At 45.5% G+C, this 72,089-nt stretch overlaps 2 long non-coding RNA genes across 2 annotated transcripts; one reads left to right on the forward strand and one right to left on the reverse strand.

Annotated features, from left to right (window-relative positions):
- Positions 1 to 3,741: 3,741 nt before the first annotated feature.
- Positions 3,742 to 18,004, forward strand: LOC139045544 (uncharacterized). The gene is made up of 3 exons (XR_011504093.1): positions 3,742 to 5,231; positions 5,691 to 5,796; positions 17,868 to 18,004. It is a non-coding gene; the product is annotated as an uncharacterized lncRNA (long non-coding RNA).
- LOC139045543 (uncharacterized) lies at positions 5,809 to 42,452 on the reverse strand. Its single transcript, XR_011504092.1, has 5 exons — positions 42,089 to 42,452; positions 31,277 to 36,720; positions 23,082 to 23,258; positions 13,589 to 22,819; positions 5,809 to 12,445 (listed from the first exon to the last, which is right to left on the reverse strand). It is a non-coding gene; the product is annotated as an uncharacterized lncRNA (long non-coding RNA).
- Positions 42,453 to 72,089: the final 29,637 nt, after the last annotated feature.

Below are 72,089 nucleotides of genomic sequence, written 5' to 3' on the forward strand. Positions count from 1 at the left end.
ATTGTGATAAACAGATAACATGAAATTTACTATTTTAAACCTTTATAAGTATATAGTTCAGCAGTGTTAAGTATATTCATATTACTGAGCAACCAATCTCCAGAATTTTTAATTTTGCAAAACCGCGACTCTGTACCCATTAAACGACTCCCCATTCCTCTCTTCCCTCCCTAGTAACCACCACTGTACTTTCTGTTTCTATGAATTTTACTTCTCTAGATATCTAATATAAGTGATCTGGATTTGACTTTTTGTGACTTGCTTATTCTGCTTAGCATAATGTCCTCAAAGTTCATTCCTGTTGTCGTGTGTCTCAGAATTTTTTTCTTTTTTTAAAGCTGAATAATATTCCATTGTATGTATACACACGTTTTATTTATCCATTATCTATTTATTTATCCAATTATTTATCCAATAGACACTTGGGTTGCTTCCACCTCTTGACTATTGTGACTAGTGCTATTATGAGCTTGGGTATGCAAATATCTCTTTGAGATCCTGCTTTCAATTCTTTTGGATATATACCCAGAAGTGGAGTTACTGGATTGACTTAGTCTGTTTGGGCTGCTGTAACAGAATGCCATAGAGTGAGTAGTTTATAAACAACGGAAATTTATTTCTCACAGTTCTGGAGCCTGGGCAGTCCAAGATCAAGACTTCAGCAGATTTGGTGTGTGGTGAAGCGCAGCTTCCTAGTTCATAGACAGCTGTCTTTCTGCTGTGTCCTCACATGGCCAAAGAGGTAAGGGAGCTCTCTGCGGTTTTTTTATAAGGACACTAATCCTATTCATAAGCGCTCTGCCCTCACGACATAATCACTCCCCAGAGGCCCCAGCGCCAAATGCTATCACATTGGGGCATAGGATTTCAACATGTGAATATTGGGGGGATACCAACATTCCATCTCTTGCATGGTTCATATAGTAGTTCTGTTTTTCATTTTTTGAGGAAGCTCCGTGCTGTTTTCTGCAGTGGCTACACTCTTTCATATCCCCACTGACAGTGCACAAGGGTTCCTATTTCTCCACATCCTGGCCAACTTGTTATTTTCTGTTTTTTCCATGGTAGCCATCCCAGGGAGTGTGAGGTGATATCCCACTGTGGGTTTGGTTTGCATTTCCCTAATGATTAGAGACATTGAGCATCTTTTCACATATTTGTTGCCCGTTTGTATATCGTCTTTGGAGAAACATCTATTCAAGTCCTTTGCCAATTTTCAAATTGGGTTGTTTGGCTTTTTTTTTTCTTGTGGCTGAATTGTAGAAGTGCTTTATATATTCTGGATATTAACCCTTTATCAGGTGTATGATTTGCAAATATTTTCTCCCGTTCTGTCGGTTTCTTTTTCACTCTGTTGATTGTGTCCTTTGATGAAGCTTCTCTCTTTTACCAGTCTGAAGTTTTTGGGGGACAGGATTGTATTTCAGGGGGGGTCTTCAGGAATTGACTTTGGAGTGAAGCATTGAACATACATTGAGGGTGATTAGCAAGCATATTTTTAAAGAGGTGGCATTTACGTTTTGATGGGCAAGGCGGGCCCCAAGTACAAATGCAGACTGGCGGTTTGCCTGTGGCCCCTTTTCTCTCCTGCCCTATTCTTCCGTCTCTTCCTCTCTGCTCAGGCACTAGGCCCTCTAGCCACTGGGTGTTTAATAAGTGGTTATCAGACGCCTACTGGATGCCAGGCACTGTGCTTCAGATCACAAAGCGGAGCAAGGCAAAGAGCTACCCTCAACATGTGCTGTCCTGCAGGGAGACGAACAAGAGGGGAACTTCAGTGTAATGTGAGGAGTGTGCCCTCAGGTAGGAAAAAGGCAAAGAAGGGCAGCTTCTCCACTCCTCAGACCCCAGTGGTCACCCTTGGGAGACTGCCGGAAGAGGGCGCAGAGTTGCGACGTGGGGGTTAAGGGGAGAATACCGTATCTATTGTGTTACATTTCCCCACTAACACTTGCACCATTTAAAGGTGCAAAAATAGTTCTAGACAGTTTATTGAAGACTCTCAATAAACTTTATTTCCCTTGGAAAATTAAAAGGAGCAATATACATGGCTGGTAAATTTATTCCCCAAATTAAATGCTTAATAAAAAGATTTGCTGTGTTTAATAACATATTGTGCTTCATATGTGCCAGTGACTGTTCTAAGCACTTTACATGTCTTTAACTTAATTACTCCTCAGAACGACCCTATCAGGTAGGTATTATTATCACTCCCCTTTTGTAGATAGGGAAACTGAGGCACAGGGAGGCTCAATAACTGGCCCAAGATCCCAGAGTAGGAAAGTGGCAGAGCTGGAATTCCAACCCACAGCTTGGCTTTAGAGCGTGTCGTCTCAGCTTCCAAAGGTTTGATTTTTACATGCCAGAAAGTTTTTCCACTTCAGTCAGCTTGATTAAACAGAATATGTTATAAGGTCCTTCCCTTTAAGGCTCCAATTCCAGGGCTGGCTCGGTGGGGTAGTGGTTAAGTTCATGTGCTCTGCTTCAGTGGCCCAGGGTTCGTGGGTTTGATTCTTGGGTGCGGACCTACACACCGTTCATCAAGCCATGCTGAGGTGGCATCTAACATACAAAATAGAGGAAGATTGGCACAGTTGTTAGCTCAGGGCCAACCTTCCTCACCAAAAGAAAAAAAAGAGAGAAAAACCCTCCAATTCCTCACTTGCACCTTCTGATAAATCCACCATTGACTTAGGTGTTCGCTGTAGCACTTTGTGTCACAGAGCCCTAGGAATGTCTCCCTAGGGCTCTGGAAGTCACCAATTAGCTCTGTTGTCCAGATACCCAGGAACCACATTTAAAAAAATAGCTAAAAAAAGAAATCCGTGGACATAAGGGGAAAAAAATCTCTAAGAAAGGATTAAAAAACCCCACATAACCCCAATACCATTCTCACTCAATAAAATTAATAATTCCTTAATATCATCTAATACTAGAGTTCAATTTTCTCGATTATTTCAAAACTCTCTTTTCACAATTGCATGTGGTTGTAGGTCTCTTTAGTCTTTTCTAATCTGTAAAAGAATGTCTTCCTTTTAATTTTTATACATTTTATTTGTTGGCGAAACTGGGTCATTTGTCCTGTGGAATAATTAGGAAGACTGAGAAACACAGTTTAAGATGTCTTGTGGCTCTCTTTGTGTGTAGGCTCCAACCCACTGGGGATGTTCCATCAAAGAATTGTGTTTTAAAGTCACTTGAAATAATTCTTCTCTATGTGATGATGAAATCAACTTGATACACTGTTGGTTTCGTTTTTCTCCGTTTGCTTTTGATTGATTGGGATTGCCTTTTCTAAATGTGAGTCTGTTTTTTAATACTGCAAAATATCTACATGCTGAAAGTTAAAATTATACAAAAGGTCTGAGCAGAGAAGTATAGCTTCCGTGTGCGTTATCCTCCCATTGTTGTTTGTATCTATGTATACTTGTATTCTTCCTCCCTTTCTAACAAAAAAAGGTAGCATACTATGCTTACTCTCTGACCTTGTATTTCTGGAGGCCATCCTTCTTTTTACAGCTGCATAACACTTCACTGTGTGCACATTCCAGAACGTATTCAACCAGTCCCCTATTGATGGACATCTGAGTTGTTTCCAGTCTTTGCTGTTACAGATAGGGCTGCAGTGAATAACCTTGAGCGTATGTCATTTCATAATTTTGGTAGTTATATTTAGGGTGGACTCCTAGAACTGTCATTGGTGGGTCAGAGGGAAAAGGCACGTGAAATTTTGCTTGACATTACAAAACCCTCCTCCACAGAGATGGTACCATTTTGAATTCCCATCAGCAATGTAGGAGAGTGACTGTTTCCCCAGAGCCTCACCAACAGGGTCTGTTGTCACGCCTGTGGATTTTTGCTTATCTGAAAGATGAGAAATGGTATCTCAGGATAGTTTAAATTTGCAATTCGCTTGTTATGAGCAACGGTGAACATATTTTCATTTGCTTTTCTTTTTCTGTGAAATGCCTGTTCATCTCTCTTGTCCATTTTTCTATCAGGTTATTGGGCTTTTTCTTTGAAGTTCTTTAATTGTTAAGGATATTAGCTCTTTGTCTGTGATATAATTTCCAATTATCTCTCCCAGCTTTTCATTTGCTTTTTGATTTTACTTACGATTTTTTTTTATTGCCATGGAGCCAAATTTATTAATCTTTTTTCTTATTACTTCTGGGTTTTGCCTCTCCTAGGTTATAAAATATTTTACCCATTTTTTTCCTATTATTTGTATGGTTTCATTTTTACATTTAGATCTTTGGCCCATTTGGAATTATTCTGGTTTTTAGTGTGCGAAATGAATTCAATTTTGTCTTTTTCCATATAACTATCCAATTGTATGGTATGGAATTATATCTGGGATATTTATTTCTGAGAAGATATAATGCAGGCCCAATAAAAATGTTTTTGGAACAAGTTTGTCCATAATTCATACTTAGGCAGTGAGACTATAAGTATTTGAGTGTCTACTATGTGCTGGAGGAAATTTAAAAAAAGCATAATCATCTCGATAGACATATCTAAAAGTCAAGTCGACTAACCTTGAGGGGAGTAGGGCCATGGAAAGAGTCAAATGAGTGCTGTAGACAGGGAGGGCGAAGAATTCAGGGAGGGAGAGATCTCCATTGGGGGGAGTGACCCTGGAGGCTTCAGGGAGGAAGCGTCTTCCGGTTAGTCCTTGGAGGATGAGTAGGAAGAAGACTGACAGGAAGAAAACAGAGGCACATCCAGGCAAGAACAGTATTGTGAGTAGAGGTCAATGGGAGCCCCTAAGGGCGTTTGGGGGACCAGGTAGGCAAAGCCGGTCAAATAAGGAATGCCTTGAACATCTGACACCGTTCACCGTGACTGCGAAGCAAAGCTCTCCGCTCCCTGTCTTTAGTCGCCTGGGACGGGAGCCTTTCAGAGGATCCAGTTACACGCAGAACCCCTCCCCAAGGAGCTCATTTCTGGAGGCAGAGCGCTTGCAGATGCTGAGACTTGCTGCGGCTGAGGCCCATGGGGAAAGAGACTGCCAGCGTTTGGATTTGATGCTGCTCTCAATCCTTCCATCTTGGCTGGCGCTCATGGTGTGAGGACCCCTGGGTCTGCACCAGGACACAGCCAGCCCTCCACGGATGGAAACACAACAGCTGCCTGGCAGGGCCGGCGGAGGCAGCCACCCAGGCTTGGATGGGCTTCTGCTTACAAGGCCTCTGGGCACGAATCTTCCTCCTCCTCCTCCAAGTATCAGAGTGAGCGATGGCATTTATGGGGGGGAGGGTCACGGGGAGAGGCAGGCAAGTCTAACGGCCTAAAACAGGCACCTCACCACCTGTCGCACACGAGCGCCTCAGTCCTTTGAGAGTTAGCGTAAAAACGGCCCTTAAATTCCCGGTTAATCGTTTTGATTTGGTGTGTGTGTTGGGAGGCTTTGTGGTGCTCCCTTCTCTATGACTCCCCGGAACCACATCTAGGCCCCACAGCCACACCTTTTCCTCTGGGCTGCCCCTGGATTGCAAAGGGTCCCCCTTTGCTATGTATTCTCCCATTCAGGACAGGGTGATACTGCTGGCTCACCTCCCAAAGGGATTTCTTTAGCTTCTTTAGGCAATCCATTTCCATTTTAAGCAACTCCTACTTAAGTCTAACCTAATGCTCTCATGCTGCAGAAATGGAAAATGCCTGAGTATACCTTTTTCCCTTAATTACAGGCTGGACTATTGTTCCCCTCAGAGAGCTACATGATGGGATGGACAGAGCATGGGTCTCAGGTCAGATGGAGCCCTGGCTCAGTCACTACCAGCTGGGAGACCTCAGGCAAGTGACTGAGCTCTGAGCCTCTTTCTGCTCCCTCGCCTGGCTGTAGTGCCTGGTTCATGCTCAGAAGGCTATGAAAATCAGTTACTTTGATATATTTGAAAGCCTTTGTTGGTGCAGCCCCTTGCCTTCTGTTTTGAGCCCCTTAACCTTAACCATCCTGTTTTCCAGCACTCTAATCTGTCCCCCTCTTTGAGTACATTGCTGTCCACTAAGGCACTGAGCTCCCCCAGAAGCCTCTTTTGATCCTGCACAAGAGAAATATTCCTTTCCAGGCAAGGTTTCTATACCACGAACTGGCTCTAGGCCCAAGGAGGCTGCCCCAGGAAGAGAGCGTTCCCTGGACGCTGCTCACAAAACAGGAGCAGACAGAGGCGCCTGTGTTTACAATCTTGTCCTCGGTTACCTGACACCAGTCTCCACGGGAATTAGCAAAAGACATCTCAAATTTCAGAGTACATATTTCTCTCTGAGGTCGAGCTGTCTATCTTCTCTCTCCATGGACCTGTACCACATCCTCCCAGAAATAAGTGACCCAGCCTCCTTGTGGAATGACCTGTACAGAGAGCATGCCTTCCTGAGTACAGGACGAGAACTGGGACAATACACGAGGGAGAGATGAGGCTCTTGTGAATTAAACAGGGCATACATAGCTGGTCAGGAGCCAAGTCATTAATCACTTCCCTTTGGGGCAGTCAGGAACTGTTTTTCTCTCACCTTTACCCCTCTCTTTTGCATCTTGCAATCCCCTTTGATAATCAAGATGGCGGTACAGGACAGCATGTACCCCAGGACCTCTCCATAACTTTAGTTCAATGTCTCCTTTCCTCCTTTGTCCTTGGGTAGCCACACTCACACCCAGCACACCCAAGTCTTCAAGTGCCCTGCCCACCCACCCCCCTCCTCCAGTCTCGTTTTCCCCTGGGGCTGGTTTTAGCCATTGTCCTACCCAGAGAACTTCATTGCATCTCACTATCTCAGCACCAAAGTGTTAACAAACTAATTTAATTAATGTTTCCAAGCTAAATGAGAGAAGACCAGGAGGTACTCCAGGTTTCCTGCTGCGTTCTCTGTATAGGTCCAGACACACCATCCCCGACTGTGATTCTGACATTGGGAATTTCTTATAAAGCAGAAGATGCTTTTGCGAGGGTGAGTCATTCAAGCACCCTCATATTATACTGGATACCAAAGTTTTCCAAAAATTAAAAACAAAATTATGAGATGACCATCATGCTCATAAGCAATAAACTGACTCCTGATTGGGACCGGTACTGTACTCAAGTATGACATAATAAAGATAATCTGATGCCTATTTAGTGATAGTATTTTAGAATTCCTTCCAGCCCGCATTATCATTAGCCATTGAGGAAGATTATCTTTTAATTTGACTTTTCTATGATAATGTATAGTTTCTGATAAGCTGTAGATTTTTTTCTCCAAAATGTAGAGTAGTGGTCTTCAAGGCGTGGTCCAGGAGCCAGCAGCATCAGCTTCACCTGGGAACTTGTTAGAAAGGCAAATTCTCAGGCCCCAGCCCACGCCTGCGGAATTAGAAATTCTGAGGTGGGGTGCTGCAGTCTGTGTTAGAACAAGCCCCTCAGGGGACTGTGCTGGGCACTCAAATTTGAGAACCGCTGGTGGAGAGTGACCCGTTAACCACTTAATAGTCTATCACCTGCTCTAGCTTGGAGCGGGGGCTTGTCCCTTTGCAGGGGGTCTCCCAGAGAAAATAAAATTCTTGTCAACTTTGTTTCTTTTCTAATCAACTTACCTTGTTATGCCTGGTAAGTGGAGATGTGAGCTGAGGTTGGGAAGAGGGAACCAGCCTTAGGAACAGCAAGAGATGCAGAGAGAACCCTTGAAAGGAACCTGCTTAGCCCAGCCGAGGGCTACGAGCAGAAGGTGCACCTGGGATTAGGTCCTGCCGAGTTTAAGCTGATCCACAAAGGAGGCTCCGTGTGCCTTGGCCTGCCCCTCTGTGCCCGTGAGGGCTGCTGGCCCCGCTGTCCCAGGACTAGGGACCTGTCTGATCTGCCTCTCCTTATTCATCAGTGGGATAAGAAGGGCCATATTAACACCATTTATTGGTGTGTGGTCTGGTTTTAAAGTAAGTCAGGAACAGGCCTTGTCATCCATAGGCATGGTCTACAAGGGTACAGACTTTCTCTTTTTTCTTTTTTGAGGAAGATTAGCCCTGAGCTAACTATTGCCAATCCTCCTCTTTTTGCTGAGGAAGATTGGCCCTGAGCTTCCGTGCCCATCTTCCTCTACTTTATACATGGGACACCTACCACAGCATGGCTTTTGCTATGCGGTGTCAGTGCCATGTCTGCACCTGGGATCCGAACAGGTGAACCCCAGGCCACTGAGAAGTGGAATATGCGAACTTAACTGCTGCACCACCGGGCGGGCCCCAGACTTTCTCTTGACTGAGAGGTGGTAAATAGAGAGAAAAAGTTGGAGTGATTTCTGCCAAAAGGAGGTGTTTAGAATCATAATGGTTCCCAATGACTGAGTCCTTCCTGCTATCGATGCGCCCACACCAGCTGATAGAGCCTAGTAAAATACCAGCAACATCACTGCATTTGCTATTCATGACCCTTCAAGAGAGGGACTATTATTAGCCTATTTTTAGATGAGAAAACTGAGGTTCAAAAAGGTTGAGTCACCTGTCTGTTAGAAGGGGACAGAATTGGTGCTTAAACTAAGCAGCCTCAAAAGGCCATGTGTTTAACCACCAAGCTGGACTCCCTCTCGTGGTCTGATGGACCAGAATCACCCTTTATTAGTTTTCCATGGACTCTCTGCTTCTCTGCCCCACCCGCGGGCCTTATCTTCTTGTCCCTCTCTCCTTCTTCCTTAGTTTGTCAGCATTCTTTTCTCCATCCTTACTGAGTGCTTTGTTTTCAGGGGTCTCTGTGGGCTACTCTTTGCCTGATCTATCTGTGAGTAACCCCAAAAAATGATCAAAGACAGAAATTTGTATTAAAATTTTTTTGGTATTCTCTTGGGCTTAAAAAACAATAGTTTTTGAATAATATTTATTTGCTGAATGAAGGACCAGCAAGTGAGTCCTTCATAGATGTTGATGGTGTCGGGCTAAGGTGGATATTATAAGTAAGCCAGTGGTCACTGAAGCCCCAGAGCAGTAATTTTCAAGTGAGTTTGGATAAGTGGGCCACACCCCCCAAGGGGTTGCATCTGAATCTGAGCCTGGCTGTTTCAACCCCTCTCTCCCACTCTGGTTCTGAATCCCCTGGGGCAGGGGCCAGGACACCGGTCTTTTTAAGAGGTCCCCAGTAATATTTAAGATTAGACCGGTTTGGGAAATGCTGGACTGAAGGAATAAACCTTGGTTCTCTCATTTTCTTGCACCACCAAATCGCCTATTTCAGAAGGTCCCTTTGGAAATCCTGAGGCCAGGGGTCCCAGGACCAAAATTTGAGAACATTGCTCTAGAGCCTATGTCCTCAAACTCGAGCATGCTTTAGAATCCCCCCAAAGCCTTGTTCAAACACAGACTGTGGGTCTGTCTCCCAGTGTCTGATCCAGTCAGTCTGGGGTGAGAGTGGAGAATTTGCATTTCCACTAAGTCCCCAGGTAACGCTGATGCTGCTGGTCCTGGGACCCCACTTTGAGAACTACTGTGCTAGATCATTCCATTGCATTAAAGAGTAGATTGGCCCTCGGCCCAGACCAGAGACCTTTCTTCCCTTCAAGCTAAGACGTATAACAATAGTAACACTCGACAGGCCAGGGCTTCCTCATAAATCACCAGGCTCCTTGAGCACCTCTGCTCTCACAAGGCACCGTGAGTGTTCTATTTTTTTTTTTTTTATTAATGTTATGATGGATTACAAGCTTGTGAAATTTCAGTTGTACATTTTTGTTAGTCATGTTGTGGGTACACCACTTCCCCCTCCGTACCCTCCCCCCACCCCCCCTTTTCCCTGGTAACCACCGATCAGATCTCCTTCTCAATATACTAATTTCCACCTATGAGTGGAGTCATATAGAGTTCGTCTTTCTCTGACTGACTTATTTCGCTTAACATAATGCCCTCGAGGTCCATCCACATTGTTGTGAATGGGCCAATTTCGTCTTTTTTTATGGCTGAGTAGTATTCCATTGTGTATATATACCACATCTTCTTTATCCAATCATCAGTTTCTGGGCATGTAGGCTGGTTCCACGTCTTGGCTATTGTAAATAATGCTGCGATGAACATAGGGGTGCAACGGACTCTTGAGATATCTGATATCAGGTTCTTAGGATAGATACCCAGTAATGGGATGGCTGGGTCATAGGGTATTTCTATTTTTAACTTTTTGAGAAATCTCCATACTGTTTTCCATAGTGGCTGTACCAGTTTGCATTCCCACCAACAGTGTATGAGGGTTCCTCTTTCTCCACAACCTCTCCAACATTTGTCGTTCTTGGTTTTGGATGTTTTTGCCAATCTAACGGGGGTAAGGTGATATCTTAGTGTAGTTTTGATTTGCATTTCCCTGATGATTAGCGATGATGAACATCTTTTCATGTGTCTATTGGCCATATTCATATCTTCTTTTGAGAAATGTCTGTTCATGTCCTCTGCCCATTTTTTGATCGGGTTGTTTGTTTTTTTGTTGTTAAGCAGTGTGAGTTCTTTGTATATTATGGAGATTAACCCTTTGTCGGATAAGTGGCTTGTAAATATTTTTTCCCAATTAGTGAGCTGTTTTTTTGTTTCAATTCTGTTTTCCCTTTCCTTGAAGAAGCTCTTTAGTCTGATGAAGTCCCATTTGTTTATTCTTTCTATTGTTTCCCTCAACTGAGGAGTTACAGTGTCCGAAAAGATTCTTTTGAAACTGATGTCAAAGAGTGTACTGCCTATATTCTCTTCCAAAAGACTTATTGTCTCAGGCCTAATCTTTAGGTCTTTGATCCATTTTGAGTTTATTTTGGTGTGTGGTGAAAAAGAATGGTCGATTTTCAATCTTTTGCATGTGGCTGTCCAGTTTTCCCAGCACCATTTGTTGAAGAGACTTTCTTTTCTCCATTGTAGGCCCTCTGCTCCTTTGTCGAAGATTAGCTGTCCATAGATGTGTGGTTTTATCTCTGGGCTTTCAATTCTGTTCCATTGATCTGTGGACCTGTTTTTGTACCAGTACCATGCTGTTTTGATCACTGTAGCTTTGTAGTATGTTTTGAAATCGGGGATTGTGATTCCGCCGGCTTTGTTTTTCTTGCTCAGGATTGCTTTAGCAATTCGTGGTCTTTTGTTCCCCCATATGAATTTTAGGATTGTTTGTTCAATTTCTGTGAAGAATGTTCTTGGGATTCTGATTGGGATAGCATTGAATCTGTATATTGCTTTAGGTAGTATGGACATTTTAACTATGTTTATTCTTCCAATCCATGTGCAAGGAATGTTTTTCCATCTCTTTATGTCATCGCCTATTTCTTTCAAGAAAGTCTTGTAGTTTTCATTGTATAGATCCTTCACTTCCTTGGTTAAGTTTATCCCAAGGTATTTTATTCTTTTCGTTGCGATTGTGAATGGGATAGAGTTCTTGAGTTCTTTTTCTGTTAGTTTATTGTTAGTGTATAGAAATGCTACTGATTTATGCACGTTAATTTTATACCCTGCTACTTTGCTGTAGTTGTTGATTATTTCTAATAGTTTTTCTGTGGATTCTTTGGGGTTTTCTATGTATAAGATCATGTCGTCTGCAAACAATGCGAGTTTTACTTCTTCGTTACCTATTTGGATTCCTTTTATTTTTTTTTCCTGCCGAATTGCTCTGGCCAGCACCTCCAGTACTATGTTGAATAGGAGTGGTGAAAGTGGGCACCCTTGTCTTGTTCCTGTCCTCAGAGGGATGGCTTTCAACTTTTGTCCATTGAGTATGATGTTGGCTGTGGGTCTATCATATATGGCCTTTATTATGTTGAGGTACTTTCCTTCTATACCCATTTTACTGAGGGTTTTTATCATAAATGGGTGTTGGATCTTGTCGAATGCTTTCTCTGCGTCTATTGAGATGATCATGTGGTTTTTGTTTTTCATTTTGTTGATGTAGTGTATCACGTTGATTGACTTGCGGATGTTGAACCATCCCTGTGTCCCTGGTATAAATCCCACTTCGCGAGTGTTCTATTTACTGTTGAAAGTAGGTGCTGGGAAACTTGGGTCCTGGGATTCCAGTTACAACCCAGGCACGGACTTGGTGAATGACACAGGGAAGCCATTTATCTTTCTCTGGCCTGATTTCCCCCTCATTTGCGGAAAGCGACATCTTGAGAAGATGAAATGAGAGAATAAATTCAAACACATTCAGAAAAAGTTTAAAGCTTTGGGTACAAATATTGGCCATTATCCTTGGTCTCCACCTGGGGAGATGAAGACTGTGGTTCCTGGGTCTTGGTCTTCAAGAACTTGTGGGGTGACCTGGGGCCGGTGGTCAGGCTTCCATTTCTTCATCTGTCAAATGCAGGGACGGGTTTGCGTGGTCACTTGCAGCTGGAAGATCATGGGATTTCAATTCGGACCCCAGCCCCTGAGATCGGCTTCATTCTTCTGTCAGTTTATACAGAGTTTTGTTTCTACTCTTCTTCAGATTGTAATCTAGGTTTGGGATAGCAAACACTCGATTTAAAATATCTGGAATTGGAGCAAGTGGGAGGAAAAAGTGTTAGGGTCATTTAACACAAAACAAGGCCAAACAAAAACAAAAAGCAAGGAAAATGTGGCCGTGGCCCTCTGCAAACTGGCCCGACTTCTCCCGACCACAGTGGAGGCTCCAGGACGCAGGTGAGCGCAGAGCAAAGGGAACCAGGCATCCCAGCCGAAGGTGGGTGAGCGAGTAGAACCCCTCCCTCTCTTTATACAGGGCTGTACACCTCACAGGGCTCTGAGCCTCACAGCCAGCCTGGGGAGGAAGGCAGAGCAGGTAGCAGAATCCCTATTTCCCCCGGAAGGAAACTCTGGCTCTGAGAGGTCAAAGGAATTTCCCATAGTCCTCTGGACAGGACTGTTAGGTGCTTGGCTTGGGTTCAGCTCTTTCATGCAGCCTGGGGGTCCAGAGAACCAGGGTCTCTTTTATGAGTAAGCCCAGAGAAAGACCTGGATCACTAGCAGCTCCTCAGTGAAGGGACAAACCCGACCGGCACTGGGGATGGAGGCAGGTGAAACAAAGTTCTCTGGAGACAGGCACAGAGGATCCCAGACTGGAGAAGGACTGGCTCCTGTGGGTGCCCTGGGGCACAAAGACCCCCTGAGTCCTAGTCAGGCTTTCGTAGGAGTTTATTAAATTTAATTCTGAAGTAAACTTGATAATCTGAGCTAAACAGAGCTAGACCCGGAATGGAATCTCTACAAATTGAGTTGCTTCCCCATGCTTTCTTGTGGTTGGCAAGTTGCATTTAAAATTGTCTACTGATTGCTTTAACATTCATTCTCATTCATTGATATATTTGCTCGTAAGTTCTTCCATTTATAAAGGCAGAGCTCTGTCCCAGTGGCCACTGCCTGGGTGGGAAGAGCAGGCTGTTGGACAGCAAAGGCTGGGAGTAGGGGACAAGGGGCTGCTGCTGCATCAGCCTTAATCTGGAGAGCAATTTTTGGTTGTTGGGGAGTGATATGATAATTAGTGAGAAGTCATTAGAGTATATAAAATATGAACATCTATGAAAACTAATTTTTACAGTAGTTAGCGACTGACTGATAGTAAGATAGAATATTTAGCCAAGATCACCAGAATCATAGGACAATTGACGTGCAATTGTATTATAACTGTCTACTTACTTATCCACAGCTGCGCCCAGACTTTAGGTGCATTTGGGTGGGGCCATCTTTGTCTTTTCATAGATATTGTCTCACTGCTACTAGAGTTGGTATTTAACAATTATTTCTTGAATTAAACTATTGAATGCAGTTGATGATAGAAGTGAATTCACTTAAAAATTTCATCTTCTGGATGAACTGATTTCATCTTAAATCCATTTTGTAGCAAAGTAGAGATAAATATGTTAATTAGTGAGTGACTAAGTAAACCAATGATCAAAGTAGTAAATGAAACAAATTCATCAGTAGCCTCTTGACTTGTCCTGATGGAATGAGGCTCTGGGCATCCTCTGCTCTAAAGACCATTTTGGGCCCTGCAGAGATCCATAGTAGTCCAGCCCAATTTTGATGGAGACCAAAAGGAAGGAGACCAGGGTCATCAGCTTGAATCACACATGAGCCACTTAGTTTTGCTTTGCCTTGTGGCCCAGGCTGCGACATGGAACCAGACCCAAGTCAAACTGGTCCTGACAGATGATGGCATGAGCAATGTTTGTCTTCTTAGAGATCCTCTTTATGGAGTGATTTCTCCTCCTTCTCACAAGGGCCAGAGCCATGCTCCATGTCCCAGGAGTGTTTCCATCACAGGATGACTATGTCCCACATGTCAGCCTTTCCCTCAATTTGAATCTCCAAAGGCCTCCTCCCATGTATTCTGCTGTGCTTTGTGGACAATGAGTAGGACCCAGGTAACCTAAAGGGAACGATCTTCAAGAGAGAGACTCTCATGGTATGAATGTCAGACATAACTGAAAGCCAGAAGAGAAGGCATTTCTGGGAAGATGGGCCACCACTTGCTTCCTTCTATAGGTCAGTTGTTTATGTGCTAGACACTAGGCCACATGCTGTAAAAGATTAAAAACAGACAGACAGACAGACACACACACACAAAAACACTTTCCCCTCCAGAACCTTATAAATGAACAGAGGGAGCCATACAAATGCATAGGTTATTATAATAAAGTCAATCTATAACAAGAACAGTCCTTTTTTGTTTGAATAAGGATTTGCTGATTCCTATCAATAGCCTCTCTTGCCCCTCTTTTCTTCCCATTAACCTTTCTTTCCTGTCTACTTTTATCTGATTGTACTTTCCAGCTCATGAACATTATACAGAACGGCAGTTCCTATGAAAAACAAGAACAAGAAAAACAATAGCTTTTCAGTCAATTCGTGGTAGCAGGAAAACACTAGAGACTGGAAAGGTCATGTGAGTCAGTGAACTGTTGCTCCTGGCAATTGAAATACTTAATTTGTCATCTGAAAAAGAGAGGTCAGGACTGCCCTGGAGCTCGGTTAAAAACCGTGGGGTTACCTGAGGCCTGGGACTAGGTTGTCAGGACAGGAGAAGGCAAATGACCTGGTGGGGCCCAAGCAGCAAAGGCTCCCAGGAAGGATACAGCTTCTTATCTCTGCCCTTCTGCATCCTGCATCTGACTTTGGGAAGTTGCTTCTCTGAACCCTGGTTTCTTCATTTGCAGCATGGCTGTAATATCTTCTCTATCCACCTCACAGAGTTGTTGTAAGGATAAGATGAGTTAACGTGTGTACATAAATTCCATCCTGAGCACACAGCCCCGTACTTAGCGGCTGCTCATTTCAGTGGAACTCACATTTCTTGGTTCACTGGAAAAAAGGTGAGATTGGCAAGTACCTGACACCCCATTAAACTAGAAAAGTGATTCAATGATTTCCCCACAAACCTTCCAAAGACTCAAACAGCTTTATCAGGCATCCACTTTGGTGCAATGTATGTGATTTAATTTAATCATCGCAACAACCCCACTAGGGAGGTGTTTTCTTCTCCCTTAGAGGGAGGGAGAAACCAAAGCTCAGAAGAGTTGACTATACCGTGCCTGAGATCACATGGGGATTTGAACTACTATCTATATGACTCGAATCATATTCATTTATCACTGTGCCCCACTGGCTCACAGCTTTGTTGGCTATGAAAATAAAACCTAGGTCTTCTCATTACGTCATCAGGACCCTATATACCTAATTAGGCTGTGGAGAAATGAGAGAGGAGATAATGGGATCTCTGGAAAAGTCACCTCTCCTCAGGACTGTTTTGTGGAGAGAGCTGAGGGCCGATGAGAGGCCTGTGTATTTATCCTCTCTCTCTTTCTCCAGTATCTACTTAGGATGACCTCAAAGCCGACAGTCCACAGAACACATCTTCTTGTCCTCACACAGATCTCTCAAACTCACCCAACTGCCCCTCTAGCAGTCAGGCCAGATGGACACTTCAGGTGGAACTTAGTTGGGGAACAGCTTGAGAGCTGGGCAGGGTGGGGGTGAGTTGGGGGGCAGGCTTCCCTCTAACTCCCTTTCTCGATGCAGTGCTCCCTCCTCCTTCTGGCCTGCTTTCTGATGTCTATCCCCAAGGCCTTTTCAAGTAGGGAGAGTGGAAGGATAGAGTGGATGCGGCCAATTGAAAAGCGACATCCTCTAATCAGGTCATCCAGGCAGCCCCTTGTCTAACCCAGCTGGCTCTGAGCCTTTTGCCTGGGGACCATTCTGTTTTGTAACAGTAAAGCTGACCTCAAGCTAGGCCATTCTGTCCAGATCCTTGTTTGATCTAAACAAGCACAACAGCTATCTCCTGGGAGAGTGCTGTCTTGCTGGCAGGTCTCCAGAAGAGGGCATCGCTGTTTAGCCAGGAGAGTCAGCAAATGGCCTCTTCCTCTGCTTGCATAACAAAGGGTAAGCCCCTGCTGATGGATTTTCCTAAGAAACAGAAGCATCCAGATTTTCTAGAGATGTGTAGAAAAGAGGCTCATACAATTTATAAGAGAATGCCTCAAGGTTGCTAAATAGAAGATCATTGTACAAAAATTGATTTGCATTTATTTGGGGTGTGTGTGTGAGGAAGATTGGCTCAGAGCTAACATCTGTTGCCAATCTTCCTCTTTTTGTTTGAGGAAGATTGTCGCTGAGCTAACATCTGTACCAATCTTCCTCTATTTTATGTGGGATGCCGCCACAGTATGACTTGACGAGCAGTGCTAGGTCCATGTTCAGGATTGGAACCTGCGAACCCCGGGCCACAGAAGTGGCGTTTGCGAACCTAAGTGCTAGGCCACCCGCCCAACCCCTGATTTGCGTTTTTATGGTCAATCACTGTTAGAAAAAAAAGCTTTTTAAAGTTAACATCTGTAAGAGAAACAAAAGCTTATAAGGGACCAGAAATAAAGCTAATGAAATGTATGAATGATCTTTATGATGAAAATTACAAAACTTCATTTATTTAGGTATTCTTCAATAGATAGATAAGTTGTGTTCATGATATAAAGATTTACTGTCATTTCAGTTTTTCCTAATTTAATCTATAAATTCCATGTGACTCCAACCAAATCCAGGCAGGGCTTTTTGTGTAGCTAGACAAGATGATTTTAACCTTGCTGTGAAAAAAGCAAAGGGCCAGAATAGTTATTAAATTTTGAAAAAAACAAGGTGAGTGACTTGCTCTACAAAGTTCTAAGACATTAAACTAAGGCAGCGTGGTGTTAGCCCAGAAAGAGACAAATAGACCAACAGAATGGAACAGATGGCCCCCAAGATCCTTGGACATGTAATGACTTGATATATTACAGATAGAACATGTAGATCCATAGAGAAAGGATGGACTATTCAGTTAGCGGCACTGGGAATTTGGCAACCCATATAGAAAAACAAAAACAACCCATTAAATTCCAGGTGGAAAATTTGGAAAGCAGAACTTTAGGACTTCTGGCAGAAAATATAGAAAACTTTCAAGATCACAGTGTAGGCAATAAACTCTGAAAACACAAAAAGTGCTAACCATGAAGAAAAATAGTGGTAAATCTGTTTGTATTAAAATGCAAAGCTTCTTTTCATCAAAAGACACCATAAGGGAAAAATAAAAAAAGGGCAAGCACAAACTGGGAGAAGACGTTGGCAATGTGGCAGATCAGTGTCCCTTCAAGAGAGGAACACCTGGCAGGTGTGTGATTGGCTGACATCCTGGAACTGCCACACCTTGGAGATCCAGCACAGTGTTCAAGCTGAGGCCATGCTCTCCCTGGCCTGATCTCCACTAACGACTCAGCATGGTAGGAGAACCAGAGCTGAACTGTTCCTGCCCCATGTCAGACTCCTTTGAAAGGCAAACTTTCTTCTGGGCCTCCCCATTAGCCTGGCGGAGACTGTCTCAGCACTGCCCTGCAGATGAAGGATCTTCCTCCCCAATCTTCTTATCTTCTCTCTCCCTTCACAGGTCTCGAGATCTGCGTTGGGGTCTGAAGGCTCTTCCCGGCCACTCCTGCTCCCTTCCCCCTTTAGAAGCATTATCCCCAATAACTGTCTTGCACTTCTAATTCCCCCTTGGTGTCTGCTTCTTGGAGGACCTGAAGGGACAAAGCCTATAAATAACAAAGGACTAGTATCCAGAATGTATATGTAAAAACAAACAAACTATAGACTGATGAGATAAAAGCAAACAACTAAAAGAAAATTAGGTGAAAGACACGAACAGGCAATTCACAGAAGAAGAACTCTAAAAGGCAGATAAATACACAAAAAGATGCTCGATCTCACTAGTAGTCATGGAAATGTAAATTACAGCAAACCAGACACCATTTTCTACCTGTAAGACTGATAAAAACCAAAAACTTTTGCTGAAGTATTGGGGAAGATATGGAGCAACAGGAACACAGGTGACGTTGGTGAGAGTGTAAATTGATGCGACCGTTTGGGATGGTAGTTTAGTAATAACTCCCTTAGTAAAGATGAGGAAGTACTTACCCATCAGTTCCACTTAAGAGACTTTCCCATGTGTGCATAAGGAGTCATGCAGGAGATTATATTGCGGAATTATTTGAAAGAGGAAAAGGACCAAGAGCAACCTAAATGTCCACCAAGAGAAAAATGGATGAATACGTTGTGGAATAGATGTGCCATGCGCTGTCATATAGCTGTGAAAATACACAAACCAAAGCAAAAAGTTCCACATGGAATGGAAGTGAAAGACTGACTTTTGGCTGTGAAAGTCCTAGTAATATTTATTTTATTTATTAAAAATATATATATTTTTTAAAAAAACAGAGAAAGAGAGGGAGAAAAAGAGACACTTGTTTATCCTCTAGCCTACAGGAACTAAGTTGACAAGTACTTTTGACCTGATCTGTCTTGGCCACACCAACTCCCGAAGGAGACTAATTATGGTTTTGTAAATCTTTTATCTATTAAAGACAGATGGAAAAGAGTCGTTTGTTAAATTTTTCTCAGCAGTCCCAACGACGCTTGGAGTTGCTACAAGTTTGGTGGTACTGTCTTAAATGTCTGCTTGAGTGGGCCTGGCATTTGGGATATAAATGGGAGGGGAGAGGGATGGGGAAGGGGCTTTGGTGGGGGAAGAGGAGAGGCAGGAGTGGGAGGGCTGGGGGGCCCCCCAAGTGTGCCCCCTGCTGGGGAGCTGCCACACTGGCTCTACCTTCATCTAGCATAAGGCTGACAGCCCAGCTGCTGCCTCATATATGCAATCCTGGAATTCTTATGATGTTGCAGGAATCCAGCTCTGGCCGTGATGAAATTACAGACAGCAGGGTCCCGCCTCGCCTATGTGACCTGAGAGGGGAAACCTCTCTTCTGGATCCCAGCTTTGGAAAGGCTCCCAGGCCTCTCTGCCAGGGCCTTGTCCCCAGTTGCCTTCCTAATCTGGAACCAAATGGCAATCACTGAACTGTTTACTGGCCCCTCTCTTACCATAGGAAAGCATCCCTCTGTGGCCTTTGTCACTACAATCAAGTCAGCAATAGGTAATAGACACTAAGAAAGAGCAACACCTGGGCTAGGGGTATAAATTTTCAATCAAAAACAGTGTTATTTTATTTCATTTTAAAAAGTCTTGTTAAGAAAATATTTGCTGGGCCTCACAACGAACATGCTTGGGGGACAGCATGGATCCAGGTTCTGACCTTGTCCTCAAGACAGCTCAGAGGAGAAGATAGACAAGTGAACAGGCAGTTACACAAGGGTGAGATAAAGGCCAGGACAGATAAGAGCAGGGGACATGGGCCCCTGGAGCTGGATCTAACCTAAATCTGGAAGTCTGAGAAGGCTTCCTGGGAGAGGATAACTCCCCTGGGACCTGAAGGACCAGGACCCAGCCAGGTGCTCTGTGTAGGGGGTTGGAGGGGAGTGAGTGTGACTGTTAGGATGGTACAGAGAGAACCTTCCAGACAGAGCAAATAGCCAGGAAAGGCTTGCTGTCAAAGAGCAAGGGTGAAAGGAGATAGCAGGGCCAAGAATGGTTTGGTGGGAAATACTGGGGCCAGGGAGACCAGGTGAGAGCGTGGGAAGGAAGGCATCCTCTCCCTCAACGAGTCTATGCGAAGACGCTCCCTTCCCTCCCCTCCCCTCCCCTCCTCTCTTTCTTCCTTCTCTCCCTCCTGTTTTCTTCTCCCGCTTTGTTAAATGCTTCATGATTCTTCTATGCTCTGGCAATGTATTGGTGACTCCAGATGAGAGATGCTGGTGGCAGTGGTGTTGGGATGGGGAGAGTTGTGTGGTAGGCAGAATAATCACCTAAATGGCAGAAAAAAGAGTTCATTTCCAAATCCCCAGAACTTGAGAATCTTACCTTATGAGGCAAAAGGACTCGGCTGATGTGATTAAATTAAGGATTTTGAGATGGGGAGATTAACCTGGATTATCTGGGTGGACTGAAGGTAATCACAAGAATCCTTAAAAGATGGAAGAAGAAGGCAGAAGGTCAAAGTCAGAGAGAGATTTGAAGATGCTGTGCTGCTGGCTTTCAAGATGGAGGATGGGGCAAGAGCCAAGGAATGCAGGCAGCCTCTAGAAGCTGGAAAACATCAAGGGTATTGATTCCCGCCAAAGCCTCTGGAAGGAGCACAGCCCTGCCTTGATTTTAGCCCAGTGAAACCCATTTTAGACTTCTGACCTCCAGAACTGTAAGAAAATAAATTTGCATTGTTTTAAACCACTAAATTTGTAGAAATTTTTTACAGCAGCAATAGGAAACCAATACAACGTAAGTAGATTCTAGAGTGATTTAGTAAATAGTTCAATTAGAGAGAGAGTGAGAGAGAGGCCTCACGGGATTTCTGGGTCAGGCATCAAGGAGAACTCAGGTACCAGTCCCTGAGCCAGGGTCTGTTGGAGAGGGCTTGGGGGAGGAGGGATGGTGATGACATATTCAGTTTGACACACTAGGTTTGAGCCTCCACAGGGTTCAAAGTAAAGATGTCCAGTGAGCAGTTGTTTCCAGGAGAGAGACACTGGCCTGGAGACTGGTAATTAAAGTCACGGGCTGGGTTGAGATGACCCACAGAGAGTGACACTGAAAAGAGAACTGAGCACAGAGCCCGACATTTGAGGGAAAATCTCCTTACAGGGGGAGACAGAACAGAGCATCCCTCCAGTGGGCGTTCTTTTTTGTTCTGTAAACCTTTCTATTCTTGTGTTCTCTTTGCCCCCAGGGTTCTTATAAAACTTCCCCTTGTGTACACATGGGCAGATTTCGGCTCTGCACTGTCGAAGAAAATAATCCATAACCAATCTATAAATGAAAATTTGGGAGAGTTTATTCTGAGCTAAAATGTGAGGACCATGGCCCGGGGCCTTTTTTCCTGAAGGAAGAAAGGGCACCAAAGAAGTGAGGTACACAGAGTGGTTATATACCCCCAAAGAGGATGCTTTACATATGATTGAAATGTCCCTCCCACAATAGTCACAAGATTGCCCTGTCGGCACAGCACTTGATGGACACAGCAGGTAGTGGGTCTGCTATCCCAGCGGGCTGGGGACACAGCAGGAAGCAAGTCTGTTGTCTCAAGCTGGGTGGTCACAGGTGAGCGCAGCAATCAGTTCCTAGCCTAAGAAAAGATGCTTAATCCTTAAGGGAATGCCAACGTTGGGAGGGGGAGGGAAGTTGCACCTTTATCTCAAGGGCCTTTGTTCTTACCATAGGGAATGTCTAAAGCAGGTATATGATGCATGCTCAACGGCCACGGTCAGGCCCTTTTGGAAGAACAAGGTCAGGCCGAATTAGGTTTACACCAAATGGCTTCCTCATATACTCCAATATATCCTATTGCTTGCCATTTCTCTTTGTCAGCACTCACGGACTTTCCCTTTTATCCCTGTCCATGCCCTCTCAGACACAGAGGGCTGTGTGCAGGGGCTTTAAAATGTTGCTGGGCCCCAGATCCCGCTCTTTCTTCAAGCAGAGCAGCCGCCCTTGGACTGGCTGGGAATGTTAGGGTCTGAATACAGCCGTATTTGCATGGCACAGCGTACCCTGCGTCTAAGCTAGGCCAGCTCTCGCAAGCAGCATCCTCACTGACCCACAAAGGCCTCAGCGCCAGCTGGTTGTCTGGGCAGCCTCCCGACCTCCCTTCTCCCCGCCCTTCTCAGTCCATTCAGTCCCGGCCTCTTCTTACCTGCTCTCTTCTCTCTGGTTTTCCTGCTCAGATTTTGGCCCTGTCAGAAGGAGGCAGCCTTGTTGGCTTTGCTCCTAGCATTTGAAACTTAGCTTAATTTTACTCTTTCAGGTTAGAGAACGCCAGCGACACTCCTCTGCTTTTGCACATACTGTTCTCTTTGCCTGGAATGCCCTTCTGGAAAGAACCATTGGGTCTGCCTGACAACTTTCAAAGCACTTCTGCAGGATTTTTGTACCCTGGAGACTGTTTCGTTTTATGGATCACAGGGATTGTAAAGGACCGTTTACTGGCCAGGGCGCCTCTTCTTGACCACGAGCTCCTTGTGAACAGGGACACGGGTTTATTTATTTTGGTATCTCCAGCACCTAACAGAGTAGGACGTGGTTCAATAAATGGTTTTGTTGAACTGAACTGAACCCTTCTGGATTGTGTCTCTATATCTTCATCCTGACAGCTAGGTGAGCTTACACAGGCAGGCGGATTTTTCCTGACTGGCAGAGCACTAATTAGCAACAGGTGAATAGCAGTGCTCAAACCCACGTGCTTCTCTTACATAAGGAACCCTTCTCCTCCTCAGGGAGCTGTCTCTAGGCGCTATGCAAGAGCCCCAGTCGCCTCCTCATCTCCACCAGCCAGAGGCTGCTGGGATCCCAGATCTTGGCCTCCTTGACAGATACCTGTCTTTGGCTTCACACATCTTGCTTGACAACGTGAGCCAGCGAGGAAGGAATCACCTCTGTCTTGGAGTGCTTTGGCAGGCCTGGAAGCCAGATGGAGAGAGCCAGTCAGAATGTGTGGCTGGGGGTGGGAGGGAGTGGGGCTAAAGGGCAGCTGATGTGTAACTGAGTCTCCAGGGCTATAAAATTCCATTTTCCCTGGGGAACGGGCAGGCAGGGTGGGGTGGGGGGGGGGGGGGGCGGAGGTGGGGGGTGGGATTCAGTGTTGGAGAAAGCTAGAATAATTGAACCTGAAAATGAAAAGGAAATGGGGAAGCATGTGAGCAATCTTGAACGGTTACTCGCCTGTCACGTGCTGCCCTCTGGGCTCCTGTTTCCAAAGGAAAGGACTAGCTGGTGTGAGTCTTAAGGACGCGTCTTAGTTGCTAGTTGCCTCGCCAATTCCCTCAAAGGGAGCCAAATGCAGCCAGAGCCTGGTCCCCCCACATCCCTTTGTTTTTTCTTTGCTGCATTTCCCCCAGCCTAGAAAAAATTGCAGATCAAGTTGATTACATTCTGGCCCTGTTGTACCTCCTCCTCACGCGCAAGGTTAAAATAGTTGACTCAATAACGTGCATAATAATCTGAGGAACATTGAGCTATATGTCAAAGACACCCTGTACATTTCTGCAAAGAATGTTTAAATACAAAAGCCAAGCACTGACCAATAAATAGCAGAAGGGTAAAATATTTAATACTTTGATGGTTCAGTGGGCCTCTCATTCTGCTAAAGCAGTGGTTCTCAGACAAGCTCACCTCTGGATCACTGGAAGGGCTTGTCAAAACACAGGTTGCTGGCCCCGCCCCTAAAGTTTCTGCTACTTTAGGTCTGGGATCAAGTGGAGTATTTGCATTTCTAACAAGTTCCCAGGTGATGTATATGCTGCTGGTCCAGGGACACCTGCTTTGAGAACCACTGGTTTTTTAACAGCTAAAGAAATTTATGTAGAAAGAGAGAATAAGAACAAAAACCACACAGACACAAAAGGTACTGGCTGAAAACCTGGCCTCAGGGCAGTTACAAATGGAGGGCCTCTGAACACTTCATTGCCCTTTGCCTGGCAGGTCACCCTCTCCCAGAACCATCCAAGGTCAAGGAGAAATGGCTTTTCCAAAAAGGGTGCCCTGGGATTCATAGCCTTTCCCCTTCTTGGCTCCTACATTGCCCCACCCATACGGCTATGCATCCAACCTCTTGGTGCACAGCTAAGTGACGATGAACGTCAGGGTGCAGTACCTCTAAGACTATGAGATTTGGAGATGAGAAGCCTTAATTTGTGTTAACCAAAGTACTACCGAGTTATTTGTAAACCTTTCTACTTTCCTGCTCCTTTCTACTCCTCCAACCCCGACTTTGAGTCTAGTATCTTCTAAAGCTGACTTTAAAAGCCAGTGTTTCTCTGCGAACAACCTTCCCCTCCTTTTCCCCAAGAACACATGCACTTCTCCCTGGAAACTGAGTTATTGCTTTTGTTGTTAATTTCATAGATGAGTCAAGATAATTTTCTGCTTGGGCCCCAAGTCTACCCTTCGATTTCACTCCAATATCATTCTCCCATAGGCTCCAACAGCCTCAGCTCCCTTTCATGAGATTTCCTGAGTTGGACTCTGCCATCATTTCCCCACTCTGAGGTTATAGCATCAGGCTCAGCTCCTCCGGAGAATTCTCATTCCTCCCCCAGCAAACTGCCTCTCAACTGCCGTGGCCTACTTTAGACCACTTTGCAGTGTAAGGAAGTCTCTTTCACCCCTGGGGATGATGTCTTACTTTCTAGGCAGTAACTTCACTCAAATGCAACCCCTCCCCCCGATCTCTCCCCTAGGCTAGATTGAAAATTTGGTGGAGGGAGGAGGGGTGAAGGAAGGGGGTAGGAGGATGGGAGAGATGATCATTTGCTAATGAAATATTCACCATGAGGGAAATCAGATTCTTATTCTCTTTCATTTACACTTTAAAAAAATGCAATTTGGTGTTGTTTTTATTTGAGGTGAAGTTCCTTAATTGGTTTTGTATTTATGGTCTCTAAAGGTCTTCATTGGGCTCCGGCCATCACTGCTGAACCATCAAATCTGTGACTACAGCCTGTATTTTAGTGAGAAAAACTTATGCATTGCTTAGCAGGCTGTTTTAGTTTTATACTGGTTCAAATATTTGTTGGCGCAAAGAATGAATTACGCTCATGTGCTTCCATGGGCCTCAGCTGAGCTGTGGAATGAAAGTCATAATAACAATATCACACCTCATGGAGATGTCACTTCGGAAAATATCTTAAACTAAAAATAGATTTTTTGAGGTAGAAAAAAGGTAAAATCTACAAAACTGTTTTGACCTCCACAGAGAAAACCTCAATGCCTGCTCCCCTTACTCATGTACAAAGACAGTAATTTTCTCCTGGAGGAAAATGACATAAGTTATATGACAGGACCTGCATGACCCAGGAAACTCAATGCAAGTGCTCTCAGTCATTCTTTTCCTAACCCACAGCTTTTCTGGGATTGGATGTTGGGGTCTTTGGTGAGGCTCAAGGATGGAGCTGTGCTATTTCTTACCTCGGATCACACAGAACGATTGTTAGGACTCACTCAGGAAGCAACCGTTGAAGCTGGGGCAGCAGAGTCTGGCTTGGGATGTGATTTAAGGACAAAGGTCTCTGTGCCATCTGAGCAAATACCAAGAACTAGTCACTGCTCCATGCCATTCACGGCTCACATCTGGGGGTTAAGAAATCCAAACTCAGAGCCAAGATGTCATTGTGGCTAGACATGAATGCTGTCATTGACAGATGCTGCAGCCAAGTGTGGAAACCCAACCAGCAGCTAACCAAACACAACAGAGTCACTCAAAATGCAGGGGCCACCCTCTTCCTCTCCAGACCTCCTGCTCTCAACGGTCCTTTCTAGGGGTCACCTGGATGATCCTCTCTGGGAAGTCCGAATTAGGACCACTGCCGAAACATTGGAGTGATGCGTGGTGGAGACCCCTCAGCCCTTTGCCACACAGAGCGGTCAGCCCCAGTCAAGCCTCCAGGATTTGGGTCATGCTTGCTCAAGTTGCTCCATTGGAAATGGCAGAGTGAGGTCACTGCAGGTTGGGTGCATGCCTTCCCCACTCCCAGGCCCACCAATGGGGGTCAATGACCACTACTCCCAATAAAGAATAAAGTCTGAGAAGAATAGACTGCATTCTGGAAATAAAACTCCTTATAAAATTCACACACACACACACACACACACACACACACACACACTGGAATACTACTCAGGCATAAAAAAGGACAAAATAGTCCCATTTGTAACAACATGGATGGACCTTGAGGGCATGATGTTAAATGAAATTAGCCAGACAGAGAAAGACAAACACCACATGATTTCACTCATATGTGGAAGAAAAACAAACTCATGGACAAAGAGAAGAGATTTGTGGTTACCAGAGTGTAAGGGGTTGGGGGCGTGGGTGAAAGGGGTAAGGGGGCACCTATATATGGTGATGGATAAAAGTTAGATTATTGGTGGTAAACACGATACAGTCTCTACAGAAACTGATAAATAATAACATACACCTGAAATTACACAATCTTATAAATCATTACGACCTCAGTCAAATAACTGAAAAAAAAAATTTCCACCTCATTCCCAACTCAAGGAGCGGGGTGATTTCTGTGTTCCCAACCAGGAAAGTTAAAGGCAAAGGAAAAGTTGGGGAATCACTTCCTTAAAGGTATTTACAGCAAAAATAATTCTTCATCCCTTTCCGGTGGAGCTCTTGGCCCTGAGTTGTTTATCTTCCCGAGTCTGTGACATGTGTGTGCTCAAGCTCCCCTCTACAGTAGGGTGTATGCCTGGGAAATCAAGGAGTAAAGAGTTGTTCTGGAGACCACAAAGGAAGCAATCCAAATGATTGTGGGATGGGTCATTATGCTTGTCTTTCTTTTCTGGGGGGCAATTGAGGCTGTTTGGCAGGAGGGTGTTGCCTGAGGTCCCACAGCACAAATGCAGCTGCATAGAAGGCCTGCACCGCCTCTGAGGGAGGACGCGTGCTGGGCCTGCCAAGCTTCCCTTCCCAAGCCCACAGAAAGGGCTGAATTCTCGTGTGCACAGGAGGCCTGTGGGAGCCCATGAAATGTGCTTCTGGCCAGAGGAATGTGTTGCTCTTAATAATAACAGACATTTATTGAGCACTTACTATATGCTAGGCACTGTTCTAAGCACTTGACGTGCATTAACTTAATGAACAACCCTGTGAGGCAGGTACTATTATTGTCATCCCCATTTTACGGATGAGAAAACTGAGGCACAGAGAGGCTAAGTAATTTGCTCGAGGTCACTTTTGTAGGAGGTGCCAGAGCTATGATCTGAACCCAAGCAGGCCTGACTCCAGAGCCAGTGCTCCTCATTTCCACATTCTGAAGTCTCAAGCCCTTCACCATTTGTCTGGGTATTAAGGACAACTATTGGTCTAGTACCTTGTATACGCCTAAGTAGGTTCATGTACACGATCACGTCTGATTTCTTTCTACAACCCTAGGAGGTAGGTAGATTGGATAACATTGTCCCCATCAGATGCTGAGGAGACTGAAGCAGCGGGCAAGCACCTTTCTCAAGCCCCCCTTACTCATTAGCAATAAACTACTCAGGGCTCCTGATTTTGAAGAACTGTTTGCTCCATTGACCCACCAGGAGTGAATCCTATGTGTTGGATTAGGACCAGCAGTCACGCCCAACACCGAACTCAGGGTGTCAGGTGATTTACGACCCAGGCCTTCCCCTCATGACCTGCTTGCAGAACAGAATGGAGTAATCGCCTCTAGGTGCTTTTGGGTTGCAAAGACAAGACAGGCCTGGCTCTCTGTAGGTGACGGATGTTGATCATAAAGCCAGAGAGAAAGTGAGAGCCATGGAAAGCCATCTCAGCAGTAGCACGGCTGTGCTTTGTCCCAGCGCTCCTGGAGCTGCCCCGTGGGAGTGCCTTGAAGAGGAATAACAGCCAGTCCTTGTTTAGAGGACTCTGTCTTCCTGTGGTTGCTCCAGCATGTTCTCTGTGAGAACCTTATATTCATCCTCTTGGCACAAGAAGATCTGAGGAGCAGGTCACCATCAACGGAGGGCCCCTTTTGGATAGAGTAGCTACCCCAACTTCTCTGTTGGCTAGCCTCATTTGGTCCAGTGTGTGGATTGCTTTTTGCCTGGGCATCTTCTCTGTTCCAGGCGGTCCTGGGCAGGGTTGCAAGGCTGCTTTCATTCAGCACACAGGACACCATCCAGAATAGCATCATCAAAAGAGCCCCCTGGGGCCCTTTCCTCAGACAGAGGCTAAGAGCTTGCCAGGCAGTAACCATCAATGGCTTGCTAAACACAAAAGTAGAGCTAGAAGAGACCTTAGAAACCACCTTTTAATTTTATTGAAAGGTCAAGTTTAGTGAGTTGAGACATTTGCTCAGGGCCATTGGAACCGTTTGTGGCAGAGCTGACGGCAGAGCCCGGCTCCCGACTCTAGGTCCAGCACACTTCCTACCGTTCCCAGGAGACGTCAAGGAGGAGTCTGCCATCTGTTCTGCTGGATGCTTCCTAAGTGCTGCCCAGTAGTTAAAAAAAAAAAAGCAGGACTTTCTTGGGTACCAACATTTCCATATTTTCTCTCCCTACCAAATTCTTGCAGTCTAATTTGATGCAGACTCCACATAGAAGGGGCGAGAAGACACGAGGAAACCCCACACAACAGAGCCAGGAATCCATCTGCAAGAGGGAGTGATGTGGGACAGATCGAGCAGGTGGGCAGGTATCAGACACCACGTGCCTTCGAGCCAGCGGCACTGCTGCCCGGGCTTCTTGGCACCGTGTGCCACTCCCTGCCCCCCAGAGGGAGGATTCAGCCAGAGGGCACACTAGAACCTGTTAGGCATGGAACACCAAGTAAACAGCCCCTAGGAATTTCTCTTACTTGAATTTCAGCTCATTTACTTGGAGCATCTGCCCCTGGTTGGGGACAGGGTGAGTGGGGGTGGGGAAGGCTAAGATTATAATGTCCTTCTGCCTAAAGGAGGCCACATGATCTAGAGGCGCAGTGGTTCCCAAACACTGTTCCCAGGATGCTTGCTGGGGATATTCCCAGGACAGAGGGACTGAGGAGGGAGCTCATTCACTGCACCCTCACACCCACTGCCCCCAGAGACTCAGCTTCAAGCTGCTTTAAACAGTGGATTCTGCCTAAACTTTGTTTCAGGTGAAGATTCTATTGCTAAAACTTTTGAGAAGCACTGATCTGGTGGGAAGACATGGGATGGAGGAGAGCAAGGTTTTAGGCTCACGTCCGCCACCGTCTTTGCAGTGAACTTCATCAAGGCTGCTCATTCCTTGAGCCAGATCTCGGTCATTTCCACTTCGAGGAAGGCTCCCCGGGGCTCTGTCCTCTCTTCCCCCACGGAAAGGGGGTCAGGGTAACAGCCAGGCAGGCTGCCCTTCCTTGGAAATGTTCTCAGTCTCCTACCCATGCTCTCAGGCCAGCCCCACGGCTCACTGCCCTCTCCAGGATCCCCCACTGCCTGCCGTCTCATCCCCAAAGTCGTTCTCAGATGAGCTCAAAGGTGTGACAGTAACTGAAAAGACAAAAAGGATGATTAAAGATCAAGGTGTTATTATCACATGGATTGACAAGGAAGAAGAAAGACTGGGGTGGGGGGCAGGGCAGGAAGGGAGAGGAGGGATTCCGAGCCTGTAAACACTTTCAGGGCTGCTTATAGCAATTAACATTTACTGTCTAGTCAAACCAGCTTCACGGATTCCGTAGAAAGGAATGCAGAGAGTCGGAGGCAGCTCCTGCTGGCTCTGGTTAGGTAAAGTACGGCTAATTAGAATGGGATGGGAAGCCAGAAAAGACATAATTACTCATCTGATTCCAAATGAGCCTCGTTGAACCAATGGGAAGCTTGCCGCGGTGACACACCCTGCTGGAAAGGTCAGAATCATCGGATGAAAAGTGCAGGCGGATCAGGAGTGCACGCTGACATTCGACCGAGGACTGACAGGGCGCCACAAAAAGGACGGGCACCTTTGCTGACTGCTGAATTCCCAAACACAAGCTTGTCTCCAAATTCCATGACGAGCAAAATGCTCCAGCCCCCGGAGTGCCTGCTCGCCGTTCTGTGCTGCTATCTATTAAAGGAAAGATGGCTTTTCACAGCAACACTCCTTGTGTCGTAGGTGTTCAGGTGCGGGGAACTTAAGTGGTTTGGGGAGTAATGACGATGACGGAGAAGATAAAGATCAAGAGGGAAAAATAACAAGATTATAAACAGATGAACAAATCTGGATTTTTTAAAAGTGGTTTTTGGAGAATACCTATTCTCCAAAAATAGAGGTTATGGAAGAAAAAAACAGGCCTAACCTTTCCATTAAGATTCTTAGGAACAGATGGATTTCAGCCCAAGGGGATGAGAGCATAGTAATTCAATTCCCTTGTCCCCACGACTAAAAATAAGGATGATTAAAGAATGGAATCTTAGCTCCCTGTCATCCCAGACACCCAAGCCTTGTCCCTGGACTTGTGAATTGAGCAAGCACGCACACTGGAGAAAAATAATTGCCTTTATAAATATTTTGACTATCTACCCATTATTAAGGCAGTAACGTTGAGGACCAGAAAGTCACTATTGGATCCCCACTGGGTCCTTCTCTGGCCAACCGCTTTCTGAGTGGGTCAGAGTACATGCCTGGAATGACTCCTGAGTAATCTGCCCTCTCTGAGACCATCTGTCCACGTGTCCCTGTATCTTCTGTAGCTGGTGGCGAGTTGCACGTCCTCCAGAATTTCTCAGGCTGGATCTCCAAATGCCTTCTGCACTGTTTGGAATGTCATCCTCATCTCACAGCCTGTTCTCTCCAACCAGGGAATTCTTGCATGGTGTTCACTGCGTTTACATTAGGCGCTCATATTGCCGCAGCTGTGAGAGGAGATCGAGCCATGGACAGGTGAAGCTGTCACTTCAATGACTTCCAGACGCGGCAAAAAAATTCCAGCAAACAGCAGAACCCAAAGAATGTCTCCGTTATGGAGGCCAGTCAGTGGGACACATGAGTCTTTGGAGACAAGGCTCAAAGATTTCTGAACAGGGTCAAGGCCAGTACTATGGCCAAATGGCACAGTGAAAGACTGCCTGAGACTGGGAGAAAGAAACGGAGGGATACAAATACATCTTGAAACGTTCTGAACCAGCCCAGTGAAAGACAGGTTTAATACTAGCTCATGATTGTGTGTGCGTGTGTGGCATTTAAACTACTTTTGGGATCCCCCTATACTAAATTCTTTGACACTTTGAAATTACAGCGCGTATAGGGTATAAATTGCTCGGCGTTCTCCTTGCCTTCTGTTAGAGTTGTACAGTTTATGACAGTCTTTGGCCCTTGTGGGTTGGCTGTAACCAAACTGCACAGAATCCCATGAAGAGTAAGGATGTATTTATTTAACTCTTCCAGAACCCCACACAGGGACACACACACAGACTCACCCACCGCAGGACCTTATTATCTGTGTTGAACCAATATTTCCACTGCCCTGGGAAAAAGAAAGAGATGAGGTGTTAATGGTAACTGTATTTACCTGAGTTGGTACAGACTTTTTTCAGGGTTTGCCTCTGGCACTGGAAACTGGGAAATCAAACTTAAAAGGGAAGAGAAAGACAAGTCACCCTGTCATCTAGAAATCTCAGGAGATAGGCAGCACACAGTGAGCTTGTATTACTGGTATCTTCAAGGCTTCCTCTTGGCTCCAGTCATCCTAGAGGACCCTGGAGAGCAGGATTCCTTCCTACCCACACCATAAACCTGAGACACCTATAGGCAGGCTGACCCCAGGAGAGAGTGAGTTCCTACACATGGCCACGGAGGACCACGAGTTGGAAAACAAGGATGCTCATCAGATATGGTGTGGTGGAAAAAGCCTGATTTAGAATCTAGGCTCCACCACCTACGAGCTTTGTAATCTTGCCCATGTACCTTAAACTCTCTGGGCATCAGTTTCCTCATGTGGTGCAATGATCAGAATTGTCTACAGTGACCACAGGTGCTTATTCTAGGTTGCTTGGACATTGAGCCTCCTAGGACTGGGTGGGAGATTCCCACCTTCTCCCAGTAGGAGGTGCTGCATCTCAACTTACTCCCTGGGCCCAGTGATTCTTTCCCTGACAGCAGGGTCTGTAATGTCCATGGACCCCAAGGTCTGGGCAGTTGGCATTTTCAGACAACTATGAACAGTTGGCAAATCCAGACTGCCTGACACCACTGTCACGTTCGTTCTTAGACTTGTACTATGTGAGGAAAGAATGACGGTTGGGGTGGGAGCTCCATTACCGCACAGACCCACAATGCGGCCCAGCAGCTCCCAGGCCCCGCTCATCTCTCTGTGGGAGGAGGGTGGATTGGAGGGACTGCTGCCTTCACTTATCTTGTAGATCCTTACTTGATTTCTTTGCCCTTTCCCCGATATAGCATATTCCTTAGCCCATGCCCGTGACATTGTGGACTGTGTCTTGGACCCTGGTAGTAGGGTGCAATCTTGCATGACATCTTGTTTGCAGAAATGGAGTTAATAGCATTCAACTTAAAGGACTGTGGTAAAAGTTCATTTGACAAGCCAGGCCCAGAGGCAACAGCCTGAATAAAGGCACGAAGTTGTGCCTGGGCTTGGCACATTCAGGAAATTTAAAAGTTGAGATAGTTGCCAACAATGAAATGAATATCAAGAGGTTTCACCTAAAAAACTTTATTGAATGAAACTTGCTTCATTCTCCTGTTTCCTACCTGCCCCTTATAGGCACCTGGGTTCATGACTCCTGTAGGACACAATCTGGTTCCCTAATTAATCACTTATGTTAAATAGAGTTGGCTCTATGAACACTGTGACAGAAGTGCCTGCCCCAGGACCTGAGATATATGGTTACATGTGTGGCGCTGGTGGTGTGGATTGTGGTGGTAAAATGAGAGAAGGGATGTGGACACATAAAACATGCGGCTTCTTCCAGCCCATCCCAGCGCTCTACAGCCAGCCCAGCAGGCCCTGAGCCCTGAGAGGAGAGAGCACTTCTAGCTTCTTGAGGTCCCTCTCCCAACTATACCGTACCCAGAAGCCAAACTTTCCAAGGATTAGCCCTTCTCTCTGCTCCAGAGGCACAAGGAAGATTAATACTAAAGCATCTGTTCAAGCCTCCCCTACCCTGGGGGGTCTTCAGCTGCCAGTTGAAACCACCAAAATCCTGGGAGAGCACTGTCTGCAACAAACCTGGGGATTCCTCAGAAACCGCCGGTGACTGCAGCCCCCACACTGGCTCTGGGTGCCAGGAACAAAAGTCCAGAGGGGCACCATAGCTGAAAATGTCACATCTCTTGTCCAATTATGGATTGGGTTTTTTTTTTTTTTGTCTTTGAATTTGCCCCAGAATGAACAATTATAGTGAATGTCATTTATTTATTTAGAACAGTTTTACTGAGACATAATTCACGTATTATAGAATTCAACCATTTAAAGTACAAGTCAATGTTTTTTGACATATTACAATATTAATTTTAAAGAATTATGGCAAAGTATGTCACATAAAATTTGCCTCTTTAACCATTTTTAAGTGTAAATTCAGTGGCATTGATAGCATTCACAATGTTGTGCAACCGTCCTCACTATTTTGGACACTTTTTCGTGATCCCAAACAGAAATTCTGTTGTTGTTAAGCAGTAACTTCCCACTTCCTTCTCTTCTGAACCTCTGGTAACCTCTAATCTACTTCCTATCTCCATGAATTTGCCCATTCTAGATATTTCATCTAAGTGGAATCATGCATTTGTTCTTTTGTGTCTGGCTTATTTCATTTAGCTTAACGTTTTCAAGATTCATCCATGTTGTATCAGAAGTTCACTGTAGGTATCAGAACTTCGTTCCTTTTTAAGGCTGAATAATATTCCATTGAACAAGTAGACCACATTTTGTTTATCTAATTGTCTGTTGGGGCGTCCTTGGGTTGTTTCCACCTTTTGGCTATTGTGAATAAGGCTGCAATGAACATTGGTGTGCAAGCATCTGTTTGAGTCCCTGCCTTCAGCTCCTTTGGGTGTATGATCCCTGGAAGTGAAACACCATCCACTTTTCACTTCCTCCCCCATCCTGGCTGCTCACACCAAGCCAGAAAATTAACTCTGATCCTAAAAATAGAGCTTGAGATGTTCTAGGGCAAGCTGACTGCAGCATCACCACTTAGGAGCACCTGTGTGAGTCCTTTGTCCCTTCAAAACCACAAATGATGTCGCTCCTTCTGTTTGCAAATATCGAAGCCCCCTTGGAGGGCAGTGGGTGGGAGGTCAGACACCCTCAAGGGGGCTCCTGCTGCTTCCCTCCTTCCTAAAGGAGCAAACAGCCCATAGTTCCTGAGGGGAATGGCCCCTTTAGGGGGAAGGAGAGAGAAAATTGGCGTATTGAGCTTTCTCAGAGGCCCAGGCACTGGGGTGGGGGCTGTATACCTGTCTGCTCACTTAATCCTCTGGAGTATCGTCCCATTTTGTAGATCAGGAAACTGGTTCAGAGAATGTAGCTCACAGACTCAAAGACTTGGTGGCAGAAACTGAAAATGCAAGAAGTAGAAAACCCGAGCAGATGATGCTTCCTGAAAGAGGAAGCCACAAAATGCTATGGGCATTCAGGACATGGAGAGACCCCCTGCTTGGGGTTCAGGGCAGTTTCTCTAGAGAAGTTGGGTGGTGAAGGATAATTTTATTTCCACAGGAAGACAGGGCGGGGAGAAGGGCAGAGGGAAGAGATGCTGTTGAACAATATGGAAACTGGTTTGGAATCCTTTTCTGTTATTCCTGGTGAAATCTCAAAGTCCAGACACTGCTATCCTGGACTACAGCGCTGCAGGGGCTTTCCTAGGCAGCCGGTTCCAAAGTGGAGCTTAGAGAGCAGGATGTTTTCTAGGGAGTGCCAGTGGGGTCAACACCTGTGGAAGGGAGGGGACGGCAAAGGAAGGGAGCAGGAGTGGCCAGAGAGGGAAACTGGACTGCAGTGCCCACTGGTGAAGGCGGACCCTTCGCTTGTCCCAGGTGGGCCGAAGGACCCTTGCTTTTCTCTCCCCCGTCGCTCAGTCATTGATGTGGGCTGCTTTTGGAAGGAGGTGTGACCTTGGGTGAGGCAGTAATTTTTAACCAAGATAATCCTCAAGGAGGGTTGCCAGCTGAGACCTGTCAGCTGACAACCTTCCCAGCTTCTGGGGGAATCAGCTTTCCATTCCCAAAGGGGGATCTGGTGGCATATTATAGGGTCCCCATGTACTGACTCCCCGAGGGTCTCCCTGCCATATTGTGCACTCAAGGCTGAGGACTGTCAGACCCCTTGGGCCTCCTGTCTCCTCTTCTAGGTGATCGTTTGGAAAAAAATCAGCTTGAATGTGTTCAGCAGTTCCTATGTCCAATATCTTTGATATTAGACAGGAAGACATATGTAGAAGTTCTTATTCATTAGTTTATTTGATTAAGAAGAATATGGTTATTAATCCAAAATGCAAAAATTTAAATATCTATTTAAAATATATTTGAAAATACAGTAATGCATCCTGATATTATTATTACTTTTAAATGGATCCCCAAGGAAAATGTTAAGACCCCTGTAACCTTTCCCAGCAAAACGAGCAAAGCCCCAGCCCGCTGGGGATTCAGGGACGGGAGTGGTTTTTATTTCAATGGAGAAAAGCAAAGGCAGCAGCTGTCTGCGCTGCAGCCCTGCTCCAGCTGCTCATGTCTCTCCATTGTCTCTGGACTTTCTCACTTCAGTGTGAGCAGTTAACTCTTAAAGAGTTGGGGGGCTCAATAAGTCAGTGGCCACCTCCTACACGTTCAGGGGAATGATCAAAGTGGGTCTTTGATAACATTCCTATATCTTTTTTTGCAAATAACAATTAAAATTGACTTAAACAAAAAAAGAGAAGATATTGGCTTATCTACCTGAAAAGCCCAGATGGCTTCAGCAAATGCTGACTCCAGGGGTTCAAAAATGTCATCAGATCCCAGCTTCTCTCTGTATCTCAGCTTAGCCTTGTCTCAATTGGCTCCATTCTCAGACAGGATTTCTCTTGCAGTGGAAGAGGGATGTAGCAGCTCCAGATTTTTCAGGTTCATGTTCAGTGGGGAAGAGCAAGCCTCTTTTCCAGGAGTTTGGGCAAAAGCCCTGAGGTTTGATCAGCTTAAACAGCCCTAAGTCATGTTTCTGTCTGAGCCAATTACTGTGGCCAGGAGAATGAGATTTGCCCATTGTCATGTGCTGCATCCCTGGAATCAGGGATAGACTTCCTTTCTTCTCTCCTTAAACATATGGACTGACCCAATTCAAATTAGCGGCTATCGCCAGAAGAAGAGTGCGGCAGACACAGTTGGCTGTTGTGGTGGGTTTATGGGGTTGGAACTCAATATCTTCCATCCTTCTGGTGTGCCTTCCTATATCGCAGAGGATTGAGAGGTAACAATTACATCTCCCAGACTCTCTTGCATCTATAATTTCTGCTGTGACTTGATTCTGCTCTCCTGTGAATCTTGGACCACTGAATTGAGGTGGGGCCAAGATTCTGCCAGCAAATTTGGTTGGATAGGTGTTTGATTTTTCTGTAGTAGCCAGAGTGGAGATCTCGATGTCCAGTCCCTGGCCTCATGGGTGTCAAGAGTGTTGGATGGGCCATCTGTTGAGCTGGTGTGGACCACAGCAGACACCATATAGTCAAGGAGCTGGCAGAAGTACCCATGGTTCCTGGTCATGGCTGTGGCCATGTGTAGTTCCAGAGCCTTTGGCTTTCTGAGCACAGACCAGGCAGTAGCTTACTTGGTGGCCCACTTTTGCAGGGTGACTTTAGGACTCTTTCTTGAACACTCAACCCAGAGTCTGCTTCTTCAGCCCCCACGACAATTTTGTTGGCCAATTAATACCCTGAAACAAATTCTTGCTGCCTCATTTAGTGAGCATGAACTCCATTCTCTGCACCCCAACCCCAGCCCTATAGCTGTCTCCTCTGCACCACCCCCTCACACTCTTGTACCCCACTTCTTCCTTGCAGGCAATGCCCCCTTCCACTTGAGAAGCTGAACATGTTTTCCAGCATCATTTGCAGCTGAATCTATGTTGGGCATGTGTGTGTGAGGAGGGGAGCATTCCTGGATGAGTTTTCTGCCCTAATGAAAGGAGACATTTAAGAAAAATTTTCCCTCCTGCTTGTGGATGTGGTTGGGAGAGAGTGTGCTGTGTGGCCCTGAGGCAGCCCTTGCCAACTGATGTGCCACGAAATGAACAAATCTTGGAACTAGTAATTGTATGATAATTTTCTTTCTTTCTTTCTTTCTTTCTTTCTTTCTTTATTTTTTGGTGAGGAAGATTCACCCTGAGCTAACATCCTTTGCCAATCTTCCCTTTTTCTTTTGCTTGAGGGAAATTAGCCCTGAGCTAACATCTGTGCCAATCTTCCTCTATTTTTCGTATGTGGGATGCCTCCGCAGTATGGCTGATGAGTGGAGTAGGTCTGTGCCCAGGATCCGAACCAGTGAAGGCCGCCAAAGCACAGTGTGTAGAACTTTAACCACTAGGCCACAGGGCCTGCTCCATATGATAATTTTCTATTGTTTAAGCCACTTTCAGCTGGGTTGTGTGGTTACCTGCAGCTGGAAGTATCCTAAATATCAGGACACTTCCAGCTGCAGGTAACCACATAAAGAGAGACAGAGACAGAGAGAGACAGAGAAAGAGAGACAGAGAGAGACAGAGAGAGAGAGAGAGACAGAGAAGAGAGATGGAGGGGGTGGAAATTCTAATTCTAATGTCCCTTCTGGAATTAATGTCCCTACACCTTTGGGTGTAGGCCGGAAGCCGCAGTCTTCACTTTTGGGAAGATTCAGACATTAATCTTTTGGCTTCTTTTGTGCTGAGGACACCAAGCTTGGCACAAGGGAGGTGTTGGGACTCCTTTGCTGGTTGACCCTGGTGGTGCCACCTCATCCCTCCCATCCTCAATTACATTTCATGAAATAGAATAGCTCGTATACATCCTTTCCCAGGGCTTCTTTTGCCTATTTTTATGTGATCTCCATAAAAAATCTTCAAGGTAGTAGGGCAAATATTATTTGTCCTGTATTTCTAATGAGAAAACTAGGACATAGACTTGAATTGCTTGGCCAATCTCACACAGCTAATTAAGGGAGGCACAGATTTTGTGACCCCTGTTCTAGTTTCATTTCTGCTACACCATTATCACTGCCTCTAAACTTTGGCAAACTGATTTGTTAAAAAAAAACAAAAACATTTCAGCACCTAGCAGGGAAACAGCCCATGGGTTCACCCTCTTCGTCCCTGAAGGGCAAAGGACCCTATGAAGTTGAGGCTTCATCCTTTGTAGGGAGATCTCATTGGTCTCTAGGGGACCACATCATATTTTCTCAGCCTTTTGTGCTCAGTAAGGCAGGTGACCTTTTGCAAAACTGCTGTTTGGCTCATGGTCGGCTGGGAACAGAAACTTGGAGCCTACTCCGGAAGGGGAGTTTTGGGTAAGTGTGGGAATGCTCCAGGCAGAGCAATAAGGAGCATTTCACAGATGTGTGAGCCTGGAGCCAGCTGGGGCTGGAACTCACAGAGGAGGGACTAGGGGGTGGCTCCAGATCCCGTCTGGCTCCAGGGACTCTGAGTGGGCATTGGCGACCTTCATTCCAGCCTCTTCCACATGACTCAGCTGCCCTCTCTGCTTCTTTCTGCCTTGCCATTGGCTTCCTTGCTGTTTCTCTCCCTGACTGCTCCCTCTTGCCTTTGGCCATTCACGACCTGTTTGGCCTCCTGTAAATCACCAGGCAAAAAGGACATTCAACAGAGCAGAGGGGAAACAGCTATAGGTGAAAAACGAAACTCTTGGTGAGACCCAACTGAGTGAGGCTGCTTCACAAACTGCTGTCATTGCCATGAAAGAGGCTGAGCAGCCCAGCCTTAGGTTCTGGGTCACTGCCAGGCAGAGCTACCTCACGCCAGTCAGTTGTGGTGGAGGGGATGGCAAAAGCACAGGGTCAGACGGTCTAACACCAGGATCCTGGGCCTGGCGATTTGCCAGGGAGCAGTGTCCATCCATAGAAAGGGTTGAGGAGGGTAGGAGCTGTGAAGCTTGTCTACCAGAATCCCCTTCCTAAGTTCATATCCCGATAATCTCTCTGGTATTGAACCTGAAGTGAGTTTGCTCACCCATTGCGCAGCAAGCCAATCTCCGACACTGGGGGTAGTGGAAGAAAGTAGGAGTTTTATTATTGCACAGTGCTGAGCAAGGAGAGAGGTCAGCTAACACTGAAATCCCAAACTCGCTGAAAAGCTAAAAGGAAGGGTTTTTATTTGGGGTTTTAGGTAGGGGTGGGGGAGCATATGGCCTTGCTGATCAGCAGCTTTTCCATCAGCCTGTATCTCTTTGTGGGGAGGAGATAATGAATCCAGGTGCTTATCCTTGGCGGTATCTGTCTCCATGGAGGATAGTGGATTCTGGAGCTAGGAAGCCAGGAGTAAGCAGAGAAAGAGTGTTTGGTTTTAATCTTATATATGCTGGGTTTAATGTGGGGAAACTGATATCAGAGTTGATGTCGTCCCCTCAATAGTGGAATTTCCTGGGCAGCTCTGCCTTTGCCAGACTCATGAATGAACTTTGAGGATGGGTTTTGCTTCTGGGGACCATTGCCCTGGGTCACAGTTGAGTATGATGCACCTTCTCCACTCTGGGCCTTGCTTCATTCTCCTTTATGTCCACTGGGCCTAGCTATAAGAGGGCCTGGTACACAGAAGCCAAACGTTTGGGAATTTTATGGGTGATCACATTGTGGTTCTAATTTTGTTTGTTTGAAAGGAAACAAATCAAAAGGAGGATTTAAAAGATTTCCTAAGTTTCCTTCTAAATCACTCCAAACCTTTTCCAGCTCCTGACAGCTCCACATTCAACATTTTCTTCCTGGCCTCTAAAACTCTAAGTTCTTGGGCTTAGCTTTGAATGATGGGCCAGTATGTGGCTGAGCATAAAGACCACGAAGGATACCCACTTCCCTTCCAACATTGGCCCCACAAAGTCAAAAGAGGCTACAAACAAACCTTGGACCCAAATGAACATGAAACCTAATAGGGTTTGGCCACTGGATGGAATTAGACTATTTTTAGATGAACTATTTTAATACTATCCCCACTTGCTTTGCATTCATATTTTTAATACTTCTCTGAAACTTCCATTTGTTAATAGTCTGTCTCATTTAATTCTAAACTGCTGCTAAAGGTGTGACAGGAGCACCTGCCCTCTATTGTGGGACCAACTACTGATTCATAGACCAGCTCTCGTGCTGTCGATGGATATTAGTGTGCAGTTTTAGCTTGCTAATCAACTTGGCTAAACTTCCTGTTTTATACAGCCATGCTTGACACTAAGTCCAGAAGTAGAATTAAGGTGGAGATATTGGTGCTCAATAAATGCTTTTTTGTTTCCTCCCCAAAGCCCCAGTGCATGGTTGCATATTCTAGTTGTTCTATGTGAGCTGCCGCCACAGCATGGCAACTGACAGACTCGTGGCATAGTTCCGCTAATGGGAAACAAACCTGGGCCACTGAAGCAGTGAGAGCATTAAAATTTAACAACTAGGCCATCAGGGCTGGCTCAATAAATGCTTTTTGAATGAGTAAATAAATGACTAAGAAAAAAGAAAAGTAGCTTTCGTTTAGGTCTTCTATGGCACCTTGTCTCCCCTCTCTGGACTCTCGTTTCCTCCATTGGTGGCCTCTACCCTTGGACACCACAGTGTCCTTACAGTGCCCCCTAGCTATCTCCTGTCTCCCTGGTTTGGCACACCATCCAGGCCTGCCCTCCAGGATTCTCTTTTCAAATGGGCTTCTGGAGAAAGGAATGGCTAACTCAAAGGAAGGAATCTTCTAATGGTAGACTTCTAGACATTGGCAAACTGGTCAGAGCACCATATTTGGCAGGGTTCGGGTGGGGTGGGGAATGGCATGCAAACTTTTCTGGGATCCTAGCTCTATGAGGCTGGCCCTGGATATCTGAAACCCAAATAGCTAGTGGATGCAATGATACTTGTTAAGCAAAGGGAAAAGTACTTTTGCGGATGGGTAAATCTGAGACCCGGAGAGCTGTCCCTCGTGGAGAGTGGGTAGAAGAACCAGAAGAGATCAAGGCATTAGATTCCAAGTTAGATTATGGGGATGACTGCAAAATTTAAAAGCACATGTTCTAGGACTCATGTGCCCACGTGAGGGCTATCCTATAATGAGGGCAGATCACCTGCTTCGGTGATTCTACCATGATTTTTTTTTTAAACAACAACCTGCAATTGAAAGTTGCCTTCAAGTCAGTGTGGAAGATACACAAGAAAAATACTCTCTTAAATTTTCGTTAAAGAAATAAAAAGGGGAGGTGTTCTTACCATGCTGATGAGCCTGAGTCATTACTCTTTGCAACAAGTAAGTTTTTAAAAAACCAGCTTTATCGAGGTATGATTGACATACAATAAACCGCGCATATTTAAGTGAACATTTTGATGGGTTTTGGCACATGTGTACATTCATGAAACATCCCCACCATCATGATAATAAACACATCCGTCACCTCCAAAGTGTCCTTGTGCCCCTTAGTATTCCGTCCCTCCTCTGCTGTGTCCTACCCCATGTCCTAGGCAACCACTGATCTGTTTGGAGCAAAGGACATTTCTAAAAATTAAATTTTTCCTAAAAAGATGAGGATTTTCTAGCTCTGGGAATATGGGCACAAAGGGAAGTCCCCAAAAGAAGTCCAAAGTAGTTCCCAGCAGTGGCAGCCTTTTGGAATAAATGTCTAGCTTCCAAGGAAGGGATAATATTCATTTAGATATATAAATCCTGATATGGCTTTTGGAGAATTAACTACATTACTTTATGTCTTATCTTGTATTTTATGATATTCTGTAGTAGGAATCTACTAATTCAAATTAATTGGCCAGTTCTATAATTACTGTTTTAAAACTACTACTTAGCAACTTTTACAATTATTATCTGTGAAAGTAATAATCATTGTCTATATTATAATGATGACGTTTGAAGAATTCCAAATAGCCTACAAAACCTAGTTTTCATCTTCTCACTCTGTCTCCTATGAGGGAATAACTCCCTTTCCTCCTAAACTTGTTTCTTCTGCCCCAGTATCGAATCCGTCACCAATTCCTGCCAATCCTATCCTCGCCACAGCCCTCAGTTTCATCCCATTCTTTCCTTGTCTTCTGTCAATCCCTTAGGACAGGTCATCTGCATTTCTCACCTGGATTACTCTGGACCGGTCAGCCTCTTCAGCCTCTTCATCAATTCTCCTGCTGTCAGTCTTTCCCTCTTTTCATCCTCTGTGTGTCAATGGAATCTTCATAAAAGGCAGATCTGATCACACAGTTCAAATACCAAAATCTGTGAGTCTATGTTGTGGCTCCTATCTACCTCTCTAGAGCCTTCCCTCCCACTTCCTGCACCTCCTCCAACCCATCCTGCTTTTTTGGCTGGAACCAGGAAAGATTTTTAAGGTCACAGAGAGTAGAGTGGCATCCACAGTTCTGCCCAATTCTATTCCAGTTTCTTGAGACTCATCTTCCAATCGTAGCAAACAGCTTGAGGACCCCTGAGCACACCATCCTCTCTCCTACCTCTGTGTCATGATGTCCGCCACTTCCTCTCCTTTGCAATTCCCCCTTCTTTCCTATTCCAGGAAAACTTTCACATTGTGCCCTCCCTCCTTTACAACGCTCCCACTCCCACCACAGCCCTGACCGTGTGGATAGCAATTCTTTGATTGGTCCCTAATCTCGAGGGCAGGAATCATCTGTACCTTTCATTATCCCTGCACTCAGCACTTGTGCTTGTGGATGGAATGAACCAACGCAACTTGTCTAATTCCTAAATCAACATCTAAAAACCTCTGGGACAGTGTCACTGCTGAGGAGGATTGAACGATCAGAAATCATTGGTCCTTGGTGGAAAGTATTTTTAGCCCGACGTTTACAAATGCTATTCACTTATTGTTTTTTTCTCTGCCAGGAAGTCCCTTCTCCCAGGGAGTGACAGGCCTCACTCCCTTACTTCCTTCAGGTCTCTGTATCCTGAGGGGCCAGGCCTTCCTCAATCATTCCCTATAAAGTAGTAACGACCCACCCCCAGCAATCCCTATTCTCCCACATCCTGCTTTTTCCCCTCCTTTGTACTTATCACCATCTGACATACCGTATACTTCCTTGCGTATTTGTTTACTATCTGTTTATTTGTTACCATTACAATGCAAACCCCATAAGGGCAGGGATTTTTCCATTTTGTTCTCTGCTGCATCCCTAGTGTCTGGAGAGTGCCTGCCACACAGTAGGTGCTTTTAAACATGTGTTGAATGAATGACTATGCACAGAGAACGGTGTGTGTCATTGGAGGACAGTGCTATGCACTTCAGTTTCAAGACAATAGAACGAATTAAACCATAGCCTGCATGCCAGCTGTGGTCATGGGGATGGTTTAGAGAGTTCCAAGAATGAAAATGGCCTCTCTCAGCCTCAGGTAATATAAAAAATATATGTAAAAAATGGTTCTTACCCTGTATCCGGAATACTAATAATGTATGTAAAGAAATAAGATCAGAGCAGACAAAGAAAAATAAATTCTAATAAATCAGAGAAAAAGAGAAAGAGAGAGAGAGAGATGCTCGACCACTCCGACCTTTTGATGCTAGCAGCAGATCTTTGGTGTTTGTGCTAAATTCTGTAAAACCAACTGCACTGACCTATGAGAAAAAGCCAATGGCAAAGACAGGCTGAAAGCTGGGATTTTATTATAAGAAGCAACCCCAAGGGTTAAAGAGGATTTCACTGCGATTCAGCTCAGTCTCGCGGGAGCTTTGAGCAGGCGATTTGTGGGCCTGGGTCTTGGCTTCACCCCCAGCCGGCCCCAGGGCCCAGGGCTGGTCCCTTCCTTCTTCTGGGCCTTGGCTGCTGCCCGCAGGAGAGTGAGGGAGTCGATGAAACTGATTTCCAAGGTCTCATCCACCTATAAATTTCTACGATTCTGCGTTTTGACAGGGTTTTCAATTTGTCCTCATTAATGCAGAAATTCAATTAACCAGGACATTAAATTCCTTGAGCATTCTGGTTAATTGGATCTTGACTAAAATAGCCCCGCATTTTGTTTACTGCATTAAAAAAACCTCAAAGTATTTTTTTGCATCATTTTACATCTTTGGGGAATGTAAAAGCATTTAACTGTAGCAGCTAGAGGTTTGGCCACAAGTTATTCCTTAAAGCAGAGTTTCCAAACATTTTTGACAGTAATCCAGGGTTCAAAAAGAATAGACCTTTATATCACACACACACACAGAGAAATAAAAATTTTGCAAAACAATACTTAATCTTACCGTATGATGGTGGAGTGTGATATTTTCTATTCTATTCAGAAATGCTAGTCAACATACTAATTGATTTCATGCTCCCCAGTTTGAAAAGCTCAGCCTTAGAGTTCTACAGGCCTCTACCTGCCCCTCATGGAGCTTTTTGGGGTGTCTGCTGGTAATAAAATGCCCGAGACATCCCAGGGCTGCCATTTTGATAGCTGTCCTACAATATTGACTTTGAGGGTGACTAGTATCACATTCTAATTTGCACCATTTGATTTGTCTTTAGCATTTCCTGAGAAGTGAACCTAGGCAGCACAGTAGAGAGAGAAGAGCACTGGACCAGACATGAGAGTTTCTGACTTCTAGTCAGAGTTCTGTTGCTACCTGGCTGTGTGATCTTGGATAATTCACTTAACCTCTCTGAGCCTTAATTACCTTCAAACATAAGAATGCCTGCCCTAACTACCCGACAGGGTGGTTGTGAGAGTTGAAAGTAACAAAACACTTAGAAAAGTAGAAAGTATGATGTAAATAGAATATTATTAAGAATAACCTTTTAGGTCTTAAGTGAGGATTTTAAGAGTATATCTGAAATAGATTAAAAATCAGGTGAAGCTGGGTTTTTTGTGTCAAGATGTGAGGAGATAGTGTATGAAGTTGTACTGCAAATCAAGATAAGGAGTACTGTTACCCTTCCAGAGGTTTATTTTCTTCATCATGCTAATTTTTCTATGACCCTCTTATATCTTAGATTCCTTTCTTCTCTCCCTCCATTCCTTCTTGTCTTCAGATTGTAAAAGATTATTATCTTATAAACCTAATTCCTTCTTTCCTGAATAAAGCAAATCACGAAGGGCATCTGCATCATGATTCTTTTACAAAGACCAAACTTTTGAGGTATTTAAACCTAGCGTGTGACTTGGAATAAGAAAGTGAGCAGGTGGCTCATTGATCAGCACAAGGACCCTCCCAGCCTCCCTGTTGTGGGCAAGGTCCTCTGCTCCTGGACTGTGTGGTCAGAGAGAAGAGGACAGGTTTCTGACAGACACTGCCTGTAATCTCCATCCTGTTACCACCAGACCTTTTGTGATCAGAGGATACTCTGTACGGAGGGCTGTCAAAGCTTCTGCCAACTGAGCCAATTAAAACGATCCACAGCGACTCCTTCCTTTCCAATGAGTGACAAAGGAGCAGGCAGATGAATTAGAATTTCAGAATTTTTTTATATCCCCACAAATTGCACTTATTCCATGATGTAAAAAATCTGGTAGGGCAGAATGTTAAAGATACTCCTAGTCTTAGCAAGGCCCCTAGGTGAACAAGTGGTATCATGTACCGTTAAATCCTAAAGAGAGGTGCTAAAACTTGCTAAAAGATATCTTCAAAACTGGTAGCCTGTCATCCACCTTCATCCCATATCCAAGAGAAGAAGAAAGTGACAGAGAGATGGATGAGAATTGTTGGCCCAGTGGGGAGTGTGCCGAGTGCTTCCCTCATCTCCCGTGTGACTCAAGTCAAGTGATGGGGATTAGAGAAAACCATTGATACAGAAGCGGGTAAAACCATGAGGGGAAATTGACATCTCCAATTGCCCTTCTCCTGCAGCTCGACTGAGATGTGCAACATACTGCTACCGGAGAGACCTTGAAAAAGTTCTTGGGGGCAGCTGGCAATTGCAGAGTATGGTGGACACCAATAGGAGGGGGTCTGGCTTGAGTTGCCTTGAAAGGACTGGCCCAAGAAGATGATCAATAAGAACAAGAGATTCTGTCAGTGTGCCTTTGGAGGAGGAGTGGGGAGGAACTGGAGAGTAAATCAAAGGGGAAAGTCTTTGAAGAACTCACAAAAGCTCTTTCTTTGAGAAAGACCTAGTGTTTGGGCACTGGCCACACAGAGCTCACCAAGAGCAGATTACAGCAGCATTGGCTAAATAAGACCTCCTGGCCCACTTATCTCTCTCCCCACCCCAAACCCCCTCATCACTACCCTGGAGGAGCCAGAGACATGATGGTGAGTGGAGGAAGTAGAGGAAGAGAAAGGTGCAAAAAGAATGCAGGGCAACCACAGTCTCCTCCTCTACTGCTGGTCCGCAGACTTCGAGGTTCCGGATGGAGCTGGAGATAGGGTGCGCCTTAAACTGGACACGAGATAGAAGTTTCGGTTTAGTTAGGTTTGACTGTGCTTTTTCAATATCTGAAAATGAGACAATTACTTAATTGTGAAAATGACTGGAAAACTAAGAGATCTGCTTGAGCTGTCATTCAGGGCTGGAAAAGGGGTCCTCAGAGAAGGTTTAAAGCGCCATGGTGAGAAAGAATAAAGTTGTTTTCTCATTGTAGCCTAAGGAGTCTAGCTCATCTAATAAATCAGTTACAAGTGTTTATTGTCTTTTCTTCCTAGTCAAATCATCTGTGAGGCTCATTTTAAGGCCTTCCAGTCCTCATGGAGCCTTCCCAGCCCTTCTGGTCCTCACAGAGCCAGAGATCCTTTTCACTTGTATGTCCTGCAGGCTGGGGCTGTATGATATATTGCCGCTTCGGTTACACTTGGCCTGCTTGTATGTGTGAGACCTGCCTCTCCAGCATGAAAGTGGCTGCCATGCTGAACTCAGTCACCACAGTGGGACATGGGGCAACAGAAAAAACACTGTGAATGAGGTGTGGAAGGACCAGATGCTAGCCCCAGCTTCGTAACTTAACTAGATGACTTTAGATAAGTTAATTAACCTCTCGGGACCCCAGTTTTCTCCTCACAGAAATGGGAGGTCACATCAACTCCAGCTTTGAAATTCTATGTTTGGTATTTTCTGAATTTCATTCATGTTATCCAGCTTAAATTTTGAGTACCTAGGGGATAAAAATTAATACCAATTCCCACAATATTTATGCCTGATACATACCAGGTGTTTTCACAGATGTCAACATACGAATCCTCAAGCAGGTCTTATTATCCCCAATTCAAGATCAAACTGAAGGCCATGGAGCATAAGATATTGGCTCACTGTCATTTAATTCAGGAGATGCGCTGTGGTTGGAATCCAGGTCTTCTCATTGTAATCCTAGTCCTCTCTGTATTAACCCTCAGCTTTTGTTAACTGTGACTTATTTAATGGTGTTGACAGTAAGGAGATGGGCCTTATTCTTCCTCAACTCTTACCAAACACGTCCCCTCAGATTTGTGCTCATCTTTTGTTTTGACTAAGGGAGGAGAAGAAGGAGGAATGAAAATAATGTGGCATGCTCTCAAGAGGGAGTCGGGAACCGAAGCTCCCCAAAGAAGTAGAATTTGTCTTCCAACTTCCATCTTCCAGCTTCAATATCATTCATTCCTCGCCTGAAATGACCAGTCCTGAGTCAAAAAATATTCAATAAATATCATTCATTCATCAATATGAATTGCCAGTGCTCCTTGAGCTCAGTACTATGTACCAGGCACTGTAGCCATGGGACTGCTTGGGGGCTGGGGCATGTGAGAAGCAGAAAGGAAAAAAAAGACACAGTAAAACGGGAGATTTCGCCCACTCTCTCTGAGCATTAGGAGTTCCTCCTTCTGCCTGAACAGGAACTCCAGAGCTTCCTGGAGCACGTCCCCTAGAGCTCTTGCAGTCCGGGCCGCACTGTCCACTTCTGGCTTTTGAGCTGCTTTGACTTCAGGCGGGGAGATACTGGAAGAAAACTAATGACAACTCCCCACCAGTTTTGTGGTGCTTTGACTTCTGGTCTTTTCCCCAGTTCACCTGCTACTGTCTGCTTTTCAGCATCCTCAACTACCTGCCTGACACATTCAGCGAGAGAGACAGAGTTGTCCCAACCCAAGTCAGGAGAGCCGGCTGTCATCTTCCCCCGTCCCCTTCATTGGATAACGGCCACAGGGTGGGGTTAAATTGCCAGCCACTTTCAGCTATTCTTGTTGCGGGGTTTCAGGAACCCAAAAGCAGTCCTCTTAAACAGAGAGAGAGCACACTGAAAGGAGAGCAGGAACTCATCAAAGAGATCTGAGAGGATCTGGGGGGAGAACCGTGATGATCTGCTACAGGGGCATGCCCAAGTTGGGCAGATCCTAACACATACTGTAACCAGGTGACCCAAGAACACTTGGGGTGTTCATCCAGGGGTGGGGGTGGGGCTGCCTGCTGACCTGTTCTGTCCCCTCCAGGCACCACGATAGTGACTGTAATTGTACTTGGTGTCTACGTGTAGGCTGAACCGGGACAAAGAAATGCCCAAAGGGCTTTCGATTTCCGTGGTAAATGCTTTAAAAGCCCCTTCTGGCTTTTAAAATAATCATTTCTGGATGGAATGTTCCTTGGGAGACTCTTGCCATTTCTTAGAGCCCTTTGCTTAATGCTTCTTCCCATTTCCGTTGATCAAGCATCTCTCCAGCTGTCCCAGCTGCTGTCAAAAATTCTTGGAGTTTTGCTCTTTAGCTGTTTTCTCCCCCACATGTGTGTGGGTTATATTTGGATGTGGGAAAATAGTCTTCCTGGTGGTGTCACATAGCACTCCGCATGATGTACCACAGTGGAAACCTTTGATAAAGAGGCCTCGGCAGGCCTCATGTGAGATCAGAGTTGAGGTACCTGTGGTCGTGAGTGCACCCATCAAAACCATCGAGCTGCTCCCTGAGCTGTGGCAGGGGAGGTGGGAATGAGCCTTCCTCCAATGTGGTGACTTCGGATCTCCCATTTACCTGAGATTTTTGGTTTGGTTTGGTGTTTGTACCAATGCTAATCCAAAGGACTGACAATCTTTTTTTAAAAACATCCATAAAACCCAGCATTGCAGTCCAAAGGTCAAGCTCGATTTCAGCTTTTGGCAGCCCACTGCGGCTAAAGTATGGAGAACTCATTTTCTTTCCAGACATGGAAACACAAGTCTAACCAGCTTGGGCAAAAAGGGGAAGCCAAGGAGTGGGCTGAACGACCCTGTGGAGAGGGCAGGATGCAGCCAGGCCCAAGAACCCGGGAATCAGGGACTGCAGGGTGGCCGGATTCTTGCTCTTCCTCGTGTTTCTGCTCTTTTTCTCCATGCCTCAACTTGACTCTCTGTCACCGCAGACCAGCTTCCTCCCACCATGATAAAGGGGGTTGCTGACAGCCCTGGTGAATGACATCTTAGCTTTCGCATTGGAGATATATTGACTTCCTTTCTTGGTTCCAGGAAAAATGCTGGAAGGACTGGGATTCTCCCAGCTGTGTGTTGGGGCTTCCCCACCCCCTGGACGAATCAGCTGAGAGGTGGGATTCATGGAAGCACACGGAAGCTCCTAAAGTGGATGTGTGGGTGGGGAAGGGCAAACATTTATCCATTTATTCATCCATTCAACAGATTTTTATTGAGCAAAACTGAGAGGCTGGGTGAGGGGCCAAAGTCTTCACTGATTAGGGAGAGGTGACCCAGGGGTTGGGAGATGAAGGGGAAGAAGAAAGGCAGAGGGCACCAACTGCTCCTCAGAATGCCAGAGGCGGGAAGAAGTGAGAGCTTGTGTCAGAATGGAAGTCAGACTGCTCCTTTACAATGGCATCCTGCTACAGAAAAAAATGCCAGTTGAACCACACGGTGTACTTACTAACGTCGCTGCTCTACATTCTGCCGCAAGTTCCTTATCTTGTTGTAGAGCGTGGCAGTGTGGGCACCTGCGGTGGGTCTGCAGACCTCGCTCTGAGCAGTTCTGCCCTTGGAAATTGTGGCTCATATTCTAGAGGAGACGCGTACAAGAGTGCTCAGAATAGCTTTGTTTACAATAACCAAAAAAGGAAATAATCCATATTCCTTTTGGATTATGCATAATACAAAAGCATAAGCAACAGCATAGAGAAGTCTCCCCATATAATCATACATCAGAATCCTGTATAGCAGAGAAAATGAGTAAACTGCAGCTACACACATCAACATGGACGAATTTCAAAAATACTGTTGAGCATAAAGAGCAAATTGAGAAGACTACAATTAGTATAGATCCTTTATATGAAGTTCAAAACTGAGCACCATTAAATAATACAGTAGTTAGGGACCCATTACAATTGGACTGAAACTGGGAAGAAAAGCAAGAGAGTGAAGAACACGTGGTTAGGCCAGTGGCTTGGCGGGGTGGGAGGGGAGAGAGAGACAGATGGGGAGAGGCGGGCACAGAGGGGGCTTCCAGGTATTGGCCATATTTTATTCCTTAAGCTGGGTGGTATGTTTCTGGGTGCTTAGTTTTTATTATCATTCTTAAACTGTACCATATACATTACATACCCTATTTTGTAAATATGATCTATTTCACAATAAAAAAATTTTTAGGGGCTGGCTAGGTGGCATAGTGGTTAAGTACCCACGCTCTGCTTCAGTGGCCTGGGGTTTACTGGCTCAGATCCTGGGCATTGACCTACACACCACTCACCAAGCCGTGCTGAGGTGGCATCCCACATGCCACAACTAGAAGGACCCACAACTAAAAATATACAACAATATACCAGGGGGCTTTGGGGAGAAGAAGAAAAAATAAAATCTTTTAAAAAAAATTGAAGAACTAGGAGGACTTACAACTAGGATGTACAACTATGTTCTGGGGCTTTGGGGAGGGAAAAAAAAAAAGAGGAAGATTGGCAACAGGTGTTAGCTCAGGGCCAATCTTCCTCACACACACAAATTTTAAAAAAATTTTACCCAAAGCCAAAGCACCCTCCACACCAATAAAAGGTAGGGATTAGTGTGGTTAAGTGGTATGGGGCTCAAAGGAATGAGAACTTTTTCAAATGTGATGACTTGAAGGTCTGAAATGGCATCAGAGAGAAGGAGGATGGCCAGCTGCCCTGCTCCCAGCCCTGGGCAGCCGCAGCTGGACTGAGGCGTGTCCTGGTACCCCAGGACCTCTTGCTCGCATGGCCCTTGGATCACAGCTTGCCTACTCTGTACGTCTTTCTTCCTGCATTGCAATCCTCAAGATTTAGCCTGTTTTGCTTTCCTTTTCAGAGCAGCCACCACATACTTCATTTTTTCCAGCTTCCTCACGGCTGCCTGCCGAATGGTATGTGAGAATCCTGACTTTTCAATTTTTTGACCCCCAAACAAGTGCTCTGGCGCCTTTGGAGTTAAAAGTGTGAAAGCATTTTGGATGATGTAGAAATCTTTCCTAATATCACTTCCAAAGTTTGGTCACTCACCGTCTGATTACCTTTTTAGGGAACGTTTATCATTTGCCGGCTGAAGTTTATTTTAAATTCTCTGTGGTTTGCAAACACATTCTTTGTTGACAGCTCTAGTTTGAAATGTTTGGGCTCACTTTGCTCCGGGTAAAACACATTGTCAAGTCTTTTTAAAACCCCTCTTGTTAGATAGTTTTTCTTGCTCTGCAATTTGGTGTTTATTAATGTCAGCGTCATAAAAGCATAGAGTTAGATGGGACCTTGGAAGGCACCCATCTGACTTCCCGCTCAACGAAAGAATATTTCCTGGAACGTGCCTACCACCAGCCTCTGATAGCTTGCTTTTTAAGGGCATTGCTGTAGGGACGAAGAATTTCATAGGTTACAAACACCCCATAAAATTTTGCATTGATTTTCATTTTGTCTTCGAGAATCAGAAATCAGTGTGAAGAGTTCAAGTTCACTAATTGAATTAAAATTAACACAGACTCTTGCAAAACCGGTTCTAGAGGTGCAGCAGGCCTTACATGGATGACACTTTAATCTACTTAGTATGATCATATCCTGGATTAGGAGGGGCAGAGAGACAACAGAGGCGTTAGAGCCATCCACTCACTTGGAAGTAGGGGCCAAGAAGCCAGGGAGATTTGACTAATGGCTTGGGTGACCCGTGTGCACACTTCCCTCTGCCCCTTTGTCTCTGATTCTTGCCTCCTGAAAGGTACAGAAATGAATGTAGACATTGCCTCACTTCACAATCACAGCTCTCCACTAGCCCTGTGCAGGGAGCAGGACTGGTCTGCCAGCCCTCCTTCCCGCTCTGTCTTCCCCACTCCTGGGTCGTTGGCTGCCTTTTCGCAGTAGGCTGTCCCCACCCAGTTTCTGAGCCCACCCAGAGACAGCGGGATGTGTATTAATAACTGCCTTTCCACCTGTCTCCCTCCGCCTTTTGCTCTGCTCTGTTAGAGCTTGGAAGCCGTGACCCCAGCTGCTGTGATAGCCCAGTGGGTTTGGGCCCTGCGCCTCCTGGAGCCTCAGTGGCACAGGTCCTTCAGGGTGAGGGAAGGAAGCCAGTGTGGAAAAGACCAAAGTTAACCCGTCAACACAGCAGGGTTGTTCCATGTCTGACAGTCTCACTCATGGAAGCTGGGAAGAGTTTCTGGGCTAACGAGGTTAGCTGAAGACACTTTTCAAAAATGGGGGTCAGGAGGCCCAAGCATGGGTGGGGAGGGAATGATTAAAGGTGCTGACCCAGCCAGAATACACAGTATGCAAGGCCCAGGAGGCATGGGAGGCTCAGGCAAGGTTTCGTGATGGTTGTGATGAGTCCTGGTTAGTGGGACGGGGCCCTGTGGCAGGAGATGCATAGAACTGGAGAACTGGACCCTTCACCGAGTCAGTGTCCAGTGACCCAGTCAGAGTCTGTGTGGTGGGAGTTTCTGGGTGAGAAGTCAGGGCACTGGGTTCAGCCTATGGGGCAGGGGCAGGCTAGAGCCAGGCAGGATGTCAGGGCGACAACCTGATGGTCAGGGCAGGCCAGTGTGCCCCACAGGCAACCAGAGGCAGAACCTCCTTGGCAGGCTGTAATCCTGCTGCGTGGTGCCTCCCTGGGCACACTGGGCCTGAAGACAGGCATGGAGCTGGTGCACTAACAGACCTGCCAGTCTGTCTAGGGACTGGGAGGGGCCTAGGGAGCCTGGGGCTGACTTCCCGAACTGCCTGGCTCCAAGTTCTATCAAATCAAATCAGCAAATACTTGACTGTGTTTTTGTCTTTGAGAAAGTTGTGGTAGGAGAAAGACAAAGGGTTGAGGGGTCACCTGGGAGGTGGATTAGGAAATGCCATCTGGACACCATACAGATCATATAGCAGACTTTACAAAACCCAAGGACACGTCTTCTTTAGTGGTTAGTTGACAGAGACACTCGTTTGCATGAGTCGTTTGCACAGGGAAAGGCAGGAGGAAGGCAAGGGCCGGGGAGAGGAAGGGAGGGAGAGTTTTGCATAGATACAAGGCAGGGCCATCTTGACCTTGTCTCTCAGGTCAGGTGGAGGGGGCAGCAGGAAGGAACTGAAGGAGCCGTTTTCACAGGGCCTCAGGGAGACAGAGGCCACAGCTGTCTGCTTTGGTTCCAAAGTAACTCCCAGGGACACCGAGTGGAGGAGGGGTATTGTCCTCACGCCCCTGTGTAGCAAAGCATCTCTCTGAGTGAGAGGAGAGCAAGGAGTGTCACTCCATGCTGGCCCCTACACCTTTGGCAAGAATACAGGTGTATTCCCAGGAGGCAGCCTGAAAGACTCCGGGAATCCCGGCTGGACCTGAGCTGGGGAGGAAGGCCTGCATCATGTGGGTGAAGGCAGGAGCCAGTGAAGTTCTGGATACACCTGTTAGTTTCATTGGATTGGTAACAGCCCAAGAGACCTGGAAACACTTAAGTGATGGGAGTGAACAAATAGAGTAGTAAGGCACTTTAATCCTGACCTTTATAAGAACCCTGAAAATTTCCATCTCCCCACCTTTTAATTTCAGAGAAATTTTCTGAGTTTGTAATTATCTTGTTTTTCTTCTTTTAGTCCAAGGGTCAGCAAATTCTTTTCTGTAAAGAGCCAGATAATAAATATTCTTGGCTTTGTGGGCCACAGGGTCTCTGTTAAACCGCTCAACTCTGCCACTGGAGCATGGAAGCAGCCATAGACACTACATCAACTAATGAATGGGACCGTGTTCCAATAAAATTTGTTTGTGGACAATGCTATTGGAAATTTATATAATTTTTCACAAGTTACAAAATATTCTTCTTTTTTACTTTTTCGCTAATTCAAAAATGGAAAAACCATTTTTAACTTGCAGAGTATAAAGACAGACTGTGGCTATAGTTTGGCAATCCCTGTGAGGACAGGAACTGGCCCATCACTGCATCCCTAGTGCCCAGCACAGTGTCTGACATACAGCAGGTGCTCAATCGATGTTTGTTGGAGGAGTGAACTTCTCCACTTTCCAGACAAGGAAACCGTGGCTCAAGAGGTTAATCGACTCTCTCAAGTGTGGGGCTAGAACTCAAACTTGGGTGGTAGTTGGATGGTCGCAGAGTTGGGTAGTGGATAGTTCTTCCAAATTCTGTGCTCCTTCTACCAAATCACAGTTCCAGCCTTTGCAGAAAGACATTGCCACGTGGAAGTTCATGGAGTTTCAGATTGGGAACTTCACTTGAGCAGGGGACGTGCCAACACTGGAGGTCCTACAGCATCACCTCTCAGTGTGGTCGCGCCGTGGAAACTTGACTTTAATTCCTCAGGTGGTTTTTTTTCTTTGTGAATCTGGGGATCATGCCATTGCTAGTCTACCTTGGAAGACGGCTGTGAAGAATAACATAGGGACTTTGCAGACATTAAAAATTACCATGGGGGCTGAATTGTGTGAATATTCTTCAGATCGGGCATTTTCTTAAAATCAAAATTAGGTTTTTTTTTTTTTTAAACAATGGCTCTATGTGAGCTGGAGGATACATATGACCTAGAAAAGACCAGTTTCCCCGTGGAAGAAAAACCAGCTTGCCTTCAAAGGTAGCTGAAGGCAGTCTGTATCTCCACCTCTATCTCCATCAACTCCATACTCTGTTTCAACTTAAGTCTCAGTCTTTTTTTTTCTTTCTCCTTTTTCTCCCCAAGCCCCCTGGTACATAGTTCTGGGTCCTTCCAGTTGTGGCATGTGGGATGCCACCTCAGCATGGCTTGATGAGTGGTGCCATGTCCATGCCCAGGATTCGAACTGGTGAAACCCTGGGCTGCTGCAGCAGAGCACATGAACTTAACCACTCAGCCACGGGGCCGGGCCCTAAGTCTCAGTCTTGATTACTGCATTTTTTTTTTTTTTTTCACTCCTATGACTCATTCCCCCGCTCTGCTCTCACTTGGCGTCGAGCCTGCCCTGCTCCTCTGGAGCTGCGGTTAACCACAAACCACCCAGCATTCTAGGATGCAGGTCACGCTGCACACTCCTTCTCTTGGAATCTGGGCCCATGTTTCTCCCTCAGCCACCGGTTTGGGTGGCTTCTTATATTGAAGGCTCTGTGAGGGCCGGGCTGGGGTCTTGGCCACTGGCTGGACACCACTATGGTGCCTCCTACAGGCCCTAGGGTGCCGTCCTGACAAGCAGCAGCAGAAATGCAGCCTGGAGTGAGGAGCTCTCGCCCCCACAATTCCCACTGTTGCCAGAAGCATGCTCAGCCCAAGGGTATGGTGTCTCAGGGGTGGGCAGCTGACAGTGCTCCCTGAGGACTCTCCTTCGAAGGCCCCATATCTGATGGGTCTGGTTTGTTCTCATACTAGGAAGCATAGTTCATTTCAACACAAACCCCCCTCCCCAACTTTTTTATTATAAAAGTAATATACGCTCAGCGTGGAAAGTTTGAAAATATTGATAACACAAAGAAAATAAAGTCTACCTGTGATCACTCTACTTGGAGCTAACCACTATTAAACATTTTAGAAAGATCCTTGGAGTCATCTTATCTTCACAATCTTCTAACCATATTTCATCATATTGCAAGGCTGTTTTGTCACCCGATTTGTGTTTTTACTGAATACATCATGAGCACATTCCCATGTCATTAAGTCTCTTTTTATAATATGATTTTTTATTACCATACTGGATTCTGTGGTGCATGTGGGCACAGTATATATTTATATATATATTGTTTAGGAAGATTAGCCCTGAGCTAACATCTGCTGCCAATCCTCCTCTTTTTGCTGAGGAATCCTGGCCCTGAGCTAACATCCGTGCCCATCTTCCTCTACTTTATATGTGGGACACCTACCACAGCATGGCTTTCCAAGCGGTGCCATGTCCACACCCGGGATCCGAACCAGTGAACCCCCAGGCACGAAGCGGAACATGTGTACTTAACCGCTGCACCACCGGGCCGGCCCTGGGCACAGTATATTTAATAAATGTTGATTGTTGGACATTGAGTTTGTTTCTGGTTTTTCATGCCAAGATGAACATCCTTAATTATAAATGGCTTTATGCATCTCTTGATGCTTCCTTAGGATATATTTCTAGAAGTGGAATTAGGTCAAGGCTCTGCACATTTTCAAGGCCAGATTGCCTTCTAGAGATGATCCAATTTTTGCTTCTGCCAATACTGCAAAAAGTCCCTGTTCCCCAACCCTTGCTGACATATTATTGGATATGCAGTAAGTTTTAATTTGATTGGTGGCAAACAGTATTTCCTTACTGTTTTATTTTCTTAGACAAACAACTGATAAGCCTGATTTTTTCAACGTGTTTTTTAGCCATTTGTATTTCTTTTGTGATTTACCTTTAGTGAGCCCAAATAATTCTTTGCTCATTCCTTCCTCAAATGGATCGATTAGGCATATCTTAGGTTCAAATTTTGGCTCTACCAATTGCTAGCTTTTTGACCTTAGGCAAATCACTCCATTGAGCCTCAGTTTCATCATTGATGGATTAGAATAATAATGTCTACTGGATAGAATTGCTATTAGGATTTACTAAGATAACGTATGTAAAGTGATTTCAACTCTCTGGCACACAGGAGTTGCTCAATAAATGTTTACTTCTTTCTTTTCCCCTACTGTGGTAAAGATGCTGTGAGGAACACAAAAATGTATCAGATAACGTATTTGTCTTTTAAGAAACATGCAATCCAATAAAGGTAATAAAGTAGAACCAAATATTTGACACAGACTTCATAAGATGGGTAGAACTTTGACAGAGTGGGAAGAAGTCCATCTAGAGGCGGTGGCAGAGGTGAGAAGGCATCCAATGTGTTTGGAGAGTGGCACGTAGAGTAAATCGACTCTGGTGGAGGCCTCATAACCGACAAGCTTAGAAATATAGATTAGGGCCTGTACTGTGAAGGAACTTTGAAATCCAAGCTAATGAATTTGTATTTTGCTCCCAAGGTGATGGGGAACTATTTTTGAGTAGTGGAATAACACAATCAAAAGTACATTGAAAAAAAAGTACATTGAGTGCTAATATGATGGAGACTGGAATTGGGAAGATCAGCTTAAACAATATGATCATGATCAAAGTCATATACAAAATGCCATGATCAGTGCTGAATTCAAGAGATGCTGTGAGATAAGAGTTAATAATACCTGGTAAGGGAGTGGTGTGAGAATCAAGGGAGAGGTAGGAGTCAGAGGAGTGTATGAAGGCTAATGTTTGGAAAACTAATTCTGGTAAATCTTCTCATTGTTTAAAAACATTTGTTGTCCTTTTCTATGGGCTTGTCCCTTAGGAAGATTATATATCCCACCTCATTTATGTCAGATTTCTTTGACCACTAGAATGTAACTAGAAGTGAGATGTGCCACTTCTTAGAAGTTTTATGAACCACAGAATGGTCCATCACCTTCTCTCTGGTCTCCCTGCTGATCCACAGTGGATATGTAACATGATAAGAAAATATAGGTTTGTTAATGTAAACCGCTGAGACTTGGGGCTTCTTGGTTATTGCAGATTAATTTAGCCTAAGCGAACTGATATAGGTACCATGAGGACAAATAGAAACATTAGGAGAAGGAGGGGTGGTTTGGGGAAAAGAGGATGATTCAGTGTGAAACAAAATGATTATGAAGTGGTATTTGAATACTTCAATGGGGGTGTCAGACGGGTGACTTGTGATAATGAAACTGAGGCTTAGTGAGATAATTTGCCCAAGGCCACACAGAAACTGGAGATAGAGATTTCAAAGCCATGTGCATAAATATTAAAGCACTGAGAGTAGATGGTCACCAAGAGCAAGTATGTAGAGAGGAGGATGGGGATGTAGGGGAGGAAGACATTTCCTCTACCCTCTCTGGGTTCTTCTGGCCAGTGAATGAATTAAATTCACATGAGACAGAATAGCAGGAGAAAATTAAACAAAGCTTTATAACATGTATACATGGGAGAGGCTTGGGCAAGCTGAGCAACTTGCCAAAATGGCTGAAGCCACCACCTTAAATATCACATCCAGCTAAAGACAAAGGAGGATGTTGGGGGTGGGGCGAGTCAGTTACAGGAGCTTACCAGAGAAGCACAATAAACAGGAATAAGATTATTATGCAGATTTAAGTCCTTGCATTCTGTACTGAGAAGAGTTTCTAGAGATAAGGTCATCCCCCCTTCTTCCTGGTACAGACAGGGAGACAACTTTACAGATGGAGATTTCCTTTACAATGTAAATGTCTCTTAACAAAGGGTAAGTAAATTCTACTCCTCAGAGCCTCCTTTCCTGTCTGCAGTTTATTAAAAGTAACCAGCCCCAAATAATCTTCATGCCAAAGAGACACATCTTGGGGTGGCCAATTCCAGGCCCCCACAGGGAGCAAGTGAGAGCCAAAGCTGGATCAGTCAGAAAGGTGAGAGGAACCAGGATAGGCAATGAAAGTCAAAGGGGGCAGACATGTTATCAGAGGATAAAATGGGACAGAAATTTACAGAAACTGAGAAAAGTCCTTGGGATATGGCAATTACAAAGTCACTGGAGATCTTTGAAAAAGTCCTTTTTGTAGAGTGACAAGTGTAGCAGCCAGATAGCAGACAGCTGAAGAAAGACTGAAGGTTGAGAAAGAGAAAGTGCTTTTTTGAGAAGTTTCTTTGTAAAAATGAAAAGTGACTGGAATATGTGGGCAGCAAGGTCAGGTGAAGAGTTTTTAAGATGAATATGTGTGTATGTTTCTTAGCAAAGGGGAAAGACTGAGGAACATGTGAGAAACTGAAGACACTGGAGAGCCCTTGAGGACCACTGGCCTGACAGTGACGACTAGAGGCAAACAGGTAGGGAGAGCAGCAGGAGTCCTGGGGATGATGTGGCCTGGAGGCTGGGGAGAGTCTGCTTCTGGGAGCTAGTAGAGAAGAGGGCTGCTTAGGAGGTGAGTGATATGTTGGAGAGGAGACAGGGGTGGGGGGAAGAGAAAAAACATGCAGTGTGCCTAATGGCCTTGACTTTCCTGATGAAGTGGAGGGGAGGCAGGGTGGGAGAGTGGGAAAGGTGAGATTGGAGCTTAGGAAAGCTGGAGAAGATGTGGGAAACTCATGGGAGCAGCCTTGGATCCAACAAGAGGTAAACAGGGCTGTGGGGCAGAATTGAGTAATGGTTTGAAATGAGCACGCACATGTAGGTTCTATAGTTTTCTCTGGCTGTCCTCTTCAGTCTGGGAGCAGAGACTAGAGAATAGGAATGTGGGTGTGGATGGGGAAGTGGGGGAGTCCAGATAGGACATTAACATACTACAGGAATGAGAGTGGAAGGAGTCATTAAGGCAGAATGAAGGGACTGTCCATGGCTTTGGTACCTGACAAGGATTTGAGTGAGACCACAGGGGACTAACAGAATGGAGACATTGGGCTGCCAGCCGGTGATTGGAGGAGTTAGCAGTGAGAGGAGTCCTTGGTGGTCTGGGGCTGCTGTGGAAAAGAGAGGAAGATTTGTGAAGTTCTCCAAGCCTGAGGACATGTGAGGTTCAGAGATGAGTTCGATAACTACTAAAACCCTCTGAGAACAATGAACCCTGGTGGGCCCGAGAGAGAAAAATGTGAACACGAGTAGGATTCCTCTTGGAAGGTAGAAATGGGTTCTGGTACCTAGCAGCAGGGGTTATTTGAATAAAGTAACATAGAGTAGATGCACAGCATGCAAATGAGAAACAAAGAGAGAGAGGGTGTGACCTTCTAGAAGGGCCACTAGAAATGTAAAGAAAGCTGGTCTCTCTCCCTTCTCATGTGAGTGAGGGGGGCAGGTTTAAAGTAGTGATATTTTTCTTTTCTTTTTTTTTCAATTTCAAGTTTGTTTCTGAGTAGGTAATATATTCACATAGACAGAAATTCAAGTGATACAAGGGAGTGCACAATGAAAATTCCTTCCACCCTCGCTCCCAGCCAACAAGGTCTCCCCTCCCTGGAGGCCATCATATTAACAGTTTTTCTGTATCTCATAAGAGCCTGGACTAACAGGACTAGCAGCAAAATAATCACCTGGGAACTTGTTAGAAATGCAAATTTTCAGGACCCACTCCAAATCTATGGAAGAAGAAACTTTGGGGGCAGGACCCAGAAATCTGTGTTTTAACAAGCCCTCCTGGTGATTCTGGTACGTGCCAAAATTTGCGAACCACGGCTCCAGATATTCTGTGCATGTATATACAAATATACACAATTTTCCTTCTCTTTTTTCCATATGTGCTTTACATTCATATTTTTGGAGATCACAGTCTCCTTTAAAATATTTTTAATGCTATGTACAATGTTGAAAATTTCACAAATATTTTCAGGGAGTTCACAGTCCTCTTTGGGGGTGAAATTCATGTAAATACGATGAACCATTTTAAAGTACACAATTCAGTGGCATTTATTGCACTCACAATGTTGTACAACCACCACCTCTCTCTAAGTGTGAAGGGAACTTTGCCCATTTTGGAGTCAAGGTTTCTTGAGAAGAGTTCTTGGGACAGCCAAGGACGAAGTATGAGGCCAGGGGCCAGAGAGCTGTGGAATGAAGCCAGTGAGAGCGGAGTGGATATCAGGTGGCAGGAAGCGCTAAGGTGGTCAGGGAATTGGGGTGATGGAAGCTCAAAGGAGATGCACACTGGAGGCTGCAGAGGTGAGGGCTGAGATGAACACTGCTGGAACTCGTGGATAGGTGGAGAGAAGAACCAGGTTTTCTGAGGGTCGAGCATACAAGGAGCTGCACTGGAGCACTAAGGAACGTGTGCACACACACCTGGGCTGAGTTGGTCCGGCCTTACTCCAGCCTTCCCAATTGGGCAGTTGGTGTGGCAGCCATCTTGTCCTCACACGACCCACTTTCAAGCAGGAAGAGAGGGATCAGAAAGGGGCTGTTTTTTCTTATTCAGGAAGAATAGCTTTCCCAGAAGCCCTTGGCAGCCTTCTCCTTACATCTCATTGCTCAGAACTGGGTCCCATGCTTACCTTTAGATCATTCACTCCCAGAAGGGAAACAGGTTATCACCATTGGTTTAGACTGATCACCATTCACTCCCGAGGCCCAGCCCATTGTCACCTGGACAGAGTCGCGTTCTGTTAGCAAGGGAGAAGAGGGAAATGGCTGTTGGGTGGATAACCACCAGCATCCACTTCAGACCTCTGAGTCCTTCCCAGTGGGTTGAGGGGCGATGGAAGGAGGAACAAGGACAAGGATGGCCTTATAAAGTAAGTGGAACAGACAGACCCTTCAGGAATTTATCATGTAACAGGGAAGATGGTACCAAAAAGGAAATATACATGAGGACATAGATAATAAAGAATAGGAAAGCAGAGGCAACCAATAGGAGAAGGCAGCGGAGGCAGTGGGGCCTGGCAGTTTGAATACCTAATCTGGGTCCCACTGGGTCCCATCTGGGTTTATTGAGCTGTGTGAGCTTGGACAATCTGTAAACCTCTCTAAGTCCATCTTCTCCTATGAAAAGGGGACTATAAGATTTCACTCTTAGAAACTGACGTTGTTGGGGCCAGCCAGTGGTGCAGCGGTTAAATGCGCATGTTCTGCTTCGGTGGCCCAGGGTTCGTGGATTCGGATCCCGGGTGCGGACATGGCACTGCTTGGCAAGCCATGCTGTGGTAGGCATCTCACATATAAAGTATAGGAAGTTGGACATGGATGTTAGCTCAGGGCCAGTCTTCCTCAGCAAAATGAGGAGAATTGGCAGCAGATGTTAGCTCAGGGTTAATCTTCCTCAAAAAAAAAATTAGTAAAAAAAAATTAAAAAAATGAAAGAAACTGATGTTGGAGTAAGGTGCTAGAAAGAGGGTATTTGGCTGGGAGACCTAAGTATATCAATGAGGTAGACATTTGTCATACTTTGTTGACCATTCAGCATTTGAGGAGGGCCCCACCCCATCTTCTGTGGCCTCACCTCCCACAGGAGAAGATCAAATACTTGCTTTCCCAGCCTCTCTTGCTGCCAGGGAGCCAGCATTCGAGCCGGGCTCAGCCAGTCGGACACACCTTCCAACTCTGAAGCTGATTAGGTAAGGAGTAAGTGCTGTGTGAACCCATTCAAGTGAGAGTGGCAGCAGCCCCGTCCACTTTCTTATGTAGTGTAGACAAGGTTCCTGGAGCAGCTCCCAGTGCCCCATGCTGGGGGTTTTGGTGGGGGTGAGCTGTAGTGTCTGAGCCCAGGAATAGCAAAAATGGTGTCTCTCTGGGACCACTTTTGTGGTGTGATTTGGGGTATTATTCTCGCTGCTTCTAGGCCTCTCTCTCCAGCCCTTCCAGAGGCTCCATGAACAAACATTCTTCAACAAATATCTTTTCTATGTAAATTAGCCAGTTTGGATTTCTGTTGTTCAACTAAGAACCATGACTTCTTGAGCCACGTCTCCAGTGAGAACAAAAAAGTAGGGTGCCAGCCATTTTCCAGGGAGATCAAGCTTCAGGGCAAGATTGATTTCCTTCTGCTGACTTTTTCACAGAAGCAAGTCCAAAAGGGAGATAGAAAGAGAAGGAGGAGAGCAGGGTCTGGCTCTTTTACCAATTTGGACTTGAAAAAGAAAGAGAAGAAAAGAAAACACACCGCGTATTCTGAGACATCTAACCAGGCAAGTGCCTCCACCCACCACCACAGTAGCCATGAAAACACCTTCCGAGAGAGCAGCGCTCCCTCAAGGGCAGAGACCCAACCTCCCCGTGGGGAGGGCGCCTAGGTTCCCTCAGAGGCCGACATTCACTTGCAGGGTTGGCTTGGAGGCTGTAAATGCAAAGCACTTGGCTGTCTGTCGGGAGGCCTTGATTCAAAAAAATAAGTTAATTGAGTGCCTACTATGTGCCACACACTGATCTAGAGACTGAGAGTACAGTGAACAAGACAGACAAAAATCTCTGCCTTCTTGGAGCTTACAATCCAGTGGAAGAAGATGGTAAACACATAAATAAAAAGTAAATTATGTCAATGGTAATAAGTTCTATGGAGAAAAATAAAGCAGGGACAGGAGCTAGGAAGTACTGGGGCGGGGGGTGGGGGTGGGAGGGGGGCAAGGGGACCGGGCAAGTTACGCTTTTAATTCCCACATCCGAGAAAGCCTCACTAAGAGGGTGGGCTTGGAGGTGAGGGGCTTGGTAAAGGGGGTCGATTATTATCACCGGGATGTTTACCACGGCTACACTGTCTCGCCCTCCCCTTCCTCCCCACTGCAAACACCCGTCAGGCACAAGCCTAATTGTGGGGACTGTAGGTGAAATATTTGAAGGGAAACTCCAGGCCATTTGGGTGCCTCATGTTCTGGTGGGTAGAGGTTAAGAGCTCCCTCGGGTGACCTGGGCCCCCAAGCTGGATGGGATCAGCTGAGCAGGGCTTCCCAGAGGAAATGACTTTTGAAAATGGAAATGGCAACCACCCTGTCATGCTCACTGGGCAGGCAAAGCCTTGTTTACAGGCTTTGAGGCTTTACTGAAGACAGACGCTCTCCCTCATGATAGGGGAAGTCCCATCATTGCACTGGAGTCTTTCTCCCCCAAGCAATACATCTACAGATGGCATTGGGAAACCTTTCCTAGTCTTATTGCTCTGTTAAAACAAATAAAAACAAACAAAGCCCTACTCTGTATTCTGATGTCCTCAGAGTCATTACAAGCCAGGATGGGCCTTTTGCTTCCTTTTGAAACAGACTCCTCCTTTTTTTGCTGAGGAACATTAGCCCTGAGCTAACATCTGTTGCCAATCTTCCTCTTCTTTTGCTTGAGGAAGATTAGCCCTGAGCTAACATCTGTTCCAGTCTTCCTCCATGTTATATGTGGGTCACTGCCACAGCATGGCTGATGAGCAATGCAGGTCTGCGCCCAGGATCTGACCCTTGAACCCCGGCTGCCAAAGCAGAGCACTGAACTTAACCACAATGCCACAGGGCCAGCTCCAGACTCCTCTTTTTAATACAAGAACCCTGGCCTATAATAACTCACTTATATTAATCCACCACTTGCCTTTGCCAAGCTCTCATTATCACCATGATCCCTAAGAAACCAGAGGGAGAAGCATAGTAGACATTCCCTGGAAAGCCGATGAAAGGGGATGAAGAAAACTCCTGGGTTATTTGGGTCTTGCAGATTTTTGTTACTGAGGGACTCTGTGCCTTAGAAACTCTATGTTATAGGTTTTTGTTGCTATCAGGAGAGATGCTTTGTATACACCACTGTGTCCAGGGACGTGATCTGACCTGTAGTATAATGAATCCAAAGTACCAAGCAGTGATTTGAAACAAGATTTTAAAGTATCTTCTCTCATTATCCAAGAGGAAGCTTCCCTATGAGCACAGGTTCTCCTCGGAGTCTGTGGCAGGGGCCAGAAAGACATCAAGGGGAAGGGTATACCCTCTGATATGGCTTTTACGACATTCCAGAGACTCGTTTAATGTCTTCCCAGACCAAATTCTTAATTTCTTTGCCTTGAACATGATTATTGCTGGGGGACTTTGTGGCTTTTGAGAACCTTTTGAGAGAAACCGAAATTGAGATGCAAATTGGTGTGATGTATCTTTTTTGTTTTGCAAAATTATCATAATTCCACCTAACCCAGTCATGCAAAACTGCAAGACCTAAAGACTTTGGATTTAATGCCTTAAAAGAAATAGGTGACAGATAAGGGAAAATGTTAGTAAACCTTAAACCCACATCTACCCAGTCTTAGACTGTATTTCCTGGGTACTGGTACCCATAAGTACCAGACGTCACATTCAACTAGTCAGTTGAAAAAATATCCATGCACAAATATTTATTGACTATCTACTAATGTAGAAAGACTCTGCTGACCACTGGGTCATAATCTGTGTCCTCGATAACCTTTATATTTTGATGGGAGCAGCAGGCAGACAACCAAGAAAAAATGAAGTAAGGGCTAAATAGAGGGGAAAGAGGTGTGCAGATTTTGATGGGCAAAATTGTTGCTTTCTCAGTCTTCCTTGGTCCATAGATAATGGCCGTCAAAAGGATCTTATGCCCCTCCCATCCCAGACCAACAGCACATTAGTGGACTATTTGTTGATCACCAATTATGTGCCAGCCATGTGCTACGCTCTTTACACGTCCCCTCAAATTTAATAGTCACATCGATTCTATGAAATAGGTACTATTGCTAACTTCATTTTACAGATGGGAGACTGAGACTTAGACAAAATTAGAAACTTGCCCAGGATCACAGTGCCAGTAGTGGCAGAAGTGATGTTTACAACCAGGTCCAAGACCTAGTTCTGAGGATTAGCACTTAGTGGCCTAATTCTTTACTATAACAAACACGGTCACAATGAAGAGCAGTGCAGAACAATCTGTAGTTCAAATACTACTGGTGAATGGCTATTGTTGGTTTCTGAAACTGCTCAGAACAGGTGCTCCAAGGCAGGTGCTGAGGGCCTGAGAACTGGAACCAGCTGTAAAGGAAGGGAGTGAAAATGCCTATTTGTTACTCTCAACCTAAATATAATGACTCTTTACACTTTTCTGTTTCCTCCAGCCTTTCTGTGTTCCATGAGGGAAAGGGAAGTCGAGCTGTTTTGCAATAATTCCTCCAAGTCTTCAGACTCTGGCAGCACAAGAAAAATACTAAGGAGCAGAGACCACACCTTTCCCACATTGAGTTCAGTGGAACATGAACTCAGCTGCCTGCGTCGTTCTTCAAAGACACAGCTGCAGGATAGCTTCAGCTGCACTGGTTTGGAAACCCTCAAAAGTGGGCCAAGACTCTTAGGCTGGTTTCAGCACAGTTGTTATTCCTAGCCCCGCCCACAGGAAAAGGGCAGGTCCTGAAGACTGTTGTTGTAGATATTGGATAGGAGAACAAACCAAGATGGTGGCACTGGCCATTATAGGTGGAATGCATGGGGTGACTTGGCCTTCCCTGCCTCCTGGCCCCTCCTTTGTACACCTTCTCTCCCAAGCTCAAAGATGTGTATTGTGCTAGGAGGAAAATTACAAGAGAGTTTGGCTTACTTGTTACTGGGGCAACACCTACAAGACTAACTGCAGTGAAGGTGGGAAAAGGCCTAGAAAAATCTGATGATGTAAACAATTTGAGAGCTTCCAGTGAAACCTGTCTCGCAGGGCCAGTGCCACACGTTATACTCAGTTCTTCACTCTCAACAGAGAAAAGGGCCTTCTGGTTTGCTGTTTCCTCTCTCTAGTCTTACTCTTTTTGTATCCTGGAGGCCTCCAATTGTGGGGGAAGGCAGAATTCTCCCCACCCCCACCTTTTCCCCTCCTGGTTCTTATGACTGGTCGAATAATTAAACTGGCATAGGGCAGGTTAGCAGGAGAAAATTAAACCACATTTAATACATATGCACTGGGAATTCACATAAGCATGAAGAATTCCAAAGACAGTCAGGCAAAATGAGGTAGATATGTCTTTCTGGACTAAGGAGAAGGAGATAGAGTTCTGAAACTTCAAAGGGAGAGAAGGCAATTTACAGAAAGATGGAAAGAGTTAATATTTGGTAAACAAATATTTGCTGGGCCATCTACAGATGATGGGACCCAAGAGAGAACTTTGATAAAATGGGCCTTGCTAGGTGCCTTTCCATCTCTCACACCTGGTTCATATTATACTGGAGTTATCTAAGGTGATAGCTCCTTCCTGGGACAGGCCTTTCTATCAAATTCTTTTAGGTAATTAGGGGGAAGGTCAAAGGTTCTTCCCGAGTCTTCTGATCCTTGATTATTTTAAGCTCGAAATAATCCGCATACCAGAGTGGCACATTCTGGGTTGGCCTGCCCTCAACCCCATCACAAGCCTTATCCTGGAGAGAACACATTCACCCATCTGAGCAATAAGTGCTATAGAAACACTTGGGATGCGGATGTTATGTTCTTCGTTTTGACTGGCTTCTTTTTAACTTGCCCTCAGCATGATTTCACTGCACTCTTTATTTGCAGCTGCTTTAAGGATGTCAAGCTGGGCCTCCGTCCCATAATTCCTCCAGGTGATTTAAAGGTGACAGTCTCCCAAGAAGAAGCTTTCCTGTCTGGGACTTCCCACCAGACCTCATTTCCGAGCATTGCTGCAGTCCTGAAGTGAGACCCTCCAGTCTGGACTTGCCTGAGACAGATGGAGGCTGGGCCAGCCCTACCTGCCCTGCTCCTGCTCAACCTGTATATCTCCTCCTGCTGTAATTGCATATCCTGGAGAACAGCCAGGATCTTCCTGCAGAGCCAAAGCCTCAGAGGGAATTTCGCTGGCGGTTACACACCCTCAGGTTCCCAGGGAGGAATGCAGCCTGTTGGGAAGGTGTTCATTCTCGGGCATCAGCAGAGCATCTGGTCAATCACACATACATGTGTGTACAGGAGGGGCTCTTCCCTTCCCTCCTCTTTCCCATCATTCTCTCCACTCCCTCCTCCACTCCCTCAGCCCTAGTACACATAGCCTCAACCTGAACATCACAGTTGCCACAGGGGAACAAGAGTGCAGAGAGACTGCTCCAGATAAAGTTATTTCTCTTAGTTTCGGCGATGCTGCCCTCAAGCAGAATTCTGACTGCCGTGCTGGTTTAAGTTCTCTTCCTTCTCTTCCCAGCTCAGACTCAAGATTTGGACTTCCTTGCCTGGATCTGTGGCTCAAGGGGAGCTGGAATGACTCTCAAATATATCTCCCTCGTGATAGGGGAGCTGGGGGACACCACCGAGGCCTAAATTTTTCCCGTCAAGTTGCTACAGCATCTGAAATTCCCATGAATCTTGCAGCACTTTAAAAAGATAATCCTGTGGGAGGACTAAGATAGCAACCACTGGTGAATACTTTAAGTGTATCACTGAGTTGGAAGTTTCTTCATAACACCCAGCTAAGGCTCAAGATTCTTGGAGGAAGAGTGCTTCTGGAAGATACCGGTTACCTGAGGAGGCCTAGCCCTGGGGAGAATTGCCCAGATGACAAGGATAAGCCTCACTTTTCCCTGGCAGGGCAGGCCTGTGTCTACCTCCCTCACCCTGCTATGGCTCAAGGGTCCTCTGAGAGAATGTCCTAGAAGTAGTTCTCAAAGTATGGTTCTCAGCCTTGTGGTGGTCTTAGAAAGTCTTCCAAGAGGACTGCAGACTGGTTCCAATAACGTGGTTGTGGTTCCTCAGTATAATACCCCACCCTCGGACTCCAAATGACGTTGGAGAGTTACATCTGGGGTGCCCTATTCTAGGCGAGGGATTGCAGCATCCTATAAGCATCATCCTCATCATTATAGAGCATTTCTCTAGATTTCATGAATTCCGCCTTCGACATTCATTCATTCAATGAGCTTTTATCAAATATCTTTTTTTCTGTGTGCACCATGTTAGGACAGGAGACAATAAGATAGGGCTCCTGTCTTTCAAAAGAGAGTATTTACCCTAAGGGGGAAAATGCATGGGTCAAGCAATAATTACTGACAACATGGAACAATTCTCTAAATACTGACAGAGGAATGCAAAAACGCTAGGGGACACAACCCACGTCTGCAGGTGCCAAACACGTTTTTCCAGAACAGGTGACTTGCAGTGGAGTTTTGAAGTTGACCTTACAGATAAGAAGGAAGACTTCTCAAGAGGCAGGATGCAGTGACCTGTTCTTGACAATGTGGAGCATGAACTTGCTGAACTTTACTCCTTCCTTCATTGGTTCAAAAACTAGATTTTTGAAGGAAGCAGCATTGGTTTGAGACTTGATGGATAGATCCTATTTGGATATTTAGAGATGAGGGAGGGATAGGCATCCTAGGCTAAGGGACCAGCAGAATAAAGGAAGTGGGGAGTGAGTTGTTCAGTTCAGAGTATACGGAGAGGGATGGGGAGAAGTTCGGGTGGAATCAGACCTTCTCACTCCTTGGCCAATCCACCATCTCATCCTATCAATTCCACCTTCCAAACACAATGAATCAGGAGCAGAGTTCCGAATTCAGATCTCATCTGTCCTCTGCTCTCAGTCCTTGTTGCCACTGCCTAGTTCATTCAGACCCTCATCTTCCCTTTGCCTCCCCTCTCAACTGGGCTCCCTGCCTCTAGCTTCTACTCCTTTCCGTTCATTATCCAAACCACTGTTAAGGTTATTTTCTTAAAAGGCAAGTTGTACTCTGTCATTTTTCTGCATGACATATCTCAATATCTCACCATCATTCAGGATAATCCTCAACCCTTAGAATGGCTTATATTATAAGGCTGTTTGTGATCCAGCCCCTGCCTACCTCCCAGGTTCTATATCCATTGCTCCCACCTGGCACCCTATCTCACATACACCAAACTCCAAATATGTTGTGTGGTTTCATGCCTTAAGGCCTTTGCACATGCTGTTCCTTCTCCCTGGAAAATCCTTCTGTGTCTTGTCTTCTCGGCAAACTCATATTCATCCTTTAAACAGGGACTCAACTATCACCTCCCTCAACCTTCTTGTACAGAGTTAATCACTGCTATTCCTTATTCATATTGTTACTCTTATCACTCTGTGGCTGGAATGAGCTCTTCACAGTATGCTCTTCTGCCAGATGCTGAGCAGCTTCAGGGCAGAAACTGAGGTTGATTCATTTTCACAGCTCCCGCCCCTAGCGCAGGGCTGGGCTCATTATGGAGCAAAATGGAACAGACAGCTGAGTCAAGCTAAGCAGGGGGGCCAGGGATCTTAGTCCTGCCCGCACATGACCATCACCTGAGGAGCTGCAAAAATACCCACATCCAGGCCCCACCCCAGGCCAGTTAAGCCAGGATCTCTGCGGGTGGGGCTGGGCATGGGGGGGGGGGGTGGGGGGGGGGGTTAAAAACTCCTCAGGTGATTCTAATGTGAAGCCAAGCTTGAGAACTACTGGTGAGGCAGAATGGAAGAATCTGAGAATCAGGAGACCTGAGTCCTAAACTCTGCCCTGAGTCATTGCACGATCGGTTATTCCTCTGGCCTCGTTTTCTCATTTGTAAATTGGGAGTTCCGAACCAGAAGATTTCTAAGGCTCATCTACATCACTGACCCATCTTGAAACATCCTTAAGCATTCCTGGGTCAGAGCGGGGTAGTGGGCACCTGGCCTTCGGGGCTTGGTTCCGCTCTTTGCCTGACAGGTGGGGGAAACGAGCTGCCTGTTGGTCAGCCTTTCCTCTTCTTCCCTGGGCTGCTTCTCCTCCGGCCCTCGCTTTCCCGCTGGGGCTGGGGTGTTTCTGTAAGCCAGACTCCAGAAGAAGCTAGGAGCAGTTCTGGCAGCAGGCGGGCTCCCTACTCATTTCACTCTGCCGGCATCGTGGAGACCGGGGCTGAGACTGCGTGCGCGTCTCCGGAGGTGATTTCTTTCAGGAATGAATGGGCTGCACCTATTGCATTTTCTTTTCAAAATGTCATGCTGCACTTTGAGAGTGCATGAAGGAATATATAATTAAAGCATTGACAGTAAAAAATGAATATAAACGGTGCTTCCCTTGTCCTTTGCTGACTGATCTGGAGGAGTGGGACTCTGGGTGGGAAACTTCACTGTGTGAAATTTGGGCTGGGTACGAAGATTCTCCAACATTTAGTCACTGAGAACAAGAGTGGCCTCTTGCAGACCCTGCAAACCGTTTCTGTCACCAGCAATCCAGTGTGTCCAGATCACAGATGAGACTCTGTCTTATGGTAATGAGCAAAGACAGAGCCCGCGATGCCTCCATTTTCATTTGAAATAAATCATGTCAGCCTGTCCCCGCAGTCACTGTGAATTTGATGTCTTGCAAATAAAAGCAGCGCAAACTTGAGCAGACACAACCCATTACCCTGCCATCTGTTGTGTCCTGGTTTCCATGTAGGGATAACGAAAAGATAGGGTTTTCTGGAAAGCTTGGCACTTTGGGTGCAGGGGAAAACACACTGCTTTTAAAAGATATTGAACTGGCTCTCTTGGATTAAATATCATGAAATCAGCCTTGGGTCCATATCCCCAAATTGCTGAGTTTTCCTATTTCTGCTATTTTATATTCTCCATGATGCTTAGGAAGAAGGAACACAACCACTTTTCTTTTCTCAGTTATCTGACATTTTTAAGGATTATCAGTTCCTAACCTTTGTTTCACATTAGAATCCTCTGGGGAGCTTTGCAAATATACTGATGCCGGGGCTGCCTGCCCACCGCCCCTCCCTGGTTCTGATTAATTGGTCTAGGGTGGGGTCCAGGCTCCTATAACTTTGAAAAGTTCCCTCAGTGATTCTAACGTGTAGTCAGGGTGAGAATCACTCAACTAAGCATTCAGAGCTTGGTCTGCCCTTATTTGACAAAAATAATCCACAGGGTTGAATATGCTCCTGTGAATCTTTTTTTCAAATTCAGCAGTGATTGCGCTGGGGTGGGTAGACACTCTGTGGGATACCAAGATGAACATAGCTGGAGCCTTGCCTTCCAGAAATTATAATTTCATTTTTTTCTCTATCTTACTAGCATTGATGTTGGTTATCTGAAAAAACCAAAAATCTTAAAAAGCAACTAAAACAAAACAAAACATAAAGCCCCCTGTAGCTATTTGGAAAAATTGCCGTAGGTATTAAAATGTACACACTGTCTGCTCGAGAACTCCCACCTCTAGGCGTTTGTTCTGAAGACACTATTAAGGGTGTGCACAATGAGAATGTTTATCAGAACAGTGCTTATTCCACGGAAATGCTGGAAGTTAGAGGGGAGTGTTAGATAAAATAGTAAATCATCCGTATCTTCTAGAACTCCATGCATCATTAAAAATGATAATGCAGAAGGTTTTTAATAGATTAGGGAAAAAGTTCACAATATATAAGTGAAAAAAATTAGATTCTAGACCAGTTCCTATTTAAGTAAAAGAACAGGAAAAAACACTGA

The sequence above is a fragment of the Equus asinus genome, chromosome 6 (assembly GCF_041296235.1).
Source record: "Equus asinus isolate D_3611 breed Donkey chromosome 6, EquAss-T2T_v2, whole genome shotgun sequence".
Taxonomy (NCBI): domain Eukaryota; kingdom Metazoa; phylum Chordata; class Mammalia; order Perissodactyla; family Equidae; genus Equus; species Equus asinus.